This window comes from Corapipo altera, unplaced genomic scaffold, assembly GCF_003945725.1.
Source record: "Corapipo altera isolate COAL_440 unplaced genomic scaffold, ASM394572v1 45, whole genome shotgun sequence".
Classification (NCBI taxonomy): domain Eukaryota; kingdom Metazoa; phylum Chordata; class Aves; order Passeriformes; family Pipridae; genus Corapipo; species Corapipo altera.
Genome location: NW_020884877.1, coordinates 11949468 through 12021556, shown reverse-complemented (window position 1 = coordinate 12021556; position 72089 = coordinate 11949468). Strand labels below are relative to the sequence as shown.

At 37.5% G+C, this 72089-nt stretch overlaps 1 long non-coding RNA gene across 1 annotated transcript; it reads left to right on the top strand.

The window, feature by feature from the left end:
• Positions 1-14279: 14279 nt before the first annotated feature.
• On the top strand, positions 14280-49369 carry LOC113943977. Its single transcript, XR_003526542.1, has 3 exons — positions 14280-14350; positions 44033-44107; positions 49194-49369. It is a non-coding gene; the product is annotated as an uncharacterized LOC113943977 (long non-coding RNA).
• The last annotated feature ends 22720 nt before the right edge of the window (positions 49370-72089 follow it).

The window sequence follows — 72089 nt, the reverse complement described above, 5'->3', positions numbered from 1 at the left end:
CCGTTCTTGTGTTCCCTCAGAGCAGGCACTAAATTTTGGTTGGACTGGAGGAAGAGTTTTAAGCTCTTGTCTTATGCAGTTAGCAGGACTGGATTTAGATCTATAAAATATAGACCTTGTACTCTGCTTAAAAATGCACTGACTCATGCTCCAGACACCAGGGACATGAACAAGAAGTGCCAAAGAAAATGAGAGAGATTACTCAGCCAATCAAGCACAGATCATGGACGACTCGCAGTTCTGAATGCTGAGGGTGCGTTTTCAAACAGACTTGGACAAAGAAACCATTAGGAAATACAAAATAAGGAGATATTGCTCTGTAGTTAATGTAATGGGGAACAGTGTTTTGATTAATGCCTTCCCATTAGCGTATGGACAAGCTAGATTGTGTTACAGGATTATGGGCTGAGTTGGTAACGCAAAAATAAAAACATGCTCAAAATTGGAGTAACAATTGTGGTTCGTGGAGGACATCACTAGGGACTGAGAGACAATATTTTGTATTGGAACTCTCTGAATAATCATTAATACCTAATTGTTCATATATATTTACATTTTTAAATTAATCAATTTTCATACTGCTATTTGTGTTGAATTTTAGCACTGAAGTTATGGCATGTCTGCTTGTTAAAACATCCACAGAAATAACCCACACTGAGAAATTGAACTTTGAGTTTCAGATACTGATCATTCAGGACCATCTACTCACAGTCTGTGGGGCAGGAAGTTACTGAAGTAATTTGACAAAATTTCAGTTAGCAATTAAATTTGTGAAAATCTCAAGACAATTGACAACAATCTGCAAGCTGCAAAACACAGCAGTTTAACAAAAGAAGTATACTGTTAATATTTGGTGGCTGTTTGACTACCACAGTAGTGGACCCAACATAATGACCCAGGAAGTCCCTGAGTGTCATATGTCCTGATCATCCTGAATTATGGGCTCTGTTCTGTATGCAACAACACACAATGTTGTATTTTAAAATGCTCCTCTTAATCTTCTGCAAGGCAAGCGCCTGACAGAGCATCTGAAACAAATGGTTCTAAATCTTGCCTGATTAGTCTTAACTGCACCTACAACCTACCTCCCCCTATGTTCGTCTATTACTGTTTAAATCTGTATACATTATTCTCATTGCTGGAAAGATGCAGTAATGCTTCATGATGCTCTTTCTACTCTAATGCTGCATAGCAGTTGCTCTCTTTAGGCCCAGCTCTTACCTACATCTGTGCTTACTGAAGTGAGACTTTAATTTGCTACACCACGCCAAGGTATTAATAGACAATTATTTATTGCAAATCTGAACCATTTATACTGTTTACTGGCTGACACAATGTAAAATTTTGATCCAAATGTTAATGTGTCCATGACATTGCATAATTCGATTCCATGCCAAGGTTTTTTTCTTTCCCAAATGAATCAAACTTGCAATATGAGGAAATAGAGTTTTTAATGGATGAATGATTTACAGTCTCAAACTTATATGACTGCCTACTTATACAAATAAGGGAAAATTGTCTAATTAAAATAGCACAGCAAATTAGAAAAATTTAGGATTTTACTGGAAGCAAAACTGAGGGAGAAAAAAATGCAAACAAGTTGCAAAGTACTTAAAGGGTAAATGAATAAATCTTATATTAGTAATTTTAGGGTAATTATGTTTTTTAGCAGGCATCTTTGAGCCCAGACAGTCCAATAAACATTCAGTTGAATAGAGTGCAGATAAAAATTACCTATTCATAAGGAACTATATGGATAGAAAAGTACTTCAAAGTCTGCAAATGTCTGGTGAAATTACCTTTACAAATATTTTTGCAGTCAGAAAAAAAAAAGCCAAACCAGAAAAAGAGCTTTATAGATAGGCAAATTTCATTATACAGAAGACATAATTTCTAGTGTTTATTCCTCAAGTCTAGATAACACGTTTTTAGTGTCATCTAGATATGGAAAATTCTTTAATTGATACCTGCAGGAATCTTCAAAATACAGATGTTTGAAATAAAGTAATATTTTTCTAGAGATCATTCATCTTGGTTTTTTCTACTGAACCATGTTATTAACTTAATTTTTCCCCTTGTCATGATAAAGGGTTATATAGCGGTTCTAATTAAATCTCACATAACTGTGTTCAAGTAGTAATACCCAGAACCTGTGGTCAACTCAGCCTACAAAAGACATACAAAGCCTTTCCAATATTTCAGCTTATGTAGGCAAGATTACACTGGAAATAGCTCTAGCAGATAGAGTAAGCCTCATTCAGTACCAGAATACAGGAAAAGGCAACCTTACTAAAGACTTCATCTGGGGAACAGCAAAACAGCTCCATTCCTCACCTTGCCAAACCCCTACAACTTTTGTCTGTTTTGTCTTGGTGTGAGATTTTTTTGTTTGTTTGTTTTCATTTTCTTTTCTTTCCTTTTGGGTTTTTTTCAGATTTGGCAAGCACATAAAGGGCCCCACATATCACTCCAGGATATCAGAAACATGAATAAAGACACTAGATCAGTACTGGGTTTATTACGATGGCACAGATTTGTGGCTGACAAGTTGTGACCCTGTGGAAGCAATGGTAACTGGTAAGAGGTAGAGAGATGCATTTCTGTACATCACAGCAGAATAACATTAACCAGCGTGACTTTGCACACTGCATAAAGGAAATGGACACTCTGAACAGGTCTGAGATCTGTGAAACAAATGGAAATGCAAGCACATTTGTACATCACAAGTAGTGTTGATACAAATTTTTCTGGGGAACACTGACAGGGATATTTTTTTGCACCTCTAGTGCAAAAATCAGACTGAAGTGGAAAACTGCTAAATTACTTCATTTTTTGTTACTAATTGAAGAAGAAATAACGCACAGTTGTGACTCCATGTCTGAATGACCTCACCAACCTAAGCATTGCGTGTAGTGCTGTCAAAAGCTCAGCACCTTGGCAAGGCATTGCAGCAGCAGCAAGGCTGCCCATACACCAGTTGCTTCTTTGGAGTTCTTTAGAAAGCAAATATAAGAACAGTTATTTTGAGGTCTACTATAGTACTTTGTAAAATATGACACAGGAACTAGCATGCAGGCAATGACTCCAGCAGAAAAGATTATGCCACTGAGAAGATGAAAGAAATTAAGAATAAGCAAAATTTTGTTTACCATCATTTCCTCCAAGTTCAACAATCAGAGATGTCCTAACAGTCCCTGTTCCTGCTGTGAATTAGACAACTTCTTCTCTTTGTTTAACCTGCATTCACGTTGAGATGCCTTTTTGAGCTACCAGGATACATGCTGTTGATATATATTAATGACAGGATGTAATTTTTACTATTATCGTTCTGCAATACAGAATATGTCTAACTACATTTTGTTTATTATTCATAATGCACAATGAGAGAAGAAACCAGAATGGTTCTTTTGGAGGCTTCATATGCTATGCTGCAAATGTGTATTAACAATAGTACACATTTATGCGTTATAAAATGCATTTGCATAATATGAAATCATGATCCCAAATGTACAGTAAAAAACCTACAAAAAATAGTTACTTCTCATATACTACACAATGGTTGATTTTAAGCTTCACTGTCTCAGATGTGGAACTGGTTATTAGGGATTTTTTTGTAATGGGAAAAATGCCTATACCGTCCTACAGTATTAAGTCTTGCAAAATGAACCAATCTAACAAGAACCTTTTGTAAAATAGAAAAGATGGTTTGCTAGTAATTTGCATTCACACTTCATTTAATATACTTCCAGGCTGAGATGTTACTTTCAATATCATACCAGAGACTGAAATAAACAGGCAATGCTGGTAGGTCTGGCTGCACAGCACTCCAGGGGCCTATGAATGCAAAAATGTGCAGTGGGAGTGGAGCAGAAATTAGCTCAGAGCAGAAGTCACTAGCACTAGGAAACCAGCTCAGAGGGAACCTTTGGAAGAATGTGATGTTTTCAAATTCTACTGTCCAATGGATCCCAATACAGTTTTCTCCCAGTTTGATTGCAGAGATGGGTAAGTCTGTTTTAGTGTTGCTTCCACTTGACTGCAGCCACTTGTAGGAAAAGATTGACTACCTAGACATAACTCCCAGTGTCATAACTACAGCTGTATGTATGCCACAGCTACAGTTTCTGTAAGGGGAAACAATGATTTCTACTTTTCTTCTTTATAAAGAAGCATGGTATTTTTCACCTTGACTGGCTGCTGTGCTATTTATCTAGACAATTTGACTTTTGAGCTGCTTTTGGTACATATACATTATCAAATGATTAATGGTTAATTAGCATTTTGCTAATGGAAAATAAATGTTATAGATATGAGTGTGTGCCATTATATTTCCCCTTTTAGTTCAAATTATCACATTTGCATTTTTATCAATAAAAATCTATGAGTTTTCCTTTTGCTAAGCCAAACAAACAGTCTTAATTATATTTTAGGCTCCAGTCCTTCAACAGATATTGTCTGGTACCCTGCTGCACCCACACCTGTCCATCACACCTTGCCAGCTCTAAAATTCTCTTCCCTCTCTCAAAGCATTGTTTCTTGGTATATGGAAAATCTCAGTACTTAGTTATCTACCAGAATTTCTGAGTTCTGATTCCTCCAAGGTCTATGGTGACTTGTTCAGACAGTTAATTCTTCACAGATGAATGTATTTGGAATTATTGGAATGAAATGTTTGATGGGGTGAAAGGGAGTTTTCATACTAAGATTATCATTAACACTTTTACAGAACAAGTGGCTTGAAAGCTAAAGGAGATGGAGATCTCCAGGAAAATAAATATGAAGCTTTTTTTTTTGAGACTTCTACTGATTTACAAGCCATTAGAAAACGGTACTTTATATGGCTGCTAAGAATCACAGCTTGTCTAGTCACAATCCAGTACTCCTGCTTTCAGCTGAGACTGAAAACAGAAAAATAAACTTCCTACAACAATGTATGATAGAGAGAATTGTTATTTCTATTCACCTGTCCTTCATATCAACACAGATAACTAATCCAGGTGAATCTACCTACATTTGTCATTGCTAGGCTTTCAAACTTTGTCTGAACTTCAAATATTCAGAATTCACAAAAAGGAACAAAATTCCACCTTTTTGAAATTTCATTGTTATAATCTACTTATCTGGAAAGTGGGATTTTCAGTAATGACTATCAGTGCCATGCTATGGCTACTAGTAATCAATGGATGAGAAAGTCAAGAGGAAGGAGAGGGGAGGATGCATTTTAGCAGTGTTTATTTTTTTATGATGATTTGTTTGTGCTTCTCATCAGAGATGTGCCAAGCTATTTTCTGAATCAGTCTGGTGTCATCTTCTTGTCATGTGTAGCAGGTTATTGAACGAGAGTAATTTCCAGCAGTGGAAATGGCAGCTGAGTAATTTAAATATTTATCTAAAAAGAATACTTGCAAAGCTTTCCCTCCTCCCCTGCTAATTTCTTTCATCAGTTGCCTTGTTTGGGGATAGATCAAAACTGAAACTGCCCAGCTCCTGGGAGTGTTCAGTCACATGAATATTTCATCCAAATTTTCACAGCTGAGAAGGGTGAGACATGAACTGAGTGGTACCAGTGAAATGGTATCAGCCAGGGTTTGCAGAAAGCCTGGAACCATTCTTGAAAGAAATGGAATGTTTCTGTCTTTCAATAGATTGGAACCTTTGCTATTGCTCAGGGTGAGAAAGGACAGATGCCATCTCTTGCTGTGATTGCTGAAGAATCTACACTGTCTGAACTCTGTCTGGAATCACTGACTAACATAACTGTTGCTTCAAGGTGACACACTTATTGCTTCAAAGGATAATATCATATCCAACTACTACTCTAAAGAGGAGACAGAGATTTAAAGATGGAGAAATGAGGAAAGGTGTTATGCTGCATCCAAATAATCTTACTCTGGTTCTGATGTTGCCTAAGGAGAAAACACTAGAGGAAGGGGATGCAATGAAAATATGATCTAAATAGCTTTTAAAAATCCTGAAGGAGAAAAGCATTTTTTTCATTCATGTTGACATTGATGTGCAAAATGGCATCTCTTTCCCACATCTAAGAAATGCTGAAACTTGTGTATTTTGTTATACAGCACCTGACTTGGTGCTAAATGCGTTTCACATCATGTTTCCACTGTGATTTAGCAAAGGTGGGTTTTTCCTCTCCAGCATTGGTAGAGCTGCAACAGGGAGGGTAATTCTGGTCTGCCTTACCGGCATGCAGCTGTTCTAAAATCAGCAGAGTTTACAGGAAAGTAGAATTTGGCTGTACAGCAGACAATAGGATTGTACTTTCAAACCTGACCTGCTTCAAACCTATAGCCAACAACATTCTGAGTTTGAAAAACCAGGTTCCTTTTTAGCACATGAAAACTCTGTGAGTAATTATTGGCACTTACACTTCCAACTCCCTCATTTGTAGGCCCAAGAGGTAGTTAGACATCTAAGTAGCAATAACCAGGAGCACAAAATTGCTGGCACAAAAGGGAGTTTAAAAAAATCAGGCCATTAAGATGTGAGACAAAGACTCAAAAGGACAAAGATGACTAAAAATGACAGACAACGAAGAAGAACCCATAAATGGACAAATTTTTCCATAACCTCAATTTCAAGTTAAAATTTTTAATGGCAATTACAAGAATAAACAGGAAGGAATGTGATGCATAGAAGTAAATTTGTGCCTAAAATAGCAAATAAACTTTGTAATGAAGTACAGTTGAGAAGTATATTGCTACCTTTAAATATTAAGTTATTCCTGTAAGGTACTTTTTTAGGGTGTGATATAATTTTTTTCCTTATTTTAATAGAAATAATAAAAATGAGATATTATAAAGACATTATTAGTTGGAGGAGTAAGATCTCCTGCTCTTAAGAGAACACCATGCTAGGACTGCTGCTGTACCTGATATCAGCAAGTCACCACTTATTTAGTGATTTTTAACCACGTGGGGTGAAAAGCTGTGACCTGCATTTCAGGTGAGACTGATATACATGTGAACTCTGCATGTGTATAGTGTTTCTGGCAAAAAAAAAAAAATAGCTGGCAGTAACTGAATTCTCTCTTCATTGAAAGAATGCTATAGGGCTGGATATAGCCACTGCAATAGTGCAATAAAATGAGATGAGCTTAACACTACCAGATGGTACCCTGTGCAGTGCCTGAAATAAAACGGAGAATTAGGGTGCCCTAAGGTGTGCACAGGAAAGGCATTTACATGAAATAAATGGGCCTCAGACCTAGATGATGCTCAAGTATGCTACACAGGAGACAGATAGTACATCTGGTGAACAGATTTTATCACACACTGGAAAGCTATAAAGCATTCCGTTGAATTTCAGATCTGAGCTTCACAATGACATTTTACCTGTGTTGGTATTCAGTGCTGTTTATTTTTAAAGGTGCTGTAATCTCAATGATGTGTTTTAAAAGCCTTCTTAACATTGTTTTCTGATGTGCCCCATTTTTTTGGACAGATTGATGTAACACGATGCTTTTTTCATGGATAAAATACAAACTACTTTGGCTGTAGATGATCATGTTTTTATTTAATATATCACGTTCCTGATGTGATTTTAGTAATATGGTTATACTTGTCAGCACTCACTTCTTGGGAGAAAGCCAGTATGTTTTTAAAGTTAACTCCCACTTTTCCGTTTCACTGCAAGGTCTCACTGTCTATAAAAGAGCACAAATTCCTTGAAGTTTAAGGCAGATATATCAGATTATGTGAGGATATGTACTAGAGTGAATCAAAACAATATTTTACTCTTACCTCTAGATGAAATTTCTCTTCGTTTTGTAAACTGCCTGCTCCTCTTGACATTAAGGTCTTTTTAAGTTTACATTTATCATAACAGGGTTCAAATTGTTAGAGGTGCTGATGAGAACGACATTCAATCTGTGGTGCTGTGATTTTTATAATGGGGAAATAATTTAGAGCTTTTCTCAGACTTCACTCTTTTTGATATCTCTCTCTCTAATTCCTCTCCTTTCACCTCTCTCATATAAAGCTATTCAAGGAAGCTAAAAATTCTACCAAACCTGCATAACAGAAAAAATCTGAGTGACTGTAAGGTGAATATTCCTGACAGAAAGATCTATGGGTTGTGAAACAGTGTCTCTATGGAACTCATGAAAGTTCCATTCCCTTGCGACATTTAAAATAAGAAGAAACAAAGCACTATTACACTCTGAGGATATGATCCTGTTCTGGCCCCCTGCGAACAGATTAAATATTTCTAATATCTGAGACTCTCTATACTATTACTGTTCATAATACAAAGCTACAATTTTCATAATGTTAAGGGTTTTACTCGAGGCTTGCTTATACAAGAAAATGTACTCATTACTATACTGGTATAACTATATTGCTGTAGTCCTATTAGTACAATCACTATATCTCAATGCTACTTCTCCAATAAGTGCCTTATTTGAGCTATTGTATACCAGTTCTAAAATCCACGGAAATAGAATAACATGAGTAAATTTTCTACACTAAGCTCACCTTCCCAGCTGTTGGCAAGGTGAGAATCTTTTAATTATTAAGTTCTAGTTGCAGAAGAAAATACATAAATAAAGTCATGATGTATCAAACTCACGCTGAAGTTTATTGTTAGCTGTATGTGCCACAGAAGATGGATATTGATGGCAAAAGTAAAGTGTCACTTAAAACTCACAACAGTAGCCTCACTTGCAAAATGCAAGTGAAGCTATCCTGTGTTCTGGGCAGGGACAAACTCGTTCTCTGTTTTTTCTTATGTCTAAACAGTCTCAAAACAGGGCTGTTTCTAAGCTGCTCTTCAACACTTTTGAATTTTTTTTGCTACTATTATAGTAATTTAGTATCAAAAGACAGGAAAATGATGGGAAAGGTTTATGTGACTTTCTCTGAAGTAAATCAATTACATCAACAGAGTCCTTCCCTTGAGAGTACATCTACTGCATAAATTGTGCAAAACTTCTTGTCTATAATTTGAAGCAATAAGCAGCACAACTTTGAGAAGACCACTTACGAATTTTCTTAGTTCTAGGGAATTCACCACAGTCACTACTGAAAGGAAGCAGGGGTTTGGAATATTTTCATAGTTCAATTAAAATTGTGGCACCAACTTTGAGTTTGGGTATCAGCCTAAGCAAATTTTCCAGGCTAACAAAGGGTTATAAAATATATACAATGACAAGTCATTAAATAGAGCAGTGCAGTTGTGCAGTACCCTGTGTACAATTAGCACTGCCAAACAGTGCCTTTCAACAGTCAGTTATTCAAGAGCTCTGCCTGTCCTGCTATGCCTGCAGCCAGTATTTCACTAAGCTCCAGTCCTGAACTGATCTTGAATAGGCTGCTGAATAGGAACAGTTCTTTAGCTAAGCAAGAAATGAAGACATGAAGAAAATAAAGTGGGAAAGAGAAAAATAAAAAGAAGGGAAGAGAAAAATCCTTATATTGCACAGATATTTGCCCTGGCTAGTTACACAGCTTTGCAAATCCCTCCTCCCACACACACACAGCCCCCAGCCCAGAGAGGAGCCTCATACACCATGGTTTCTGTTTTGTAGCTTCAGTCTACAAAACTAACTTATTTTCTAAGCGGCAGTGACCTTTATTCAGCATTGGTACAGCTACAGAAATCACAAAAGAACAGGAGTAAGACCTCTCAGAGAGAGAACATTGGTGAATATGGCTCCTCCATAATGAGCTACCTCCATACCAGCTATGTGCTGATTTGACTAAAGACTCCAACTAAAGACAGAAGGCCAAATCCTCTTGTAGTGTAAATTATGTAAGCTTCAATACACTCAGTGGTACTATGCCAGTAGTATAGTATCTTATTAAGGATCTTGTCCTCAGGGCTTTTCCCATAGCAGCAATCTTCCAATGCACTGAAGGCTAAGGATGGGATTCAGGTAGATATAGGATCTGGTTGCCATAGCAGGCATCCAAGTTCAAAGTTTAGATCCTCAGTTGCCCACACCCACCCACAGCATCCCAGCCATCAAAATCTCAGAGCACCTAAGCTTTCAGGCTTACCTGTGCTCAGGTTAGGCACTTCACATTCACACTGCTCATGCTTAGCACATTAAAGCCATTCTTGTGCCAAAGCCCCACAGGGTCTCCAGCACCAGGATTACCCCACGCTTCTGCAGCTTCACCAAACACCCAGGTGACATTATGATGTGTGCAGCAGACACTGCACAAGCAGGAGGGACAGGTGATGAGAACAGCTCTGTGTTACCCACCCAGGGGCTGGCAAACATATCCAACACTGAAAGCCTTTGTGTCTGCCTGACAATGCTCCACCAGTGACACACAGCAGATCTTTGTCCGATTTTCTTTTTTTTCATCTGTTTAGGTAACACAAGCTGCTCGGCATTTAAGGGCTGAGCTGCACTGCCTAGACATGTCTGAGCCTGTTACACTTTCTCTGCTTCTTGAAGGGCCAACACTAGTCAGCTGTGCACAGCAGTGCCAAATTGAGACTAGGAGAAAAGATTCTGTGGGTCACTTTACAGTTTGTGTGGGCCTGTGAGATTCAAATGATTAGTGGCTGTTGTTGACAGTGAACACAAAAGGGATACAATGATAACTGCAATTAATTGCTGTAGAAATTAATGCAACGATTCAAAGAATTTTTAAGTCAATTTTCGTTCACACCTTCTTGGCTGTTAGAATGCACTCTGCTATGAATGCACTTTTAAAATTTATGTGATTCATATTTGTATGATCTAAATATCACGCAGTTCACATAGTGGAAACATTATTCTGAAAATGTTCATTGCCAAAAGAATAAGCTCTAAAATGAGTTCACTGCTAAATTAACATCGCAAGTTATCTTAAGCAGAATATTAGTAAACTTGCAAATAAGTTGTTTTGCAGGAGGTGGGTTATAATCATGATGCAATAGTGTAAATAAATGGAATATCAACACAAATAATTTCTATGCATTCAAGAGAGCGTTAATGATTATTGCAAAAAATAGACTAACTTTCAGTAAGATTATGGAAAATTAGAATCAGTTCACTGTGGTACTAATGTTTAAAATGCATCTTCCAGGAACTTCACATCTATTAGTTTGGAATCCACAAAAGCAAGATAATAGAAATATCTAGAAGGAAAGCAGAGGTAAATGGACATTGGATTACACTGCTCTCTGAATAGAAGGGGAAACTGAACATACTCTAGTTTATTTGGACTCACAGTGCATTAAAGGAGAGCTCTTCTTTGGAAATATGTTTACATATTACTTACAAATCATGATTAACCTATAGAAATGCAATCTGACAATATGGGGAAAGGAAACAAATGTGTATTGGTTGCTTTCTGCATGATTAATGCTTCTTTCCATCAGACACATACATTTCATTTTATTAAAGATCACATTTCTGATTGCAAGAACTTGATCATAAATAAAGCATGCAAGTGGAAGCTGAAAATCCTCTAATATTAATGACAAGAAAAATGGATTTATTGAATAGTTACCTGCAGTTCATACATACATAAGCACATAAAATGATAACCCAGCAGAGGTACCATCTCCAACCTGGGAGAAGAGACCCTGTTTTATAAATAGCTTAATAATAATAGCAGTACATTTAGAGAAAGTTATTTCTATCTTCTCTGTCTAAAAAGAACAGAATAACAGCCATTTATCAGCTATTTTCTACCTTGTCACTGTATCTAGGAATTATAAAATTTACCTTTACTCGTTCAACTCTCAATCCAACATGGGTGGACTTCAATTTAATAGCTCTGAACTTAGGTACTTTTTGCCAATTTGGAAATTGGCAAAAAAAAAAAAAAAGAGTTGCTGATTAATAAAGAAAATGCTAAGAGCTAATCAAATGGGATTTTTTTGTCCAAAGAGCTGATATACAAAAATCTAGTGTATTATTGAAAACTTGTATAGTTCTGGGAAAAAAAAATAACACATCAGTAAACAAACATAATTTAAACAGGGCTAATAGCCTTCACATGACATAGTACAGTGTTGCTGAGGAAATATCTAGAGCAGTGCAGGGCTGGTTAGGATGTAAAGCAATTAGAAAACTCCTCCCTAAGGCTGGTAGGCAGCAGAAATAATTCAGTTGCACCGTGGAAAGTACCTGTCAGAAAAGTTCATTTTGTGAATCTACCAATAGCTTTCCTATCACCCATATGAGGCTACCTGACTGTTTGCCCCACATAGAAAGGAACATCTGAGGACAAAAAGTCTGCAGCTTCATCCCCTACATATCACACCCCCGGCTGGTTCATGGATCCTGGAGATGCTGTTGCCTCACTGGCTGTTTACTCCATCAAAGCTGCTCACTGTGCCCCAGCTCTGCTGGGCAATTTCCCTTCCAGTTTCCACCAGCTCAGCAGCTCATGGGAGTATCTCTTGCTCAGTCAGTGTCCAAAAGAACTGGGTGGTTGCAGATGTCCATTACTTCTGACACAGGCTAGCAAAGCACAAAACAGAGAGAGCAGAGCTGGGAGAGTCAGAGGGTTAAGTAGCAGGTAGAAAAAATCTGAGCAAGCTTTGGGCTCACAGTGAGCACCCAACTGCTTTGGAAGGAGCAACTGCAGAAGATCTGCTGCTTGCATGTCTCCAGCAGGCAGGGCAGCTGCCCCAGCTGGCATGGGACACATCCTGCAAAGAATGCTCAGTGCATCCAGGGATGCTGAGAGCCAAACTGAAAAGAGGTGTTTCTCACATAAACATCCTTGCAGGATATAGCCAAGCCTATGATTTGTCAAATAAATTCTTTTTAAAATAAATAGTAGCACTTACTTACAAAAAGTACAAGTTGGATTTCCGTTCCCTGCTCCTGTTCACACAATCTCACATAGAAATTTAAAGACAAATCTACTGACTCTAAAAAAATGCCTGCCAGGCAAGGTTACAGCAGTCACACATGCAGTTATACAAGAAGGATAGGAACTACCATGGAAAGCAGGCAATAACTTTTGTGTTGAAACAAAACTAATTAAATGGGAGATGATACATGTCTCATAACAATAGCAAATGAACTGAACAGTTCCTTGAAAACCAATTAAATCAACCTCTTACTTCCAAGACTTAGAAAGAAATTAATATAACCTTAATAAATGACATATAATTGAAACTTTAGGAAGCCATTCATGTAAAAACGATATCAGGTTGTCTTATGAACCCACAGAAAATAATTGTAATCTAAACATTTCCAATTCTGATTTGGGAGATCAAGAGTGAGATCTCCATGTTTCTGAGTGGGTGTTCACATTACACAGACTACAGATGGGAAGGGTGTTAGGCCGATTTACAAGTTTAAATCCCTGTTTAAAAAAACTATCTCAAAATATTATACAGATAGAATCAAAGTTGACAGAACTTGTCACAGTTCCATTCCCCAAAATGAATCTATTTTACTTGGTTTAATTATCCAGATACATATCTTAAATCAAAACCACACCCAAGCCCTCATTTCTAGCACTCTCCTCTGGCTGCTGTTGACAGCACGAGATCCAGCAGCATCTTACATGTTAGTAGCCACATCCACAGCCTGCTTCCAGGCCTCTCTGCTCAGTTCCCTTGCTGAGCACCATAACCAAGAGGGAAAAAAAAAGATACTTGCACAAGTGCCTGCTTGCCTATGTGTGTTCTCACACACATACACCCCACACCAGATAATATATAGGGAGAAATATCTAATCTCTTATTTTATGCTGCGCCAAAAATTGGGGAACAGGTGCATTGATGGGAGCTTATTGTATCTTTCTGTACTTCTAGTGAATTAATAATTCCTCTCTTCTTTTTCTTATGTTTTTAAACGAAATTTCTGGTACCAAGTCTTTTTTTCTGCTTTAGATGGCGATACAGTTATAGTTTCTAATGATTTTCAGTGACAATTCCAGAGTAAGGAACTACCTCTGCCTCTGCTCACCCTCATTCCTGTCCTATCCTTTCCCTTGTGCTGACATGACTGTTTTTAGGGACATAGGAACTGGCCCAAGGAAATAGGTTTCAATTTAAAATAGCACTGGAAAAGTAGATAAAAGCAGAGGAATGTTTTAATCCGAACCTGCTCCCTTACCTATTTTCCCACACCTCTTTTAAAAGATTTGTATCAAAACAACTAGTGAGGCAGGTGCAGGTCAGAAAAAATCAACTGAGGACTGAAACCCTCTAAATGTCATTGCTGAACAAGAAGAATGTGAAACTGCACTGTTAAACTGTACCAGGTATTATTTAGCTAGTTAAAGAAGAAGTAATACAGAGCTTGGGAGGTGAGGTTAAAGCCCTGTTTGCCATTAACTTCAAAGCAATGCAAAGAGGGAGATGAAGTCAATCTTCAAGTGTGCCACTGGTGTTTGAAATGTATTCATTAAACAAAGGAACTGCAGGAACTGTAAGCACATTTTAAACAATTACTAATTTTAATGTTATTTTCTTGCAGATTTTTTTATGCTTATGATGAATTTATTTGTTTTAGGGACTGCAGGGGACGATTTTACTTTACAGTTTTATTAATTATTTGTTCTTGCTACTGTGCAATAACTCTTTTTTGCCTTATTTTGTTTGTTTGTTTGAAGGCTTTTTTCCCTCAGAAAAAGTATTATTACATGATAGAATTACCCACCTGTAACAAACTCACTTCTGTGGCAGAAAATTTGTATTAAATTGCACTTCAAGATGGGAAGACAATCTACCCCTTAAAGAAAGATGAAAATAGTTGTACGGGAAACTTTTGGCAGAGAACAAAGGTTTTCCTAGAAAATGCTGGTCTATTGAGCAGATCCTTTGCTGTTTCTTCAGTTTTTCCATAGCTCTTCAAGATTAATTGTCAGTAAGAATATGCAGATTAGATTCTGAGTCACTTTATTTCATATATTTCACAGTTAATTCATGGTTTACTTGAAGTTCTCAGGGTTTGGCTCCATTAGAATAGCGTATTTAGGATTTTTACACAGTATTATTCATCAATAATTACTTAGTTGCTTAGGCCTTATTTTTCAAAATCTAAATCTGTATTTGGCTACATTTTAAAATACCTAATATCATGCTAGGACACCTCATAGGAGTGTTAGAATCCAAGGCAGCAAAATAGAGGTATCTTATGGGTTTGGTGAATATTTTAATTACTTCAGAATACAGAAAAAATCTCTACCAGAAGACAAGGAAAACATAATTTTACCGGTTCCTGTACCAAATTAATTTAATTGGAACACAAAATCACTAACATTTAATTCTAGTGAAATTTTTTAATTGATGGTATTCAGGCACTTAAACCAATTGAAGTTCTCCTGAAGACTGAAACAGTAGCTAAAATTGTCTGACTTTTAGGAACTTTAGGTTAATTTCTAAATGAACTTAAGGTTCATTTCTGTCAAAGGGAGGAATTTGTATTGTTCGGAATATATTGTTCTAAACAGCCACACTTATGAAGAATTAATCCAAAATCAGCAGAATAAGTACAAATACTCTCTTTGTTCCCTTTTTTCTAATCTGGCCTTCCACTCAGTTCCCTGCCCCAAGGGGTTCTGCTTCTGAGCTCTCTCTTAGTGTCTGCCTGCATCTTTCCTTATTTGCTGGTTTTTCTTTGCTAACATATCTGATTATGAAAAAATTCCCTAGAATCTGGATTTATGACTGGTGTCTATATGGCTTAGTTTTTCCTAGGTATTGCCACTTTACTCAAATATCAGCTTCTCTCTCTTTTTATATATGTCTATTGATATCCATATATTGGTTTTGATGGTGTTAATGAGAAGGTTCATAACATTTTCACTTTGACTCTAAGTTCCTATTCAGGTAGTTCCAGCTCTCATAAAGGGTAGTACCCTGTGTTTATTAAGACAAGTAACAAAACATGCTTCCCTTCTCTGTTTATTAAATCTATAAGGATCTGAGACAGGGATCCAAAGCTGTTTTAGACTTTCATATTGCCATGTATCACAGCAGCTTCAAAGCATTCTGTTCTCATCCAGGAGCAAATGGGCAGGAGGGAGGCACTGCCTGGAGTCTGGGTTTGGGTTTTTTTTGCCATTGTTGTTGGGAATTGGAAAACTTATGTTACAACTTTTTCTGCAATATGGCTAAGCCTAAAGACTTAATTTAATATTACATCCCAAGTATATTACAGATATTATTTGATTTGTTATTTTTGGAGCCTGTATGACAGCATTGGTTTTCATCCCAGATTACATCTAAAATAAGAAAGAAAAAAAGGCAGATAGATTTCCTAACAAGCAGTATCTGTTTACCATCAGTTGCCAAGAAACTATGTAGTGGCTTAGAGAAATTGAATGGTTTTTTTCTATGGCTTAGTAGTCCAGACCATCATGGGAACTTATGAAACTGGGAATCCACATGTTTCATAAAATTTCTCTTTTGGAAATAAAAATTTGGCTTAAATTTATTAAATGTTAAAGGTAACACAGAATAATTTTTCAGACTAAAATCCTTAAAGAGGAATTCATGTAATAATGTGGCCAGAAATTGTTTTTCATATTTCTAACATTCCTTCTCTGTTCATACAGCTCAAAATCTATCAGCTACAGGGTTTTATTTGCCTATATCTCTTAAAGAGTACAACAGATAGACCAAGAGCTAGCCTTTCCTGTACCATGATCAGCCATGTATCATTAACTAACCACAAATTAGAAGTCACTACTAATGCCTATGTATATAATATTCCCGAGTAATATCTAAAAAACAGTTGTCGCTATAGGAGTTTTGTAAATATGAGCCCAAAGTAACTATAATCAGTTTATTGAACACAATGCAGTCATTGACTCAACAAAATCCTTCACCACAAAAATGTGCAGGTTAGAAGATCTGAATACAGACCAGCAGTTGTTCTTGTATTTGCAGTAATTGAACCATTTCTCTAACTCTGTAGAAATATAGAAAAATCATAAAAAGACAAGAACTTTTCATTCTGGCAGTGTAATCACATTTAAATCCCAGTCAGTACCAAGGTTAATCAAAGGAGCAGGCTTCATTACAAGTGTTATCTGTAATTTTAAATACCTTGCAATAAAATTAGGAGTTAACTTTCACAGTCTTTCAAAACATGGATATGCCCCCGAAAAAAGCTATGTACCTGCAGATGCAATAAATAAAGCTAAAGCTGTTTAAATAACTACATTTAAGAGCTTTCTGAAACTGTTTGTAATATTTGATGAAAAAATAACTAAAAATTATTTTCTCCATGATTAGTTGATCCTACTAGTATAACCATAAGATTAAAAAAAAGCATTTATTCTCCTAACAATTTTTTTTAAGTGTTGACATAGATGACATACAAGAAACAAGACAAATATCAATATCTAAGCAATGTCTCCAGGAGAAAGTAGATTGAATGACTAAATATGGGTTTACCAAAATGACTGAGCAATTGTCCCTTGCCCCTTTCACGTCCTGAGGGTATTCATATCTCCCCTAATCAACGTGCTCACTTAATCTGGGTCTTAAGTCAGACTCAGAGTTGCTCCTACTCACTCAGTCTGCTTACCTTCTAACTTACCAACACAGCTTTCATCAACATTTATAGAAATTTAAATTAGTTTTTCATCGATAATTGTTTACTCCCTGGAAAACATACTTATGCTGAACCATAGCTTTATTTTTTCAAAATTTTGCCTCTAGATGCTGTAAAGTTCTTCAATTAAGAATTACAGTATAAAGGCAAAGATCTGCAAGTCCATATTCAAGATTTGGAACTAGATAACCAGCTAGAGATATCCAACTATACTTTTTTTTTAAAATGATGTTTCACTTACAATTTGTTAAAAATGGGATAGCAACCTCTGCTCCGAGATTCACGCATGGGAATATTTTACTGTTTTTCCTCCAGCTGATTCACAATAATTAACTGAAGCTCAGAAGTCCTCTCTTAGTGAGGAATTCTTTCAGTTGGGATATGCTTTGACCTCCTGCATAACAACAGATGGGTGAAGCTTGCCAAATATCTCAGAAAAGGTGGCTCAAATCAATGCTTTTTCTGTGTCCAAAACACACATCCGACAATCACAGATACCATGTACATGCTGCTGCTGTTCCCAGACTGCTATCTTTATTGTCAAGGTCCTGGTAAGATATGACACAAGGGATGAATCTCTAGACAGTTAATGGATCAAATGAAGCAAACACTATATTATCTAATTCAGACTCTGGGCCCCAAATTTTCAAGCTTTTCACAAAAATTGTAGTTAGGGCTAGAATTCCGGAAGTATACGTGAGTTTTTTTAAAGAAGCCAAATTCTCAGCTTGCCTGAAAAATACATCCATGTATGTCCATAGGTGATATACAGTTCAAGCAGGAGAACTTCCTCTAATAATAAGTAATTGGAAATAGTTCTAATAGGTATAATAATGGCTTGATGAGGTCATCTCTGAGCTGAGCCTCAGAATAATCTCTCCACTTTCCTTATAAAATATGCAGTTGCAAACAAATAATGATATCTCTTGATCTCCCTTTCTGGGATCCTTTTGAGCCAGAAAATTTTGTTAATAATTATTACTTGTTTAATAATAACAGACAACAGCAAAGGAACAAGTATAATACAAGAGATATATTGGTCATTTCAAGCAAATACACCATCTCTACAAACTTAGAGGAGAAAGCCAGAAGGCACATACTCAGATGCAAAATTATAATCACAGGCAGAAATACAGCATAAATCCTTAGCTACCAAAACTGTTCTAGGCTGGAGACCTATTTTTACTCCTTCTTTAATATCTATCATCTTGATATGTAAAGATGACAAAAAAAAAATAGTCTTTAGACTTTTTCACCAGTATGTTACTGGATGCTCTTTGCTGCCCCACTCAGTGTTTTAAGGTTTTGAGTCCATTGGTTTCACTTCTGAAAGGTTCAGAGGAGAGAAAGCCAAACAGAGAAGATGGATTTTTACTTTCTTCTGTTTAGCTCCAGTAAAAAAATTATGGCATAAATAAAATGTGCCAGGCCCAGTCCCTTTGAAGTTCTTACAGGAAGGTCATACACATTCTCACAAACTCTCACATCCCTCACAGAACAGGGAGAACAAGTAAATAAGGGGAGCTCTGGGCAAGCAGCTAAATACTGCATCTGTCCTTAGCTTCTAAAACACACCTATGAGGCTATAGATGGTCAAGCAGTCTGAAGCTGCTCTGAGTTATATCTGGGACTAATTCCAGAAAAGAAACTGCAGAAATGACATGAACTGTCTCTCTCCTTCCCAGCTATGCCAATGATTTCTCTGTTGCAGGCTTATTCTTACTGGGACTCACTGAAGAATCCCAGGCTTCATGATGTAAATAAGGAGAGACACTGTTATCCCTTGTAGAATCATCAGGCCACAACAGCTTAATCTTTCAGGCTCACAGTAGACTGTCCCCGTTGCTTTCTGAAGTGACACAGGAGGAGGCATACACTTAAGAACACTACCTCTGAAATGAACATTGCACACTTGCAAATGAGATCAGTAGAGAATAGAACTAATGAGAGAAAATTCCACATTAAGTTTAATTTTTATTTGTCAGTGCAAACTGTTGTTCCAACATTAATTAAGAATATTCTCAGGATTACAAAAAGTGAAGAAGAAAAATTGGTACTGTCAACACCATCCCTCTGAACACTGAAGATGTGAGGACCAACCTTGAATTAAATTTCACTCAGTGGAGTCAGATTAAAGAATAGAGCACTGCAGAATATTCCCATCTCTCTTTTCTCCTCAGCAGTCAACTCTGCTTGAGCTACCAAAACTGCTGTAGGTTCTAGCAAGAGACTACAGCTGTAAACTGTCCATGGAGAAAAAAATAATCTTTAAAAGGAAATTCTCCTCCATATTGTCATAAACATTCTTTTAATAGATATATTGGCCAACATGTGTCTTACAGGTAGCTATTTATCAAAACCCACATCCATGTTGTACAGCCTCTAGTTTCCTCTAGTTTCCACTTTAAATTACTAGGAGATATCTCTCAGCTTCTGTATTGACCACTAAGAATATCAAAGCATTTATTTTCCTTTTTATTTTTGTAAACTAGTTGCAACAATGGAAATTAGGCTTGATCAGTGTATTTTGTTTAGCAGGTATAAAGTCCTTCATTTAGACAATATTACTGAAGTGCCTACCGTGAACTCTAAAGCAGCTGGGAGTTTAATTGATTCCTAAAAGTGCAATGGAAGCAGAGAACATAAAAAATGACAGAGTTGTTGTTGATGCAAATGAAAATGTTACAGCAAAGCAGCTGCAGAGAATACTGTAGATGTTTACATTTTCCCAACATTCTTACATTGTTTCTTCCAGATTTTCCAGGCAAAGCTCACCTGGTTTTGCTCAAGGCCTGGAATGCAGCGAATTGTGTACAGCACCTAATATTTATTCATACCATTGTCAAGAACATCTTTGCAGCTCCTGCCAAAGTCTGTCATTGAATGTGTTTGTTCAGCTGCATGGCAAAAACATAATACACAGTCATCATTTTTACTTCGTCACCTACTCAATATTTTTCTTCTCTGATTAAATTAACTCATAAATAGTGTGCTTTTCATGCCAGAAAAAATCTTACTACATCCATTCAACTAACACCCATTTGTACATTTTTATGTTCTTGAACATTTAGCTACTTCAATAATTAATTCTGAAACAATGAAAAAGCCAAATGCCCTATTTTACTGGGGACTCTGAAAACTCTAATCACAATTCCAAAAGATTATATATTCAGGCAAAACTTTCTGCTAAGCTAAATTTCATCATTACTCACTATCAGCTGTAGAATGATGCATAAGAATGGAGAAAACACAAGGATAGTAAAGCACTTGGTAAAAAAAATATTTAACGCCACTCTGCATTTCCACATGAAAAGACTGACTGTACGAGAGAAGACTGACTGCAGCACAGATGATGAAGAATAGTGTTAGGTAGCCAGACTAAAACCAGAGCACACAAGGGAACCTGGTCAGACACTTCAGCTTCTAGCCCCCCTCAGTTGCTGCTGCTACCCACAGGAGGTAAAGTACGGATATTCTCTCGCACTCCAAAGAGATCTCCTACCCTGGATGGCACAGAAACCGCAGCTTACAGGCATCTGACTTTGTGTCCGGGAATCAGTGGAAAATAAGATTCCCCTGGGAGGTCTACCCTCTCTCTAGGCAAGTTTAATTTGAGAGATGTTCCTCTTAAACCCATTCTTAAACATTTTCAGTGATGAAAACTCCACAGCCCTCTCAAAAAATCAACTTTGCTATCTTTAGAGTCAGAAAGCTGTTTTCTAAGGTCTAATTTGAATTTGCCAGAGCAAATCTTTTCTATCTACCATAGAGAACAAATAATTCCTGTAAAAGGCTACTGTAAATAAAATCAAAGGCTGTTCTCATGGCCCATCAGTCTTCTTTATTCTAGAGAAAGAAATACAATACACTTCTTCCAATTTTTCATATGTGTCATGTTGTTGTGACCTGGTTATTCTCCCCTGGGCTCTAACTACCTTTGTATCTTTCCAGAACTTTGGCACCCAAAAACCTGATATAACACAGGCCTTAAACAGTACTGAAATAGTTGTTCAAGACAATATCATGCAACATGGTGTCAAACAGTCAGAATACCTGTGACCTATCTTCTTTCCACTTTACTTGTGACCGGTTTTACAAGGAAGTGAAATCAATTTGACATGATTAGTTACTGACAAATTCCTATTCACCAAGTGAATGAATTTCACAAATTCATATCGGCTGCTACTTATTTCCTTCTCATCTTTTGGGGCTTGAATTTTGTTACGAATTACAGAAAAAAACTTTGAATAAGTAGACATGTGGCTAGCCAGAACTCCTTTTCTCTTTCTCTCCCTTTCTGAAAGAAGGCATCACATTTAACTTTTTATAATTTTTCTCTTTGGTCTTCCCAGTGTCCTCCAAACAATTGCTAGCAAATTTGAGGTGGCCATGATGAACTCGATTCTGTGATAATTAGGAAGTGTGTCAAGAATATGAAAAACATTTGTCTTGCCCTTATGTTACTCTAGGCAGAGGCTTTACCCTTTTTAGGTGGTGTTAATTACACTAGCCAGCTGCTACAGTTGATGCATTTAGTAGAGTCTGGTCCAATAAAAAGTACAAAATATTTCAGCTGCCACAGCATCACATATCCTTTTCTCTTGAGCTTGCTTCCCAGTTGTCTAACTTCAGAAGACTTTCTCTTCCTGAAGACTATCATTTTACTTTTGCTGCTTTACCTTTCTCTCTTCCTATGCATTGTGAGTTCTGTCTGTCACAATCACAAGTGCTGCTGCCCGCACATGTCTGTCTGCCACAAGTGCTGCTGCCCTCAATGTTCTGCAATGGAATAGTGTCATATCTTATGCACATTCCTCAGACCTTGGTTTCTTACTATTCACATCGAAGAAAGTATTGAACATTTGCTCAGGCCCTTTGAATGTCTAAGAAAATCAGAAACTACTTGACTAAGTGAAACAGAAACTTACAAGCACTCAACATTACTGTCTGACAGTGTGTCCCTGAGATATTACCTCTTTCAGGATTTTAAAGAGTTAAGGTACAGTCACAGTGTGCACCCCTGATCACAGTGTACAGCACGTATGGAGGTAGCCTGCAAAAGGGAACAAAACAAAGGAAGAAATGTGGAATAGGCCCCCCAACCAGGAAATTGAGGAAGATGAGTTGTGAGTTATCTAGTCCTGGCTGAGAGGTCTGATTAAGTTATAGAACTGAAAAGATGTCTTACAAGAATAATTTCTCTGATGAAGGCAAAATTTAAAGTAAGTCTGGTTCTGAATTCAAAGTCCAAACACGAGGACTCTGCAGCTAAACTGAAGATTAAAATGAGCCTGATCTTCACTGAGCTTTAAACACAGACCTTACGCTTTTGTTATTCAGTACAGCACACTAGAGAAGGTGAATTCCCCATTGTCTTTGCTGTCTGTGCTTCAAGAAAATCACAGGTATCACCAGACCTGAGAGGATACCTGGGATCTGTTCAGCAAGTCCAAAAGACCTTTTTGCCAAGGTAAAACATGAGCATCTGAAAAAGTCTCTCAAAAAATTGGAAAACAGCCTCTAGGAAAAGAACCCACAAGCTTCAACTGTATCGGAAAACTGATTCACCTTCAATTCTTCCCTTTTAACACTCATCAACCAAGAATTTGCTAACCAGTGCCTTTACCAACAGTTTGATTGTTAAATAACATAGATTTCAGGGCTTCAGAAGAGTCTACTACCTAAATATAAAAATTATCCCTCACTTGAACTCCCAGATTTAATGCTTTGTAGGAGACTCAAACGGTGATATTGCCTATGTCTGTTTCTTCTTCACCATCATACATATTCTTTGAGCTCCATTCTGGACATCTGAGCGTGTGATAACCTTCCTTGTTTTTAACCTGCTTCTCCTTCCTGAAGAATCTATATCCTTTATATCCTTTATATTACTATTCCAGCCAAATGAATTCTCTCACCAAGTCTCTGTTACTCCAATTCAGCTATAATCATAACCAATTACTAAGATTTTCAGTTTTCCTTGTTTATTTTTTATATTCTTCAGTTTAATTATTTATAATACTCATGACTGACCTGCTGTTTTGCTCCTTGTCCTTGTGACTTTATTAGGAACAAACATTTCTCTATTACACATAGTTTTTTAACCTCATGCAAGTTGGTGGTGATTATTTTAGTACATGGAGTTTTGCCAGCTCTCTCCTTAACTTTTAGACTAAAGTCATTCTTTCCAGGATAGCAAATGACTGTTGAAGTATTTTTTTCTTCTTTTGCCCAGCGACTTACAGAATATTTGCCCAGTGACTTATAGAATATCACTAATAGTCAAGGTAAATTAACATCCTTTCAGTGTCATAGTGTTCATCTTCAGGCTGTGACCTGACTGTCAAATAGGAGGTTTTGCATGAGTTCCACCTGAGTTTCTGATCTCCATCCCTTTTCTGCAAACCTTTTGATCTGCCCAGCATTGCTTCCAACAGTATCTTTGTGACAGGAGAAGAGGATGCAACAGAAGAGACCTATGAGGCAGATGAGTTGGAGAAATAGTGATATTTTGACCCGGACTGGTGAGAAGGAATAGTTCTTTGGGGACATTCAGGAGATGTTAATACTGTCCTGAAAGTGATGGGATGAACTTTTTTCCCTTTCTGGCAAAATGGCTGCCTGTCCATGAATCTCACAGCTCTTCATGGTTTTGGCTTTTCCCCCATTATCACTGAGACAATCTTACTGTGGCCAGAAAGGGGTTATTCTCAATGTTGGCAGGTGGCTGGCATAGGGTCAGACACTTTGCTTACAAAATGCAAAATGCAAAAATACATTCCTTCCTTCAGTACTGGACATCACCTAATCTAGTTTACAATATCTATTTGTCTAGTTTCTTCAGTGGTGATTATATGTACCCTGTTTTATGATAACAGATGCGTCTCTACCTGACCGCTTGCAGCTCTTTTCCCTGCTTCATAAGAGATTTTAGTAGCAACCACAATCCAAACCAGATGTCCTTTCCTACCCAGCCTTCTTTGGAAGAGAATGTAGGTCACACTCCCTACAAATCTAATGCAGGACCGGAGCCAAGGCATACAGGATCAGGTCCCCATCTGGGCACAGCATTCAGTTTCCTAATTGCTTGCACAAACCAGGATGTTATATGTATAAAGAATTACATTATTTGCTGCACTTCACCAAAGCATAGTAGAAAACCTGTAGATTCAGGGTGGAAGAGAAAAGGGGGAGGAAGAGAAAAGGGGGAGGAAGAGAAAGACAGAGGCAGTTTTAAACCATATATGTGCCTCTGTGGGATGTTTCAAGAGCCCAAGTAACTAAGTAATAGTGCACCCTGAGGTGTTAATGGGCTGCCCCAAAGTCAATAGCAACTGAAAATCCATGTAATTAGGCAATGGAAACACTCCCTTCCCTCTCAATGTAGCCCCATGCCAGTCAGAAGCTTTTTTCTCAGTTACCGAGCAGGAGGAATGTTACCCTGCCTAGACTTATTAAACTGCTCTTTAGACCTCTGTACCTGGAGTACAGGAACCACCGCCCAGGCAAGAATATGCCAGTTTTTCCTGCAGAAGGCTGACATTCTCTTTGTCAAAGATAGAATAGTCTTTTTTTTTTTTTTTTTTTTATCATATGACTAGAATATGGCTGTCACCTGGCTACAATGCTGGCTAGCTAGCTGGGTACCTACCACCTGAGCAGCACTGTTGACATGTGGCAGCCATGCTTTCAGTCATCAGTCATATGAAAACTGGAGGTGACTCTTCAGCTGCCAGAGACAGGGCAGAAAACTAATGGGGGAAGAGCAGGTCCTCGATCGTTATCTCTTTGAAGTTTTATTACAGCAGAACTTCCTTCTGAATATTTGACTGGCTGCAGCAGGAGTGCTGCACTTCAGTGGGCCTCTGTCAGACTCCCTCTGATGAACATTAACATGCAGGTTTGGGAAAAACCTCTATACTCCAGAACACACTAGGATCTGCTAAATAACCCGAGACTCGCCTCTGCTAAGTGTTGTACATACTGTGGAAGGAAGCCTTTTGTTACAGGTTTTACAGCTGTTATTTGCTTTGGGTTTTGCTTTGTTTTCAAAGAAAGGAAAATAAAATGAATTTAACAAGTAGGTTTCAGATCTTTTACAAGATAAATTGTTAGGTTTTCTGCATGATTCTCATGTTTTTACATTATTGCACTCATTTAAATCACCCTGTTAGTTCTTGGTGTTGGAAAACCTATTGAATACATATGGACCCCTTAACTTGCCTTTGCAACTATTTGAAGCATTTAGGAATCCATCAACCAGAAAAGAGAACAGCATATTGCAACTACCATATGGGCATTAAATGTGATTTTGTCAAAGAAAAAGAGAATTAACTATTTTTTACATTCCTTGTGGCCTGCATTTTTTTTCTTTCAGAATATGAATTGTTTCTAACCATGTTTTGTTTTTGAAAACTCATTACAAGCCAAGGAAATATCCAGGTTACTAAAAAAACTCAGCAGGTTTATGGTCTTCTCCAATGATTACCTAATACATTTGTCTCATCTGCTTTCCTTGTTGTGTGAAAACACACTGAGGAAATGTGTAAATGTAGTGAATTGTTCCCAACTCTTTTATTCACCTTTCAGCATTCTAGTTCCTTCCCTTGGCATTGATATCATTATGCATTTGTCAAAGACAGACTGTCACTTTAGAGCTTCTATTATGTGCAAGATTTGGCAGCACATTTTACCTTTGGGATTTGCTTATATCCTTTGCATGTTATTGTACTGCTTTGGCATTCAGCAACTTCAGTACACCCTCTTCTTTGATGTTCATTCCAGCCCCTAAATGTGGAAACAATGACTGAAATTTTGGATCAAAGCATCCCATAAATGGCAGGCAACATAATTTTGTGATAATGTACATGAACAGAAAGAAATCCCATAGCTAGAATCTAAGTCTCTAATTGTTCTACAATTTGTGTACTCTAATACTCAAGAAAAGGAAAAAAATGGGAATAAACAATGTAGAGGTCCAGTTGAATTCATACCAATGGGCAATTTCTCAATATAATTCAAAGAAAACACCCTTTTTTATTTTTCCCCACAATTGAACAAGAAATTACAATGTCTGCCTCATATTTCTTCTAGAATCAAAGAAAAAAACAGTCTTCCCATTTTTTACTGTTTCCTAAAATACGGTACCAAGCACAAATACAATAGCCAATAAAGTTAAATGCAGAATTTCATCCGTGATTTAAAATAAAAGAAGTAAAAATATTTAAAAATACCCAAACTATTTTCAAAACCACCATTCCCATCTATATTTGTAGTGAAAATGAAAATGGTTTGGTCTAGCTGATTTTAAATTAGGTCCCACTGACCATGAGTTTTGTGACCAATTCAGCTTCCTCACCATTCATGTGGGCAGATAGAGGTGTGTAGAGAAACTAAAACATTTGGGTTTACTGGTGATTAGTTTTACATAAACCCAAATTAAGTTAGATTAAAATAAATGAAAAAATCTATAATAAAATATGTGAGTTTTTTAATTATTTTTTTTTTCTTAGCAAGGGCATATGCAAGTGGTAGGACAGCTACTGAGGTTATTACAGTAATTTATTAACACCCAGGCTTTGACACCTCCGCGGTGCAGTTTGCGTGCCCGGTGACCCCACACCCACAGGTGCGTGCGGCTGCCCCAGACCGCGTTTTCCAGCCGGGGCTTCCAGAAGTCAGTTTTTCCAGCCAGCCATGTGCAACAGTGCCATCCAGTGGCAACTCTTCCTATTCACATCCGGATAACCTCTAGGAATCCAACAAAATTACTTCTTATAGATAAAATGAATGAACACTCCCACCCCCCATAGGTAGCAAGCTGTCTTCATGTTAACTGTTAAACACAGAGCAACAGATCTTCAGTTGCTGTAAAATCCTCTCGTTGTATCCATGGGCAGATTTTAACCATACAAACCAGAGTGCTCTTTTCTGTGTCTGGGGGCTGTGCAGGGTTGGGGCAATGCCTCGTGGAGGTGAGAGCACTGAGCTCCAGGCTGAGAGCCTTCTAAAGTGTGCAGAGCTGCACAGGCCTGGTGCTAGATCACCCCTTACCTGAAATATGTATTCACGACTGAAGCAAGACTGTGACTAATCCTGGCATTAATTGCCATTTAGGGCTGCTGGTTTAGGACCCTAAAATCCCACCCCTCCTTCTGCTATACGACACTGAGTTTCTTTCAAGTGATAGCAACAGCTGTACTTAGTAACACTAAGGTAACACTCTTTATTGCTGCATTTAAAACTCTAATATTCATACGCAAATAAACACCCCCCAGATTGACGTACACGTATTCATTCTATATAAAGCTACACAGAATAAAGTATTACCATAGTAATTCATTCACAAGAGCATTAAATACCCCCCCATTGCTTAAAAGAGTTACATGAACAAATATGCACAACAGAAATCATACATTTGATAATTCTCGGCCTTGCACAGTTTCCTTGTTGTGATACAACCTGCCCAAGGCCTTTAACTATTTAATTCCCGTGTGATAACTGCTGATAGAAGTGCTTACTATTTTAATCACTTTAAGGATGGATAGACTAAAATACAGAAAGTCTAAATGAGTTACTCAAGATCATGTCACAAAACACTGATACAGCCAAGAAACAGATCATGCAGAACTGACCTTTAGTCTCCAACCCAGGCTACTAGCCTATAGTAGCAATTGTGATTGTCTTTTTTATTCTAAGCAAGAAAATACACCTCCTTGTTATTTTAAATGTAAGAAAAATGACAGTGTGTTTCAAGAAAAAGGCTGCAAAAACTTTCAAGACTGAGGGAGCATCTGCTCAGGGGAACAATCGTATTAAAATTTTGCCTAGAACGTCTATCAAGGAAAAACACCCCAATCCCTATCATCTGAGACCAGATACTCTTCAGGGCCTGATCCAATGATCAGCACGGTGAACTTGCTTATTCAGGTCCCAGTGTAGTAGATCCTATTGCAGGAATGCTGCATTAGGCTTATGAGCAACACTTTGGAATAAGTACGCATAGTTCCTTGCTTGAAGTTATAACCATGTTCAACCATCCTTCTGAAAAGGAGCTTAATGATAAATGAACATGAACATTTTAGTTCTAGAGCAGGCCTGCTCTAGAGAGAACAGGATATTTCAGAGCCCAGAGGCCACTAACATGTGCTTTGGCAGACAAGGTCTCCTCACATCACATTCTGCCTCTCCAACCCCTCCAGTTCAGGGAAAGGGACATCTCAGCATCCATGGAATAAACTTTTAGTACTCTCCACTTTCCTCAACCTCTACTTTCCTTCCTTGATCTCCTACACCCATGTACCTTCCCTGAGGCTGGGCAGAGCTGGATTGGCCTGACCCAGGTGCCCAGTGGTTCCCCTCCAGCAGGGCTGACCCACACTTTGCCCCAATGCTATCGTGTCCTGCTGGCCTGAGGAGCAAGAGACCGGCACTGGGAACCCACACTGGGCTCCTCCTCACAGCCCAAAGCCCAGATCTGTTTTGATGACCTTGGGTGGGTTTGGCAGTACAGTAAAGAGGTCATCCATGGTGGTCCATGTGTGTTTGCTCATAACCTTCAGATAACTGTGTACTTTAATCTATTACCTAATCTAACATTGCATTACACTTCTTGAGGATAATTTATACTTACATGCTATGGTTTGATGGGATCATGCACAATAAACCTGTCTGACCAAATCCAGATTTTGTAACAGAGTAGGAAAATTTGTTTTAAATGGTTGATTGGTCATTTTTTTGTATCTCAGAACATATCAGACTGTCCATAAGAAAACCTAAATTCTATAAAGTGGTAGCATGTTTTCTGATTTACTGACAGTTGCTGGTTTGAGTTTTCACAAAAATATTTAGCTATAGGACAGTGTATTAGGCGTATTCTTAAAGGTAAATAACTGCAGCCAATAAAAGTTCAGCCCATAAAGGGTCCCATCTTCTAGGAGTTTTCTGTACCGAGAATTACTGCCAGCATAATCATGGCTCCCTGCACACTAATATTTTCTCTGATACAGTATGATCAATGTTGTGGAAAAACATTTATTATATTTCTTCTAGCTACTTAAAGGCATTACTGAATTATGAGCATCGCAAAACGAATCCACTGTGCATTTTTTCTTTATGTGACGTTTTTACAATCTTCATTTTCTGCTTTGCAGCCACTGAGCTATAGTGATCACACTATGCACCCTCTTCCAACTGACACAGGGGCCAGGAACTCCTTTCTGCTTTATTACATTTGAAATGCACTTCATATGACAACATTCGTTCTCATTCTGCATTAGACCCTTATTTAAACAGGGAAGCCATTTTTTTACTGGGCTGTACTTAAAAGGGAGAAGTTATGAAAGAAATTAAAATGAGGGAAGAGGGTTTAAACAGCCGTTTCAAATATGCCTAGTTAACAGAGGTGACAAAGTTTTGACGCAAAAGGGACAACAATGGACAAGATGCATCAAAGCTGTTCTTAAAATGCTAATAATTTTAAAGATGGCAGTTTATTTTCTTTTATTTTACATGTTTTGAGACACAGTGCATTACTGGGGTATTATAACTTCACTGGAACACGAAATAAATGAGTAAGGAAGGAATAAATGAAAGCTGAGTCAGGAGTAAGATTCAGCTACTTAGGATATGATCTTGCAGAGGCAGTCCATCTAATGGCTAGACTCATTAAAGCCTTGTGGTAGGAAGTCAGTTAAAATAAGATGGAAATAGTAGCAGGTTCATTGAAATTGTATTTTCCTTTGGTAGAAGAAAATAGAACGTAACCCTTCAAAAAAAAAAAAAGCCTAAATCATATGTAAATGTATTATTTTCTATAGGGATAAAAGAATTACGCACTCTTCCTGCCTTCAATTCAGTGACTCATCCAAATCAAAGTATAAACAGAAAGAGAGAGTGAGGCAAGAGAAAAATGTATAAGTTTGAGCACTTGAGCCCGTGATTTATGGCCTAGAGCTACAGCCAACTTTATTGCAAAAACAACTTCACCTATTATAACCTTACCCTAGACTCTCTGGAGATGGGAGGAGGTTGAGCAGCATTAGAATATCAAGAGGAGTTCACAAACAATTCCAGTCTCATTCTCACTTCCCTTTCCTCTCTCGTCCTTAATGCATATTTATCATCTGTTGCCTCCTTTCCTGCTCCTTGATGTGAGCAGATCACGGTACCTCTCTCTTGTCTTCCTGTGGGAATTGACCAGGGCCTCTTATTTATCATGAGCTCTGACTGAAAGGTTCCTCTCATATTTTTGTCTCCTCTTGTCTGAAGGACAGTACAATTCTGACGGTGACACCTTTGACACCTTTGGTAGCCCTTGAAATTTGCTAATGATGGTTTTCTGCACACTCCAGCTGATGATGAACACTTGACTACCATCTTTGAAGCACTGCACAACACACCAGTTAGACTTTGATTTTGTGAAACTATTGCATCAATTTCCAGGAACTGTTTTATTAAATATATATCTGTGCATGTTTTATGGAGATTGCATGCCCATCTGCATTACTCCAGAACTCTGTCTTTAAATTGTCTAGTGAGAATCCTACTTAAGACAAATTAATACTCTCTAAATGGCTTTAGAAACAGAATTTCGTTTCACAAATGCAGACAAAATAGTAGAGCCCACAACAGATGATTAGCAAGGGCAGTTACACAACTAGTTATAGCCTATCGCAGGAAACCTGAAGTTGTCAACAGAGATGACATTTCTTCAAGTGAACAGAGATTCTTCAAGCATTACTCTAAAGAACTTCATTGTCAGTCATGAGAAAACTTCCTGTGGCATGAATGGAAGTGACACAGAGTGCCCTGCTGGTGTTTACCATGAGGTGATCAATATCACAGCTACAAGACATGGTCTCTTTAAGTAGCTCAGGTTGTTTCCCTCCAAAATAATATTTTGATGGTATACACAAGATAAAGACTGGCTGTCAGCCAGGTTTTAAAGAATAAATAAGCCATGATCTCATTTGCCTACAATCTTTACAGGCGACAGTAGCATGTATGAGTGACTGCTATATTTAGGAATGACAAGATGGGTATTATTAATAGCTTAATTGACATTAATGCAATTACCCCTATTCTTATTACAGTTAGTAGAATTACACAGAAAGCACTGACTGAGGCTTCATTTTCCCTAGAGCTACCCAAGGATACGACATTTTCCACCACACCAAATCTAGTCTTTGACATTAGATACTTAGCTACAGAATCATTCCAGTATATCATTATAAATGCATTATAATAAAGATGTTATGAGGTATTGGATATTAACCCCCAGCCCCTGAAGAGAGATAAATACACTGGCTGCAAGATTTCTGCTTTTGTTGTGCAATGAAGAGAGAGTTTTGCTCGCAACTAAAGAATTATAAAATGTTATACTGATAATTAAAAAACAGACTTAACCTTCTTGGGTCAGATTAAAGCTAAACACATCCTCAACATAAAAAATAATATATTAATAGGATATAAAGAACCAAATTTTTGGTCCATCATAATCAATCTACAATTTGATTTACAGACGTGTGTTTGTGTCTATACTGTTTGGAGACACAGTTATCCTGTTTGTGTATGCAAATATCTCCATTTAGGCATCTGATAGACATGCCTGATCTCTAGGAATTTTGTTCCCTTTTTAAATTCTGTTTCTTTGTTTGTTTCTTACTCTTGATCTCTCTTCAATACAGAAACACAAGATTTTCCAGCCTCAGGACTGCCTAATATTAAACTTTCATCAACCGTACAGGACTCATGAATTAAATCAGTTTCCAGCACATATAGAAACAGAGAAATAGAAGCATTATGACCATACATTAATTATACTGAAGCAGCTACAAGAGCATTTAGGACCGCCACACTAGGCATGGGATAATCTAGTAAGGCAATGGCACATTGCTTCCTCCACAAAGGAATTGCAAAGTAAACACAAAGCACTAATCAGTACATGTTGGTCATTATGAAAACCAAGAAAACAATTTTCACAGAAGAACACATAAAAACCCAAATTGGGATCACAAATTTCATTTTCAACCCAAATGTAAAGTTTTTCCAATAAAACATGTTAAAGAGAATACCCATATGACTTCATGGTTTTGCTGTGTTTAGTTTTTTTCTAATTCATTAAATCCAATTGATTGTGGTTTTGTTTAAGTCTGAAGTCCATTGTAATAAATCCTGTCATATGTAATTATCATTTTATATATACATATGAGTTTCTTTGTCTGTATTAGCATGTGTACCTACTGGTATGCACATGTATAGAGGAAAGTTTTGTTGTCTTCTCTTTTCTTATTACCTCCTGAGAGAAACCTGTAGGCACATAGATTATAAACTTTTAAAAGTCATATATCATTGTGGTGTATTCCATTTTTAGTGAGTCTTTCTCGGAGGTGACTGAGAATAAATTCGGCTTGAACTAGTCCCTGAAAGAGATCTGTCTCCAGTATAACTGACTGCTCAGCTGTGGTAGTTTGTCAGCTTTCAGGCCAGGGTTCATGTGCCTTATCTGTCCTGGCTATGCTCCTGATCACAGCTCACACTCCCAGAGAGAACAACTCCCATAATAAAGAATGAATTAAAAATGAAGCTTTAGCACCAGCCAGGCACTTCTTATCTTGTAAAGTCTTAAGTCAGGTACTTCATTATACTTCAGCTCTTCTTAAACAAATACAGATCTGGCATCTGGTGAAAATGCTTCCTGGGAAGGTTTTATCTGTTCTAACGTGAAACTCAAGACAAGGCTATAGGATGTAATTTAGTGTTTTAATCAAATCCTCAGTTCACAATATGCACTGTGTATTTTTTGAGGATAACATTTAAGTGTTTGAAAAGTCCCTGTATTTTTTACAGAAAACATTTATTTTTGACTACCAAATTGTTAATCACTGAGGCTTATCAGCTGTAAGGGAAAAATAATCAGGACAGTGGTGGATGTCTTACCTATTGATCTCTTCAAAGCAAAGCTGGATGCTGATGGAGAAGATCCCATGGTCCGCTAAAAGGTGTGAGACAATGTCAGGAGAGATGAAATTTCACAGTCTGTAGAAATAAACAGATGATCTACTGGCCCTTGTCAGCCTTCAAGGCTAGCATTGTTTAGATTTATAATATGCATGGAAGGTTTTAGAGAAGACAATATTTAAGTCTGTGTTATTTACTCCATTATTTCACATCGCAGACCAAAGAAAAATAGAAAAAAATAGCACTACTTAGGTACTATCCTAATTAGCTGAGATCCAACAACATTATAAATCTCTATTCTTCTCTCAGAGGAGAGGACAGGAGTTTCTGCAGCATCAGGGGGTCTGCAGTTAGGAGGAAGCCTGAACTACCCTGCACTGACTAGTTTGTAAGGTAATGTCTGAGGCTCAACTCCTTGAATTCAAATCTAGCTTTGGAAGATATCTCTGGCATTAAAAGATGTGATATAGCTCAGAAGACAAGGATACATTGCTTCGCTCTGCTACAGATTTCCTGTGCAATGGATACTGTATGGAACCATTTTCATAAGTAACTTGCCTAAAGAGAACAGGATTTTTTAGTCTTTGCCCAAGTAACATCTTGGGTCTGCCTCACAATTGCTTTTGCAATAAGATGCAGCAGCTAAATAAATCTCTACTCTGTAGAAATTACTGAAACTACAACCCACTCGCTCTCTGAAGAACGTGTGGAACCCATTAAAGAAGCACAGAGGGGTAGTGTGCAAATTTCCCAGCTACTGCAATTCATTGTCTTATATATTAGTGTCCTAAAAAAAAAAAAAAAAAAAAAAAAAAAGTTAATTAAAGTTATAAACCAGGCTGTGAACAATGGCAAATGATGGCTTTGATTCACAACCCTACTTGGACTTAGCTGCTGCAGCAGCAAGTTACTGCACCTCTTTGTTACTCAGTCACTGTCATCAAAATGGTGAAAGATTATTATTATCCTATGATCCAAATCTAGTTTTCAGGCTATAATCTAACACTGATTTTCAGCTGGCCTTGGAGCTGTCATTACCAAATGTCTGCGCAGTGAGTGACCAAATGTTCTAGATAAAAGTGAAACCTGACAGAGGTAAAAAGAGAAAGAGAAGCCACATAATGGATATATTTTAAGATTACCTTGATGGCACCTTTACCAGAACAGAGAAGGGAGGGAAATAACAGCCTTAAAGCTTTCCACCTCACCTGAGTATCAGGCACCGACAGCCAAAGACAAAACACGTTCTGGAAATGACATCTAATGGATTTCTGACAACAGCTGCATGGCTAAGGTACAGCAGACCACAAGTCGAGGCCAACAGTGAAGAGGTTATTGGACACTCTCTGTAGATTTAGTCAAAATTTTGTTTAAGAAGGTCAAACCTTGCTGTTGTGGAAACATCTCTGACAAGCTCAGTTTTGAACACAAGCTGGAAAGGAGCAAAAAGAAGTCCTTTTCTGCTATGCTACTATAATGAAAATAATAAGCATCCTCTCCCAGCTCCTAGGATAAAGCACAATTCCTGATCATCATCTTAGGAAACACATCCATACTTCTGATGACTGTTCAAGCTATCTGCACTGTGAATTCCTTGATAGGAGACTGTCCTACTACTACTTGTGTTCATAGTCTTAGTCCTGTCTCAGGCTTCTCAGATTTATCGTAATAAGAATGTGCTGTTTTGCATACTAAAGAATAAACATTACTGTGAATTTTTATAGGATTTAAAACTTTTATATATGGGAAGTGTCACCAGTATGTATTGAATAAAAATTATCCTTTTTAAAACAAGTTAAACAAGAAGTACTGCAGAGAGAAGGTCACTGCTTCTAACCGCTGTTGATGACATCGACTGCAGTTTATTGCTATTCCTTGTTTTGTTTCTTTTGCGTGTCAAGGCATTGTTCACACCCAGCCCTTTATGAAATAACACTCTGATGCTGCACCAGGTTTTTTCTACAAACAAAGTGACTTTCATACAAGCTCCTTTTCAACTTCAAAAGTAAAAATTTTTTGTAGTTATTAATGATCCGTTCTTGTGACTATCCATGAGTGAAGGGCATTTGCCTCACTCACATCTTTAATAGAAAATAATTAATGAGGTGTTGGAAATTAACAACAATTAACAGTGCCTGGGAATAACAGCAGAAGGTGTTTGATCCTGTTTAGAGGAAGTTGAGAGAATTTGTTTCTCAGGCAAGGGCTTGTGCCTGCGAGGAGGGAGAGATGGAGGGGGATTTCTAATGTGATCCTCCTTCTTCTGCATTACCTTGTTGAAAGTCATTACAGTGACTTGTCAAGTTGAAAAGAGGACAGGAAGACCTGTCTCTCTGAGATACAGGTACATCAATTCTAGCTTCCGCAGGGACTTTGAACCTAAAGTTCTCAACCTTCAAGAAGACAAATCAGAACTTTCTGAGTGAGATCATAACCCCAGACTTTTTGCAGTAATTAGGCAATTTCTGTAGTAAACACAAAATTCTGGTCTTTTATATGCAATTATTCATGGTGACATCAATAGAATGTAGAATACTTGCATATGTTTTGAAAGGTTAGACATGCTCATGGAAGATGCAGCACAGCTCAGGCAATACAGTAAGAATGTTCTGGGAATATCAACTACAGTCTTGTTTTGTGCTTTTGGTCTTACCCAGGCATAGACAAGATACTTGATCTAATGTAGTACAGACTATCCATTTCCTCTTACGTTATATGCAAATAAATCACTTTAATAAACAGGAAAAATTGCTATAAAAATGTGTAAGATAGACGTAAGCATACATAGGAAGGGGAACAGGACTATTCTCCTCTAAGTGATATATTTACCATGGTCCACAGAAATGAAAAACTGATGAAGAAATTTGGTGATGTTTTTCCCTAGTTGCTCATGCTCTACTCAGTACAGCAAACAGGAAGATAAAAACTTCAAGATAAACAGTCAAGTCCCTACTCCAACTCCTCATCATGATTTTGCAGAAAAATCTGCTGGAATTGAACTGAAAAATGTAACTGTGTCTGTTTACTGTCTCTCTAAATTTGAACAAGCAGCTGTGGAAATAGTTTGGGCTGACCTTTTCCCTTATTGGAAAGCAAAAGAAGTATAGAAATTTTTTCAGGAACCTGCCCAAAACACACAGAGTTTCTTCAGCCTTTTAGCTTGGAATCCTTCAGTTTTAGCCTGTGGGATGTAGTTTAAAATCCCCAAAAAAATCTACAGCATACAGCAAAAAAACAGATAGAGGAAAAATTCTTTCACCTGAATAAATGAAATGCAACAACATTCTAATCTCTTGATTTATATATGAGATGGGGAGTGTCTTATTTCTAAGAATGAAATTATACAACAGAACTGAATGATGATGATCCATCACACTCTGCCTCTCACCTTTGCCCAGGGGAACAGGAAAGATTTTGACAAATAATGCACTAGATGTAAAATACAAATTTTCTCAGCATGAGTTCAATCAATTATCCCAATTTACAAACTATTTGTGATTCATCCCTGAATTTCCACATTTTTTGAATATGGTATTACTACTGGCATTTCTATACTCAGTAGGGAGTTCTAGAAAAAAGAAGAATTTCTTCTTCTATAAGAAGAAATAATATCTCTTTTTGCAGTTGTTTAGTGTTGGAGGTTTAAGACACTGACTCCAGAAGTGATTTGTTCTGTTCTCTTTCTGTTTAGTGCAATGAAAAGACTAGATTTGATAATTCCATATACAAATGCAAATTCCGTATTCAGGAAATTTAATAGAATGTACATCAATTGTATTTTGCCTTTGGTTTCACACTGTGGAGGTGATTTCTTGCACTGTGAATCTGATGATCAGTAGAAGATAATGAGTGTACATATCACTTCTCAGTATTATACGCACAACTTTTTTTCAATCAGGCACTACCTGATTCTACAATTTATTACATATTTTACTCAAATTTGCTATGGGAAAAACTTAAAGTAACATTGCAAATACTGTGGAAAGATAAAAAATATGCATAGAATGCACATCATGACACATGAAACGAAAATTTTAAAAAATTAGTTTGTTTGATTCAAGACAATAGTAGTGCAAACTCAAGCAAATAATGGTGGGTGTTACTCAATCCTTTTACTCCAGAGCTACATAACGTGACAAACATGAAATATGAGTGTAACAGAATATAAAATTCAGAGACAAGGTCTGCAACTATAGGAGTCTTGTCTGTAAAGAATAAGATGGCAAAAGACTGGAGAATGTTTGCAGAGATAAAGCAGATACAAGAAACTTCAGAGGCTTCTGTGTGAGGTTAAGCCTCCACTTTTCAGGTCAACTGCTGTGGACAAATTTGTCACTCAGTGCATGGTGACTAAGTGATGGGAGCTCTGTATCTACAAGCAAGGGTCAAACACTGTTCACCCAAAATGATAGCAGACAGTTTCAGCTGATCAAACCAGGTAGAGAAGGAATGCACTTCAACTGTTTTTACCATCCCATTGGCTTTATCTGTACTTCTAGGCATGACAGCATGCGTGGTATTTATGGCTTAAAAGAATTTCCGTCTGTAAGTTTATCACCTTGTAAAAATAAGTGAGGAAACAACTTAAAAACACCCAAACCTGCTTACAATAGGGTAGATAGATTTTATTCTCACTTTGTACACCAGAAAACCTATTAGCTTGTTGTTATTAAAAGATTTCATTATTAGAGCTCTGCTGTGTTTCGGAAGAGCCAAACTGCTTCAGCTCAGCAGGTCCAGCTACTGCTTTACATTGCCTCCAAGGTCAGAAGCAGATGCGGATAGAAGAACAAGAAGAGGGGAAACATACTTCCCTCTCATATTCTCCAGCCTCTTCCTATTTTCAGTGTGGAGACATTCTGAAGCAGAAGTCATTTCTATGCATTTCGTATAGATGAACCACTCCCCTTTTTAGCCACTGTAGAGTGTAAGTGTCTACAAGATGCTCTGGTAACCATTTCCAGAGATCTGATATCCACAGCATAAAGGATCCACCCCATCCTTTGGTTTCTGCTACAGACTACTATTAGCAATCTATTGTCCTACTAATCTTATTCTAGATTTCTTCATTGCTTCACACAGAGCCTAAGCGTGCAGTCTTCCTTCATGCAGCATTTTCACTGACTCCCAGTACTGCATGTTTGGGAGCTGAGTTGTTAACTCTGAATGTGTTACCAAACCAGAGTACTTCTCTGACAGTTTTTTTTCTGCAGAAGACCAAATATATGAAGCTGTTACTGTAACCCATATTATTGGGCTGAATAGAATCATAGAATAATTTTATTTGGAAAAGAGCTCCAAGATCATCAAGTCCAACCATTAACCTGAATGGTCAAAAGCAACTGGCACTATAGGATTAACTTTGTATTCAACTGATGACCTTTTATGCAAAGCTAGGTGCATTGCTAGGTTTTAAACAGAACACAAAAAACCCAAATAGTAGATCTAGATACATAGCAGAAAATACTATCTATAATGACAGTACATTGACTTAGAGGTACAGATATGTGAGTCTGGAAGTAAATGCAAATATTACGAATATATATCTTTATTCTATAGAATCTTTTCCTCCTCTCCTCTCCTTCCTTCTTTTTATAAAATCCCTTTAGAGAATCCAAAGGAACTATTTTCAGAGCAACCATCCACAGCAAGTTCTTCCACAACCACTAGAGAATAATTACACTTCACTATATGATATTGCCTTAAAACCTTAATGATGGGCAGACCTTGGGCATAGATTCTTCACAGTAAAGGTTCCAGCTGTACTTGCATACAGGTATCAGCGTCAAAAGTGTTAAGTGTTAAAATTACCTATAAATTACCTATAAATTACCTATAAATTACAAGAGAAGTTAAAAATTATTTGAACATTAGGCTGGCAAAAGAATAGAAAACAGATTTACAGGGAGAAAGAAAGGACTTAGAAGAGCTTTCTCTCACTCTTTAGCACGCTATGCAGTGGCATGGTGTTCCTTTTCCCTATTTCAATTGCAACTGTGTTCCAATCAAGAGACATCCTTTCCTTCCTAGAAAATTGATAAGTGAATGAACAAGTAAATTCAAAACACTTTAATTCACTTTCTTCCTTAACTAGTTAGCAAAATGTTATCCAAGTTTATTGCCTTATGTCCCACTGAGAGCTACATAGGACCCTCAGATAAATGTGTTCTTACACAGTGAAGTTCTTCCAGATAAAATACTCTACAGAAAGCAGGTAAATATAACGTGATATGCTGGGTATCATACTGGAAATGGTACAAAACCATCTGTTAGTGAACCATCTGATAGTATTGATGACGTCATTCACAATAAAAAAGAAATGAGAGGATTTTCAACACAGTCATAAAATGGAATTATAGTCCCCCAATATGAAACAGACTCTAATTGCACACATTCCCTGCTTGTGTGTCTCCTCCCCATTGCAGCTGTTTGCTTACCTTCTCTTGCAGATGGTTCAGATCATTTTGTCTCCTCCAAGGCCTTTTCTGTTCCTGCCCACCCCGCATCACCCCTTTTCATTCCAGACTCTTATTTTAAGGATACTGAAGCTGTTGCACACTCTTTGCCAAACATAATGTGTTCTCAAAGCTTATACATGGTGCAAAAATAAGTTTGCATGAGCCAAACTTTGGGATAGTCTTATCTGACACTGAAGTCTTATACCTACTTGAAAAGAGGGGTAGTGTAAGGTCAGGACTTGAGGACCTAGGAACCCTTATTGCAACCTTCTTTCTCCTCATCAAGCCCAGTGCTGTCACAGATTAGGATATTTATTCAGGGATGCACAGGACAGAAGCCCCAAATACACACACATATGTAAACATGGATAGAGTTAGTCAATGTTTCATGCGTAACTCCACATGAATGACAGGAAAGGTTCATAAGTTCAATCAGAAGTGTAGAATAGGACTCTTCAGCTTTTTCCCCACAGACATATTATCTGATGAAAGGTTTACGGCAAATCAAATATCATTTTGGCATAATGTATTAAACACCAATGATATGTCTCTGGGTTTCCTACAATAAATGCTTTTCTTTTTGCAATTAGTTGGAAGATTCTAAGGCAAAAAAAGGACTGACAACTTCACAGGAAAAGAAGGCTGGAGTTTTTAATATTTATGAGAAAACTTACGGCAACTTTCAAATTAAAACAGAAATATTTATCCCCCAAAGGCGCATTGGTCAAAAAAAAGGCAAACCACCACCTTGCTCTGATTTAAGTCCTTTGGTATATCACCTTCCCAAATGTTTCATTCAGTAGGAGAGTTCACCATAGTAGCTTGCTTTCTGAATGTAATCCTTCATTATAAATACTGTCTGAACCCTTCCAAGAGGAATCTGTTTTACTACCATTTTCTATCAGACTGGAACTGGACAGGTTTGTAGAATGTACAGTTACTACATAATAACTTCAAGTTCTACTAAGCAAAGATAAAACAATCACTAGGTCGAAGGGGGTGATAGTTTTATACACAAATTTAAGTTCAAAAAGAATGTAAACCCAAAGTCAAAATTGCTATTGAAATTTTTTTTTTAGTGGAAAAAGAAAACCCCACCCAAATAATCAATCCAAAATTCAATAGTAATATTAAGTAGATACATAAATCTAAATTAAAGGTCAAATTTTCAACCAGGTTGGGTCACCAATTCATATTGATATCATTATAGTTTACCCAATTTACACTGGAAACTGGTGAAAAAATAGTCCACATAGAGCTGTAATATGGTAGGCCACTTAAACACCATGTTCATTTTTATAGTCCTCTGCTTCTTGATCAGGAAATACTGTATCCATTATCAAATATTTCAGTAAATACTAGACTTCAGATGTCCTAGCAATACATTCAAATGCACACCATGTTCTCATGTAAGGCTGTTCTTACCATTACTACCAATTTCTTCCTGTGTTAAGCAAGAGATTGTAACAGCAAAAAATACGTTTGTTCTGAAACATACTGTGTACACACCACAAAATTAATATTTAAACTCTTAGTCATGATTCATATATCAGAAAAGATTTTCACAACAGTTAGTAGCATCTTATTTACAGTGGACCAAACTCAGGCAGGGTCTTGCATTCAGAGCAAGTCTGAGCAAAGTTAGCTCTTTTAAAAGGATTGACAGTAAGGCATTTATGTGCCATGACTCTTACAGCATCTGTTTCAGGGGTGTAAGGAATTCTGAATTCTCTTGAATTTTCTAAGCAAGAGAGGATGTTCTCAAGGGAAGGGAGAATGAAGTACCTTCATTCTTCATTAATGGGAGTTCTCTGTGACTAAGGAACTGATTAGACAACAAAGAGAAATGAGACAGCATCCTTGCACCTATCAAACAGAAGTCACCAATTCAATGTTACCTACCTGCCTTCCACTACCTAAAAGTAGAGCTACTTACTGCAACTGCAATGTAGTCTTCCTTCCAAGTGACTTCCACCACATGCTGCATTGTGCAATGTGATTTGGATACATCACAGAAAAGCAGGTGAGTAGAGCATGAGCCTACACTAGATAAGATAGCTGGGGGAAATGGTGTTTTCCAAACCTCTGTTTTTTAAATGAAAAAAAGGAGTGAGAAAGACAAGTTAGGTATCTCTCTTCAGGATAATTTAAAATACTTTCTTATCACTAATATCAATTATAAACATTTATTCTTATTTATGAACACCTGCTTGACATCAACAGAACTAACACACCCCTCCAATTACTTTTCTTATATGATGGCATATTTATTTCGCTCTGATGAGATGAGGCTTTTCTAATTTCCTGTATAACCACCCCCAGCTCTCTGTCTATCTCCCATTAAATTGTGAACAGGCTTCACATATATTTTTAGATGTTTGAAAACTGCAGGAAGAGCTTTTTGATGTTTCAGAACATGTTCAGTCCCAGTGTCTCAATATTGTTTGCTTGCTAACTCCTCAAGCTTATGTCATCCATATGAATGGACTTCAGGCTTTTGAGAAGGGTTACCATATCATTACCATCTGCCTAAACTGCTGCAGTCAGAGGTCTTTCCTTCTAATGTCAATGCCACTTTGAAAACAAAGTTGCAGGATTCCTCTCTGTCTCGGAACATATTTAGAAGTCAATGTCTTATTTTCTATGATTAGTGTGTAACAATGTCAAGTGTGAAATTTAAATTAATGAGCTTTTCACTTATTGAAATGACTTCAGCACTTTTGCTACTTTCATTGATTTCTGTTTACTTTGGCAACCACAAATATTTCTAGATGTGACTAAACAGACTAATAATATGCTAGTATAGATGTACCTACTGATCGAACATTACACTTAACTCTAAACTTATTTTGAAAAATTAACATAATAGGGGAAATATATTATTTATAAAACACTGTTCATTTCCTTCGTTTCAGACAGTGTCACCTTTAAGTTATTTTCTTCCAGCTCTCTCCACACTAATGATTGGCCTACGCTATTGAAACACAGCAGTAAATACAGTATCAACATTACCCATCCATAGAATCAATTTAAATTTTAACTAATATATTCATCATCCAGTAAATACTATCTCAGCAGCAGATAGGGCTGTAGCTAACCTTCAGGATATTTTAGCCTCCTGGTAGAGGCCAATTTGAAAGAAGGAGCTGTATTTAATTCATAAGAGGTGGAAAAAAACCTTTCATTCCCCTCTGTACTTCCCCACACATCAAATAGTAATTTATTTTATTTGTTAAAAAATCTTAAACTGTTTGTATTTCTTGATAACATCTAAAAGAATTATAATTAGTGGAAAAAGCTAAAGGGATAGTTGCTAAGAAGAGAAAGACAAAGCCATGATTCTCTGCCTATAGGTTGGTTTGGGTTTTTTTTTTTAAAGAAAGAAAAAAATAGATAATAAAAGATAAGTGAAAAAGGGAAAACAAGCCTTCCCAAAGGCTATTCAGTATGTTTGTAATGCAGCAGGTGGCTCAGAGGCAGCATTGTGGTGGCTGGAACTCTGCATATGTTCCACAGCATGGGTTATCCCTGGCCTTCTTGAAGATGTGTTTTTATACAGCACAGCCAAATCCACAGCTATCAATGCTACATTCTCAAGAGAAGTAAAACTAAAAAAAAGTAACTAAAAATGGAATCACCAATGCAAATCCCCATTCTGTAAAGGGGTGTTACATGCAAATATAGATTTAAAAAAAATAAATTAATACTGTAAAAGAATATGGAAAGGTTGAACTTTTAAACTTCCCTTTTGTTTCACAGCCAGATTCTGCAAGGCCTTAAATTTCCCTAAGCAACTGTACCTAAATAGGTCCTTGCAAAATCAGTTATTCAGTCTCTCAAAATACTTGTCTACTAATTAGAAAAGTTGGATAATGACCAGTGTGCCTGTGACTCTAAACCTGAAGCCTTTGTTCCTGTAGAATTACAAATGTGCAAATCCTCTGGACATCACTGGAAGATGAAGAGTGCAGCATCATGTGTAGTCTAGAAACTTCAACATAGCAGTCTGTTGATGTCGGAGATTTATGAATTCTTTCATAGATGGAAGATTGTGCTAGCACAGTGCTACTTGCTGCATTATAAGTTTGAAGATTAAATGACCTCTCTCTCTTTTGTTTCCATTTTGCAGGAAAACCTGCTGCCCATGGAGAATTGCCTCTGGGGATACCTGACCACTAAATATGACAGCTGTGGAAATAGAAAGGTCTCAACCTTCACAATTCCTGTATCTCAGCTTCTCTTTTTTGCTTCATTAATTTCTCTCAATTTAGCAGACCAAAACCTTCATTTTTGTAAAGGAACAAATCCGAAATATTTCCTATTTAAGTTCCTAAATAAACCTCATTCCCCCAGACCCTACCTGTGATCCAAATCCCTCTGTTACTCTCAAGTAGATTGCTGCAGCATGATACCAGTGTATGAGGGTCTTTAAACGCAGCGTGTCACTTTTTAAAATGGCATTTTTAAGAGCAAGAAGGCTATCTATTACTTCAGAAAATATTGTCTCTATAGCTGTGATTACACAGGAAGAATGATGTGTTCTTATCAGAATAGATGACAGTACTTTTCCATGTAGAAAAGACTTCTAAGAGCAGATGACAGAGACAAAATTAGCATTTTTCTAGCAAGCATCCCACACATGCACATCTGCAAAGTGTTCCCGCTTCCTTCTCTGCAACCACTACTATACATGACTGTTTCTCCTGAAATTAGAAAAGCATGTGAATCAATTTTGGCTTCATGGTTGCACCTTAGTCTGACTAAGCAATTACAGATGAACAGCAGAAGGCTTACAGATCCTTTTGTTTATTCAAAGCTCTCCAGATTTTCAAGTAAAATGTGAAACCTTTCTCTATGTTTGCATCCAGATCGGAATTTATTTCTTAGTCTTCACTCATTTATGAAGACATTCTGAGGTTCTACAGAAATTCTGAATTAATATGCCTATACAACAGCCTTTTTAATGTAGAGAAGAGAAGAACATGTCTGAGCCTATTAACAGGGCCAAAAGGCTTAAGCCACTCACTAAAACTGAGATTTGAGAAGGTTATATAAAAAGATGTGAAGGATGAAACAAGCTCTTTAATGAGCTTGTAAAGAATTCTTGAATCCCTATTTGTGCACAATGTGACCAAACAAAGGTCTGGTTTCAAGTTGGATTTTTAAACTGATTTCACTTATAAAAGTAACACTATTTTTCTGTCATTGATCTCCTAAGTCAATATTAGAAAAAGAGTTCAAAGAACTCATTCGTTTGATCAAAAAAAGCAAGTAGAATCAACTATGTGGTTCAATGGAGAAATGCTTTCTCTCAGTGTGATATATACACTCGTGAACAGAGAGAAACCAGAAATAGATGGCAAGACTAGAGGCAGTACTGCTAAGAGCAGAATGCTCAACAGTGGCAACTACTGTGCAGCTCTGGGGCAAGCACTAATTTGCAAGCAATGAGGAAGCAATTTCTTTGGTTTTTTCACATGTGGGGATGTGGAGAACAGAACTGCTTGCACAGACAATGGGCAAATTGTCTGTATTGCCATTTTCTAGGCATACAAGGCCAAAATCAGTGCTCAGTTACAGAAGTCTGAAATAACTAAAATCATAAAATATATATAGTTTTCTGGGTCTTGCACTGCACTACAAAAGTCTGTCAAAAGCTGCCAGAAGCGCTGTACACTTCAATGAGAAGAGTGAGACAGAACTTCCAAAATTTGCTTTGCCTGTTATGTTTGATAAAGAAGCCAAGTATGTTGCCCAATACACCATGCTGTCACCTTTACCCCTTCTGTTCTCTCCTGTGGTCACCTTTGAGTTTTATAACAAGATTACAGTGAGATTATTGCATAAGGAGGGCAAGGGCTCTTCTGATGAAGTATGAAGAAGCTCATCTAGCTGTACGCTGAAAAAACAGAAGAAATAAAGCAAGGACTGACACGAGGGCAAAATTCAGCCTATACTGGTGTGCAGGTGCTCTCTATGTGTGGTGCTACAGCTGCACTGGGAGGAACCAGCAGTTCCTGGAAAACAGCTCTCTTCTGAGTTGTGTGAGTTGTTCTGGCACAATGAAAACACAGCTAAACCAGAAGCCAAGGCTCTTTGGGGTGTCAGGATATCTTGCTGCTGGTTTTAACGAGCTGCCCTGTGAATTCAATTCATCGGCAACCCAATGACCCCAGAACTTCACTAGGTCCTTCCTGTGCTTCCTGACCCTGCCACAGTAATAACAGTAAATGCATAAGAATTTTGAGAGTACTGAGGCAGATGGCATTGACATACAGTCATCATTTTCCACCTCACACCATCAAAACATGACAACCAGCAATTCCTAGAAACAGATACTGCAACTGTTCAAACTCCACCAATTTTTTTACCCCTTTCACTGTGCTACGTGTTTGAAAATATATACATTGATTGCTGCATTAAATAATTGTCTTGCCCCACACAATGCAGTGTTTTGCATATTTGCTGATGTTTCCCCAAAAGCACTGGGGGAATGAATCATTACTGAAACAATTTACTTTCAGTTAGTGCATGAATGCCTTCCCATGATGCTTTGATGCTTTGTTTGTCCTCCTATAAAAATTATTTATGACCCGTGTGTGATCTTTTAAATCAGAATACTTATTCAGAAATCAAAGCTCCAGCATGTTAATGCAAGTAGAAGCCCTAACTAATTTTTCAAAGCCACGTTGAATATTCAAAAGCTAGGACTGAAGGAAAGGAGTTAACATTAATTAATATTTGAAGCAGTAAAATAAAAGCAACAGTGAAGCTAATTTTGCAGGACAATTAATCATGAGCCTTGCTAATTACACATGGGATTTTGCAAATGATTTTTTTTCTCAGGTAGCAGAGTAAAAATGATAATCCACTACCCATCAAAATCATTGGCTCCTCACCAATGTCCCCAGCAAGAGCAATTAGTGGGAACAGCAGAGCTCTAGTAATTGCATGTCAAGAGAGGAGAATGTAAGAATTTTAATTGCTCCAAATAAAGACCACTTGCTTATACATACACCTGACTGTCCAAAACTAGTCTGCAAGCTGGAGCAAGTATATATAACCACTTCCAGGTGTCTGCACAAAAATAACTCTGTGGGAGAAGTACTCTAAGCAACACATGCAGTTTCTGGAAGAAAAATATCAATATGCACTTATATTCTGAACTGCAGTGTCATCACTCGACTATAAGAACTGGGAAAAAAAATATATCACCCACTTGGGAAAATGTGCATATTCTTTATATTTGCCAAATATTTATTGCTGACATTTTTTGAAGAACTTTAACTATCTTCAGGGTGCCAAGGGCTTCAAATTTACTGAATTTTAGGATCACCAATAAAATGTTTTTAACAAGACATCTCAAGAGGACATAAAATAAAAAATTACCATATTCATGAGAGCAAGCCTGTAAGATTGCAATGCTATAAACTGGATGTTTATAATTTGCTTGTGGCTTTCTTAATTAAAAAAAAAAAAGAAACCCAAACAACTAGTAATTAGAGACTCCAGTCCCATTTTTGCACTTTATCCCAATCACTGACATGCTACTATTACTTTTTTGTTTAATATACCTACACACGGATGCACACAATTGCAAATAATCAATAATATTTAAGTACATGTCCAAGTTCTAAATGATGATGGATATATTTAAATATTGCTTTCCAGGAAATTATTACTTTACTGGTCATGTAGTAACTTTAAAAACTTATAGGTTGAAAGAAATGCCTGCTTTTTCTCTGTTTCTCTTTAAGGTGTTTACCATTTACACTCATTTTCAAATGAAATGACTGAATTACCTTCCAAGTGCCACTACCTCCTATTGTCTTTTGCTCTCTCCTTCCGCTTCTGTGTACACCATATTGAGGTACTAAACCACTTTCTGCTGTTAGCTTTGTTAAGCATTAAACTGAGAGCAGTAGCCTTAACTTGTCTAAATATATTCTTTGCATGTTCAAAATCACTGTACACTGTTTATTACACCACGACTGCTTGAGAGAAAAAAAGCAGGTCATGCAGAGTGCTGCTTCCTTTCCTGAATTACCAGCAGAGCACAGGTGTTTATCAGACTCCCGGAGGTGATTCAGGTAATAAACACCAGGATGGCAGTTTAAATGGTTAGAAGCTTTTCCATCAAATACAGTCCTTGCAGTCCTATCATTTTGCATATATTGCTCACAAATGGCAAATTATTTATGCAGCCTCCTTAAGTGGTTCCTTATGGTTTTACTTTATTTTTCCAAAGCAGGAACCTTTTGAAGATGTGTGTTCTCATGACAAGGCAAACTATCATTCCATCTGTGATTCTGACTCATTTCTTAAAGTTCACTGTAGATGTATAATGCCAGTGACCTTGTTTTGCCCTTCTGTTTAGCTCAAATATCTTTTCTAAGAAAGCACCAGTGTCATCGTGGAAGTTACTATTCTGTGCTTGTACAAGGAGATCAAGAATAAACTGTACGCAGGAGAAACTGGCTTTTAAATAAGAAAAGCTTTTTCAAATATTACCTTGTGAAAATAAAATTAAAATAGACATTGATTAAGACTGCTACATCTAACACAGATTTTTAGAAGAATTTGCTGTAAAATAAAATAGGATGAGTTTTGGGGGAAAAAATGTTTAAACAGAGGGTTTTTTTGTCTAAGCTGACAGAGATGAACTTGTGTAAATCTATGCTATTACAGAAAGTTACTGACTGAGACATACGTGTAGCAATTGCCCATTACCTGTTAATAACTGGAATTTGTTTCATGGTGCTGAATCACAAAGCCCATATTTAATGCCAGAGCTGTGACACAAACCAGTGTACTGGTATGCAGATCTCCTGCTTCTTCCCTTTTTGACAAACAGCTCTGCAATAATTACATAGAAATTCCCTATATGCAAAGTAGATATCAGGAAAGGATTTATGATTGTTCAAAAAAATTTAGCACCGTGAAAGAAAGAGGAAAAGCCAGCACAATATAAAGTTTCTAAGAATCATCAGATCATAATTACTGCACCAGTGGTGTAATAACTCTGAATCACTTACAATTTTATCAGTTATACCCTCACCTTGTGAAATAATATGGATTTCCATAGAAGTGGTATGGAATAGCAGGTGTTAGGAAACACTCAGAACATCTAAGATTAGTTTCTGCTAATTTTCTACAGTTTGACAGATAACCTCAAGCCATAAACTGAAGATTATGGCTGCATCATACATACCAGGTAAGTAATAAAGTATCACCATTTTGATCATGGTGGGTAAGAGTAAACAAGTATTGCCTTTTCTACTTTTTTACAGGATGAAAATTAGCCACAAAGGAAATAAGCAACTTGCCCAAGAATGTACAGTAAATCTATAGAAGCCCCAAAAACTGAATCGAAATCTACGAAGCACTGAAATCCTACTAACCCTACAACATACCCTTTCTTTTGGATTGAATATCACAAATAAATGTACAATTTTACAATCAGTAATTTTACAGCTTAATGAAAACTTATTCTGAATATATTAGATATGATGAGGAACGTCAAGTATTGTGCTATCCAGTATGAAATCGAGACCGAACTCCACTTCTATCCCATTGACTGATAAAGGCCTAGGATATAAGTTCTCTAGCATTGTCCATATTCTCATGTCATTTTAGACTGTCAAGGAAATAAACCTCTTTTACCTCACAGGCTGTGAAAAACTTTATTGACCTTAATCAATATATATGAACAAAACACAGAATGGCAGAAAATGCCACTAGGCTGAAATCAGACAAGAAAGATTTTCTATGACTTCAGTTTTGGAATTCCAGACACTTCAGAGAACAATAATTTTCAGATAAAGTGAAAGTAGTTCTACACACCAGTTCTGTTCTACAGAAACCGAAACAAACTCCGTATCACAGGAATGTCTTATGAATATTAAAAAGACTGGCTTGCCCAGAGAACTTGTCTTTTTATAACGGTTTTGGAAGAAAAACAAGAAGAATTCTTTTCACTTCAGTAAGTCATGACCTAATCAAAACCAACGAAGAAATAAACTAAAAGGTGAAATACGTGTTTAGATCAAAAAAGGTAACTCACTTTCTTTTGCCATTGAAATGAAAAAATAAAGAAATAAAAACTCCAAAGTCAAAAATTCAAACCTCATGTAATCTCAAGGCTTCAAGACACTGATATCACAAAGTCTTACTACAAATTTCACTCTATTGCATCAGTCTTTCACCTTTGATAAAAACCTAATATTTCAAAACACCTTGAGCAAAGCAACTTGAAAAATGGTGCAGCACGTGGTATGCAAATCGCAGGTGGATTAAATAATATACATACAGAGCAGCTGGGTTTTATCTGGCAAACAGGTGCTAGATTTTGGATTTGCTGAATAGCCACAATTGTAATGACTTTTTGATGAGAGGTGAAATGGGGACCTGGGGAGTCTTCCATTCAGCTTGTCTAGCTATTTTGGTTTCATTTTGTTTTTACTAGGAAGTTTCAAAAGACCATAATATATGAGTATATCACAATATTCTTCCTCAGAATATCTAAATCTAAGCCAAAAAGTGGCAGTTAATAAGCCAGAAAATAATGTGTTTAGACACTGGATTAAAACAAATCCAGTGATGTGGCAGAAGACATTTTAAACAATGCAGCCTAAAGCATCAACACATATAAAGTGCAGCACATCAGAGAAGGTACTTTAAATTTCTAGCTAAGAGTCTGGCCCAACATGTTCAAATACACAAGAAGAAAACTAAGCATCAAAAGCATGAGGTTCTCTCAGATTTGGAACAATAACAATGAGGTGCATTTGCTGCATCTGCCCACAGGTTAATCTGGTTCTTTTAGTAACTGTACCTTGTAAAGTCCCCAGCATATTATATAGCCATTTTTTTTAACAATTCAGAGTGGCATGGTCTGAGTGCTTTTTACCTGCATAACAAAATGATTACACAGACCAATAGTGATTAATGCATGGAGCATTGGCACTTCCTCCCTCCCTACAAGTAAGGTAACAGGTTATGCTGCTGTGCTATGAACTGTGGGGTTTTTAAATATTTTGACTCACAAAACATACATAGGAAGTCTTTAATCACAATTATAGATACATTAATACAAACTAAAGATAAATATTTGGTTTGAATATCCAACATTGAGGCATAACATAAAATAAGACACTATCAGTAAACTCAGAGCTGAACTATGACCTTCCTTCTTCAGGGGATGCAGCATGTAGAAATGAGTCCTATCAAAACCAACAGCCAGAAAGGACTATTAGAGTAGTAATCTAAACTGAATTAAACACCTGAACAGATATTACAGAGCAGGATCATTAGCTAAATGATTAAACAAAGCTCCTGGGCTTCCTACTTATCCTCTCAGTCATAAAGAATGGTAAAAATACCATTCTACTGAGTACAAAGCAAGAAGGTTCTCCTGTCTTTTGGAACAGGAGAAAAGCTCTAACTGGAAAAGAAACTTGCCTAAGGTTAATATAATTCTCTGGTTTCAGATACTTTACACTTCCTATCCAATATATCACTGCAGACTTACACAAAACGCCAACACATAACCACAGTTATACTGCCTACTCATTAATTATGCCATCAGTCACCCATCCTAAACATGCTGTAGCTGAAATGAAACTGCAAGATGCATTTTCTTTTCCTCAAGGCTCTTTACTTTGGCCCTGTGTCTGTTTTAAGTTTCCATACACGTTTCTCCTCTCCTACAGTCTTTGACCTATTTAGCCTGTTATTTAGCATTCTTTCAAAAAACAGAAATCTAAAAAATGTACAGTTTGGAAGCCAAAGAGGGACGGAAATAACCCCAACTCCCAGAATCAAAAGGATGTTGATTTCAGATCCAGAAGTTCCTTCCCACCAGACAGATCAATGAACAATTATCTATAAAGCATAAGGCTAGACAGCAGGGTTCAACACTGCTCAGAATTATTTACTTCTCCTGTAATTTTAAAAACTATTCTCCTTGCCCTTCAGTGTGAAATATATGTATGGAGGGGCTCTGAAAGATGAAAATTCATTAGATGAACTAGGAACAAGCTAATAAAGCATGCTCCCTGTAACACTAATAAGTTGGGGGAGGTGGGTTGAGGGAATACCATTCTCCTATAAAGAGAGTACCTGCATATGACTGTGTTCAATCTGCTATTCATCGCAGCAAATATTGGTCCAGAAAGAATCAGCCTGAAGTCCCTTTTCATTAGGGGATAAATAGTGCTTGTCTTTTGCGGGAATACAAGACAACTGTGTGAAGAGTTTGCAAACTGTATCTGAGGCCCACTCATGCAGTCAAGACAATGCCAATTTCAGCCTCAGCTTGTGTCTCCAAAAATTTTTTGGCCTGATTTTTCTCGTGTCCCTGTACTCTGTGAAGCACTACCTCCAGTCTCCAGTGCTGTTTCAAAGGCATTACAGCAGAGACAACAGACAGCCATATTAAGAGAGAGGATGCTGAAAGTTACTTCCATTGTGCCAGCAGGAGTTATCTTCAGAGTTGTCATCTGGGCCAGGGATGAGGCAAAGACCTTCTTTCTATTTAGCCACCAACACATTGGTTCGTGCTTTCAATAATCTGCTTCACAGCCATGATTGCTAAGGTCTGCTATACCCAGATGTCCCAGCAGAGATACAAGTGTAACTGGGATTGGCACCAGATGATAGTTAAATAGCAAGAGAGACCTCAAATAGTGAACCCAAAGACTGGGGGTAGAGAGGATCATAGCTGTCATCTGCTGCCGAGAAGGAAGATGGCATATGACCCTCTTGAGCAATGAATTCAAGGATACAGAGCCCACCGGAGAGAAGCCTGTTTCCTTTGCCCACAGCACACATAAGAGTCAGTACAAGCCAAGAATCAGGGAGGGAATTTCTGGACATCACTGGCTAAGCAAAGAGAAGGAGACAGATTCATCCCCAGACAGGCCTATACCATGCAGCCACAGAGTATTCTGAGTTGGAAACAATCCACCAGGATCATCAAGTCCAACTCTTAAGTGAATGGCCCACTCAGAGACTAAACCACAATCTTGGCATTATTAGCATCATACTTTAACCAACTGACCTAATCTCAGCTATGTAAAGAGGGAAAAGGGAAGAATTGATGTTTGCTCTTACGGAAACAACTTGACACGAGCTCCCTCGTGTTTGCTGTGTACACATAAAGCAGCCTTCCCTGACTGGCTACAGCACTGAATGACTGGTGTGAGCAATGAAGGAAGAACAAGCAAATGCCATATGCCAGACATCTATCTTCTGGCAGGCCCTGTACCCTTCCTGCTAAGCTTGGTAAGCAAGGAAAGTCTTACGTGGTGTTTCCTCAGTGAAATTATATCAAATGAAAGATAAGACTTGCACAGACCTGGAAATTTCCCACTATCCATTTAGAAGAGAATGAGGATGCAAAAGGCAGGCTTGTGGTTGCTCCAGAAAGGACTTGTAAGGGCTTGTAGCAAGCACTGGATATAGTTTCTCTAGAGACTGGACACCAGGTCAGATTGCCACATCAGCAAGTGTCCATACTCCCTAAGAACATTTGTCCATGCTGGAAGCATAAGCAGCAGGATAACAAGCACCTCTAGGCACTACTGTGTAGCTGAGTTTTTGATTCTAGTCACCAGCTACAAAGGAAGGCTCCCAGCTTGGCTGATATTTTTCCTCCACCTCCTCCAGCCACCTGAAGGCAAACCATACTTGGAGGTGCTGTGCAATCTGGCCAGGTGGGAGGCTGGAGGGTGTGCACACACCCCAACTGAAGGAATTGGCCTGGCATTAGTGGGATAAGGGCAAGACAGGATCAAGTTAGGAGGTAGGTTGGCAACTACAGCCTGCAGGAATCTAAAATACACTTTTAAAAACTGTATTTTGGACACAGCTTCTAGAGCTCATGAGCTGTAAGCAAGATCTGAACTTTCAAGAGCTGAGAGTCTTAGGCCCCTTTATTTTTGTTTCAATTATATTTAAAGACATTGCTGGTTCTACAGGGCACTATGAACTCTGTCGTCTGTGCCCAGCTAGAGTATGGCCTTTTTTTGGACTCATCATCTTCATCAGGGTGAGGTAGTTAAGGCTCTTATGTTGAGACTCAGAGGAATTCCGCATGGTCTCAGCAAGAGATCTCTCTTCTAGCTTCCTGTAAAAAACTTCAGACTCATCTTTATGACTTATCATAAATAGCTTGTTTGGAAATATTCAGTGGAATTTGACTTAACTGATTCTAACTAATCACACAGAAAGGTTGGGCCCCCTGCATGAAGTCTCTCTAGTATTTTAATTCTGTTCATCAGGCAGACCCTGGGTGTTGTCTAAACTGTGTTCTAACTTTCAGGGTGTTCCCTTCGCCAACAGTCTCTGTGAGGACAGCAAGAGATTTTCTAATGCTTTGAAACACTTGAAAATATTTTTTTAAGAATTGTATCAATACTGAATGTCTTTCTTCTAGACACTGTTGTAAGACTTAGCTTTGCAGTCTCCTCTTGCTCATTTCCCAGTGCTGTGTGGCAACCTGGGAGGTGTTCAGTACAGTTACTTTCATTCCAAGAATGATGCTTATTTCTGGTCTGGAGCCACTGTCAATTCTTCATACAAAACCATGAAACTGGCCTCCACATTTGGAATTATCAGCCCCCTTCTCACCTGGAAAAGAAAGTAAACCCTCTAACAGGCTACAGTGATGGAAGGCAGGTTGGAGTGACACTACAGAGTTCAAAGGCATCAGCCTCCAACACCTGTGCCATGCACACAATGTGTTGGAGAGTATTCAACCTGAGCCGGATGCAAGTGCCAGTTGCACAAGTATGACATCTGCTCTGAATGTCTCTGCCAGGATGCTTGACCAGGAGCCAATATCATTTTCAAAAAGGGGTGTTAATTCATGGGCTCACACTCACTTCTCAGAAACAGAGAGCAGACAGAGAAGAAACATGATTTACAAAGTAGATCTAGCAAGTGGATCGTCTCTCTTAAATCCTGATTTGCTTGCCTATGTGATGTAGAAAGCCTCTACTGAAGTGCTAGAGTTCTGTGTGCACAACTCTGTTAGAAAGAGAGATAATTTAGTTTTCATCTGTGTAAAGGTGACTGAAGATAATGGAGCAGGCTGTAATAAATTTCTTTCTTTAATTAATGCCTCTGAATCTCAGAAGGGGGAAGTCTGCTCTGTAATTAGGTATGTGTTAAGCTTTAGTCCACATCAGTCAGGCTCTCCCTGCAAAGTAGCATATCCCATTCCAGTCTCGTAAAGAACAGGGTTCACTTTGTACAGATATACCTGCATCTAATGAACATCATTTATTACTAAGCCTGTGATGCAGGTCCAATCATGCTTCCTAACTCATGATTTTCCGCAAAGTGTCAAAAGTTAACTGTTGTTGTAGCTGTTTTAAAACCATCCGTAACACCAAAACAGATCAACACTGCAATATTTGAATGCTTGGAATGCATGGCTGTGCAGTTTTCCCAGGACTGATTAAACAGGATATTTGTCAGAGTTGCATCTTGAATTGGTGGAAGGGATGAAGATGAAAGTAAGTAAATGTGCTGAAGAAAAAAGGTCATTGTGTTTTCTGGAGGTACTGACTGACAGGAACATAGCCTAGCTGAGCAAATGCTTCAACACATCCACAGAGCTTCCTCTATCTTATTAGAACATTTCTTCTACTACTCTTTGCTAATGGACTTACAACAGGCTTACTGACTTGTTCTTTCCATCATCACTAATGCAAGACTATCATTCTCCTAACTAAAGTCAGTCCCTTTTGACATAGTTCATATTCAATCCCCTAAATTCAAAATATCTCTATGATAAACTAAAGATGTGGAAAAATGAATTTAACCTAGACCAACTATGCCTTCTAACAGAGACTCCATATTTCTCAGAAGTTGTCTTCTGACAGTGACAGTAGCACAGTGCTTTTTTTCCTGGTGCCTTTTTTTCCTTTTTTTCCATGGTGCCACTCTTGACATTATCAGACTGAATGACAAGTGTGGAAGCTATTCTAACTACCTTGTTTTGGGCTTTTGGAGGAAATTTTTACACTACAGTAACAGGCCAGGCTGATTCTTAACAAAAAGTGAACTTAATGCTGAGAAAATACCTACTGCACTGATCAAATAAGGCCTAACTCCAACTTTTGGTAATAAATTGCATATGTAAGTGCTAAGTATAATTTGCTATTAATAATTTATTGTTATTATTTATGTTATTTAATAACAGCATAAGCATGGCCAGGAAAGGAGGCAGAATATCCCACCACTTTCTTAAGTGAACAAGTTCCTTCCTCTGCATGAGTATTCCGGCCCAGAGGTATTTTATGTCAAATGAACTGCCCAGTCCATCTCTTTTTTTTGCAAGGGAAGGAAGCTTCCAGCTAAAGGAAAGAAGCATCTTAAAAATGAGATACACAATGGTGGAGACTATAATGGCATCTAAAAGCATTTCCAGTAACACAGAAAAATCTTTATTGCTTTCTGTATGCTTGTTAATTACGTTAATCATGATGAACTTTAATACTATTATCTACTAATAATCTTATATTGATATCAAGGTAGATGCAATACATATGACTATAGGATTTCCACGCTTCTCTGCATGAAGGACAAATGGAGTGCATTTTTTTCATTATGATTTCTGTTATGTTTTCTTCCTACACCCTGGGTAAAGTCAATCATGTTTTGCCACAGAAAGAGATCCATAAGTCATACTGTTTTGAGGTCAGCATTTCTTATTTTGGAAATGGACAGGTTTACAAATATAGACATAAAATTTTTATGGTAAAAGATAGCATAGTCAGAGATTTGCATACTTAAACCAAAAAAATGGTAAATGTTAATATTAACTGTGTAGAAGAAATTTGAAAATTAAGATGAATCTACCATCCGTTGCCAGACAGCAGTTTATATTGGAATGTCGGAGAAGAAAGTTAACTTATTAAAAGGACAGTGCCAATAAAAATACCTAATATTGTTTTATATAAAAAGTACTTACCTTTGTCATCACCAGAGAAGATTGACTGGAAATTATCCAAAAATAGAATGTCAAAGAAATCCTTTAAGGAAGAAAAACACTGTGAAAGAGAAACAGCATTGCCAGAGGTGGGAAAATAGATTCCCACAATGTCTTAATAAAGAGATAAAGCAAATGGTGTGAAAAGGTGCTTTACAAACAAACAAAGAAAAATACTGGCTGCATCAGTGCTTTTTGCCACTGGATTTCTAAGTTTGGTGTAGGACATAACTACACTAAAGACTAAAGAAAATACCTCTGTATTAGACAACCAATGTGTACAGATATGCCACTTGACCAATTTCCCTTCATAACTCTTCTGTTGTTCTGTGGACAGCTAAAACCCAGCTCTGAAAACACGCCTGCTTTGCACATTGTCCTAGGCAGCCAAGCAGCCTCAGGCCTGCAAGGTAGTCTGAAGCTATTCCCATCATTGCCTCCTCACCTCCCCACCTGATTCTTGCTTCTTCGGAACTTCTTACTCATTCATCATAGCTGTCACAACTTCCCTCTGTAAAAGAGCCTGAATGAACATCCGCACTCTCTGCCTCTGCTCAAACAGCATGACACAGGGCTGGGAAACAGCACGGACTGGGGCAGGCACCAGGACATGAACGCTGAGCTATGCCCAGCAGGCAGTGATGGGAACCAGAGTAGACCAGAATGCCTGACTGAGGCTGTGAGACCCAGGACATCACCTCTGCTCTGCTTGTCCCCATTCTTCTGCTGTCAACACAGCAGGAATAGATGAGACTCATTATTTTCCTTATAAAAATGGGTGAGAGCACCTAGAGGAGTCAGGGCTCGTCATCCTGGACATGGACACACACGGCATCCCTTCTCTTTAAAGGCACAGCTCAGGCAAATGGCACAGGTCCAAGAATCCCAATAGAACCTTTTCTCAGCAATATCCAAGCCACAAAAGATTTATCTTCCTCTGGTGTCCACTGTATGGTCAGAGGCAGAGAAACATAAATATTTTTCAGAAAGCTGGAAAAGAAAACTGGACCCTGACTCTCAGGGTCACAGTAATGAAAGACTCAATCACAGAAAAGCCTGTGGGCATCTTAGCTAGTACGAAGAGGTCTTAAGACAGTATTAAAATAGATGGTTGTGCTAGCAGAGCTTTCTCAGAGAGAATAGCACTCTTTCTCAGTTTCCCTTCTTTCATTCCCTTAGTCTTCCCATCCACAATCATTCTCAAGCCATTAACTCTGCACGCCCATCCACCAGTGACAGCCCGCTGGATGGCAGCCTTGCTTACCACTGCATATCTACCCTTCTAAACATGCATCTATGATACTTGATAATATCAAACCTTTATCAATGGAAAATAAATCTTAAGAAAGAGTGGAGAAAGAAGGTGACTTCTTTCTAATTCTTCAGGAATTGTTTTTTTTTTTTTTTCTCATCTCCAAAAGGCAACTGTCTCATTTATCAAGAAATTTCTACCTGGAACCCATACAAAGTGCTGTCACACAGCCCTACCTATAACTTCCAGCACTATTTCTCTAGTAAAAAAATATTTCACACTCACTCATCCCTTTGTCTTCTGTTAAGTTTGGGGTACTGTCATATGGGAAAGCCTTTCATTTTTTCAGTCCCATTATATCTTAACGAAAGCCTCAGAAAAGGCATTCAGCAGTCTTACATCTGATTAAAGAGAGTAGAGAGAGGAAGTAAAAGTCAGTAACCAGAACATGGAGGAAACATCTCAGCCAAACCCCAGAAACTCATACTGATGAGGAAGAAGGTAGAACTCCAAAGGGAACTCAGCCACATAAAGTCTCTGGCACAGAGAAAAGGAATTGGAAATCCCCTTGGAATCTGCTGGAAATACAGGAAGTAAGGGGTGGGACAGATCTCTGCAACATTTGCTTGAGTTCAGATAGTACCACACTCAGCCTTATGGCAGGCAATTGATTAATAGCAAATTGGTATAAGTGTCCACTCACATCAGAGATATTGGATTCCCAGAAGAATTAGATTTAAATCAGAAGAATCACAGAATAAATCACGACACCAGAATTTCTAACCTCAAACCTCCTAGATGAAAGAGTAGATGGACCCCTCGCGTAGGAGGGTTTTACTACCATAGGACTACCAGGAAACTGTCACTATGTCTGCTGGAAGTGTGATCCCAAGTTATGCTAACCAAACTCTACTTATTACTGGTAAGAACAACTATTCCATATAGGCAAAATAAACCATGCCAGTCAAAAGATATTCCATATAGGCAAAATAAACCATGCCAGTCAAAAGATTTGTATATACACTAAGGATTACTGCTACCACAGTTGCACAATTTAGAGATCAAACCTACTTCTACTGTTGAAGCCATTCAAAGTGCAGTCTCTTGCATAAAACACACCACCATTGCTAATGACATACTGAATATAATTAGTCATCTTTAGCCCTCCAGGGGCTAACTAAGAGATTTAGCAGATACTCAACATGCAATTTAGACATTTTCCAGATTTCTCAAAACCATTTTTTGGAGGGTTACAACTGTTGCCAGGTTAAGAAAAACTTTCTGTAAAAAAAATATCTAAAAATTCATGGAAATTAAGAACTCTGCATACATTTGACCAACATTAGGAAAGAAATCTAATGCTGGTTGTTTCTCCAGGACATCGACATTTTTTTATGAGATCCTTAACAGAAGGAGCAGTCTCTCTAACCACTTTTTTTTGCTCACTGAGACAAAGTGTTTAGTAGTTTGTGTGGTAACTAAGAGCATAAATATAGTAATGCCAGAGCTCTGACTGGCTGCATTTCTGACAAACAAATCCAAATTAAAATGTAACAATAGAACCAGGAAGGACAAGGTGCCGAAACTGGAAAGGAAAATTCCACTGAAGACAATGGAGCTGATTCTGACTTGACTTAATAGCAGTGTTGATCAAGAGTAATTGATGCTGAATTCAGAGAAGTTACTCAAGGAGAGGGAAGGGAGTGGAAAAGGAGAGAGAATAACAGTTTTCAAAAATACAGACCATAAAAAATATTCAGAGCCACAAAAGAATTCCTTACTGATTTTCTATTACATTCACATTTGGGAAACAATTTTATTTCTTTCCATTTCTTTCTTTGCATTTTCCAAAGCTTCTTAAAGTATTTGGTCAAATGTGTTACATTTTCAACACTTAATAGCGCAACCAGTAAGAAACAGTTGTTGCAATGAAGCATATCCACTGCAAAAAGAGGCACGATAAGGAGAGGAACAAAATTGATCTGCCACATTCCTGTTCCAGAACAGAGGACGCAGTGCTGATCAAAGTTTGGTTTGGGTTCATTTTAGTCGACCTGTGGGAATTCATTACACAGACTGTAAGATTCAGCTTTGAGAATTTAGCTCTCCTTCTCTAGGCCTCCATCTCCTGAGAATCCTCCCCTCAGTTTCAACCTCTTCTGCATTCTCACTGAGCATAGCTGTCTCTGTGGGTCATGGAAAGTTTATATACAATGCTGGCCAAAGACTACTGGCAACCTGAGACTTTCAGTGAGTATTTCACACACACATTTGTAGAGCTCATCAAGCTCCAAGAGCCATCCCTTGGCTATATTGCACTCAGAGTTCACAGTCCTGGCCTGCATTAGCACATCTGAAGTACAAAACACTTCTTCCTGCCCCAAACCCTGAGTTTTTTCGGAAAGCCTATTAGTACTGTGTCTGCATTTCACTGTTAGTAAATCAGGAAGGGTACAGAAGGAGACAGCAGAATCTCAAACTTTTTGTACTTGTGTTGCTGCTGCTTTTCTATGTCCACTGCTCTGCCAACCTCTCAGCACCCCATATATTTAACTTGTCTCCACTAATATGTTGCTCTGACCACACGAAGGACTGGCAGCTTTTCAGTTACCAAAACAGTGGCTGTGTCATTAAGCATGCCTGTTACATGAATAGTTTTTTAATCTCCTTTGTGTCTGATGCTGCTATCACAGTGCTTATAGTTCATACTTTGACCATGTTTTTCAGAATTCAAGGATTTCCGCAGTATTAGAATGTCCAAACACAAATGCCCTCTCAATATCATCTATCATTCTTATTCACGGTTTTTCCTCAAAACTATTCAAAACCAATCATAAGCACTTCAGGAAGGGCAGTCTCATCTAAGCAAGAAGCAGGTCATCTGCACACTAGCAGCAATTTCCACAGTGGAAGCAAAACAAAATCACAGAAAGCATTCCCAACCCAAAATGTGAACTACACCAGAAACAAGTGACAGCTGATATGGCCACCCAGAAATAAAATCAGAAGACAGTCACCACAAGACCTTCATCTATTCAGTCTCCGGGCACTAAAAACATGTTTGTGTTTGGGTTCTAGTGGAGGATCATTTAAATGTATCAACAGGTTAATGTTCTTTTTCAGCCACCCATATGAGAGGATCACAAAAATGATATAGCATTAGAGGTTGTTCTCTTTATCCCAGGAAAGTTACACAGCCTTCCTTAGAAAAAAAGATGGGTGAGTAGAGAAAGAAGCCTGTGTTTGAAACTGAAGGAAAGAAACAATGCAGTATCCTTAGTTCTTCCCTGTAAATTAATTTCATTGTAACTAAATCAAAAATTCAGCAGGGATTTTATTTTCAGTTACTTTTATATATTGTATACTGCACAGCAGTGATTTTGTGTAACACACATTTCCATAAAGTGTATTTCTAAATAGCAGAAAATTTCACAACACTTCCACCTGAAGGCGTGGACAACATCTGTGGCTTAATATCATTCTAAACCATTTCAGAATACGTACTGCTGTACCAATGCTGAAATTCCCCTGGATTTTGTCCACAACAGCAAGCACTAATAGAAATTTCAGAAAAAGATTCAAGAAAGCCTGAATTACTTTCTGAGTAGGCAAAGGAGAGTTTCTTCCCTCTCATCAGATAGATATGTCCTAGAATATGAAAACCTTTTTTTTATATATATACTGTTTATATAAATGTTACTTTTAAAACCAGCCCTTGCCTGTTGCATTGTTGCTCCTGTTTTTTTAAAAAGGTCTTGGAGGCCTCAATCTCTTGTGGATATGAATTTCCATGAATGAGCCATGCATTATCATAAGGAGGAGCTCACACATGCATGTGGTATTTTGTGAAAGAAGGTCTGAAATGCTAGGAGATTTCATTTGCATTGCATTTTAAAAACCCACATAACAATCTATTTCCTCAATAGTTACAATATAGGCTATTAGGCCCTTATATCATACCATTAGAATAAACAATTATATTAATTTTACATTTTTACAGTATGAAGTATGAAAACAGTGTATATACAGGCAATTTTAGGTGTATGGAGGCTAGTTATTTGTGTATGAAACTTGGTAGCTTATATATGCACAGTATTTTTATTATTGATACACAAGAGAATGTTGATCTATGTGACTGAGAGGTGACTAAATTTGTATTTACACTATAAAATATAGCAGGTTTATGTAATCATGTTATCATATCAGATACCATTCCTTTTAGGAGTGTTATAATATGTACTTTCGTGGCAAGCTAATAGATCTGCATTTAAAGCTTCTAAATGAGACTACTGAGGTTTTTGTTTTAACTACTTGAATGCTGCTGAACACTGCAGGTGCTTTAAAATCCAATCTCACCCTTCCATGGAATGACACATCAGTGCAGGGTATGACGATGTTCCACTGGCTCTGGAGGAATCATTTGGAGAACAAAGGCAAATGCAATAGGTGAAGTACTAAAGGAGCTTATACAGTTCCTACTTTAAAACCTGCCTTGAGGTGAAAGACTGTGATATGAGGACACAAAAGTATTTAACCACCTGGTTGACTTTGTATTTAAAAAATACTTGTAGATAATACCCAGCTTGTCAAGAAAGTGGACCTTAACAATTCAGACAAATTCTGAAACAAGCACTACCTGAAGGTCAACATGCACCATTAAATCTGAAAGCAGAAAAAGACCCTCTATCCTGAAGTCATGGCTTAATTCTGTAAAAATATGTTTCTGTAAGATCTCAGGACAAAACAAATAGTGTTAAAGTTCTGCAGTCAGTTTCAAAAATTCTTGATTTTACCTATGTCAAAAGTAACATTTTTAGAAGTCAAAAATTTTGACAGAGATGTATCTATTGTAAGGTTTATATTATGCAATGGCTAGATAAAGTTTATTAAAACTACTGCTCATGCTTCAAAAGAATGCCACTGCATTATGTAGCTACCTTAATGTTCATCCTGTTATATCTCTGGTTGCCATGGCAATATCCTCCTAGGTATTTGTAAGGTCACAAAAAGAAGAGCTACTAACCCTCTTACTCCCAGAATAACTAATGCAGCTCTGTTACTGTCTTGATGTAAATAGTCTCAGGTGACAGCAAACTGTACATATAGTCAATTACAACTGCTCAAAGGAAATGATTTGTTGTAAGAGCCACTGTTCAACCTCGGTGACATCAATGTTTCTATGGCAACAGTTGCCTCTTGCACTGCTTAGAATTGAGTATTGATCAAACTAGGGCCAGCACTATTTCAGAGACTTGCTACTTTTCTGTGTGGCAATTTACAATAGGAACTCATAACATCACTGTATTTTTCAAGCCCCAAGGAACCAATTTAGCAGACAGTTACAGTAGAATATTAGCAGAGGTCAATAATGGAAGTCTGATTATAGTCCTATGACAATTATTCAAAGCTTTTGTTGTCTGCCCTTTCAGCATTCCACCAGCTATTAAAATTTTCAAATAATAATATTCATCCCCAAAGAAAGTGCTGAATTCATTCATCTTCTATTTTAAACTTTATTTTTCATTGTTATGTTATCTATCAATAAAATTTTTCAGCTATATTAGCCAAGCTCTGACCTCTCAGAAGTAAATAACTATTGATCAAGAAGTGGAGCTCTGATGGCACAGTACAGGGTTTCCATTAATGGTCTCATTGGCCCAGCAGATAAGGTGATTCTTGCAGAAGAGCAGACAGTGTAGAGCAGTAAAGAGAGCAATGAGGCACTCGCTGTTCCACACAGCAGAACGATGGGCTCCTCTCCCAGTTCTGTCAGCAGGGAAATGGAAAAGCCTCCATAAAGTGCGTTGTGTTCCTCAAATGACACTAAGAGCCATTTACACTTCTCACACACAATCCCTGCACCAGGGCACTCTCACATTTCAGAGATGATAAGGAAAGTTTTCATGTCACCTGCTTTCCTTTATGAAAACAAATAAGGTATGGGGTGAGGGGGAGGAAGGGGTATTGCATGTTAAATGGCAAAAATGGCCAATCTCAGGATTAATTAAGAATTTGTGATGAGTAACAACACTGAGAATGTCAAGAGGATGATGTTACTCTAAGAATGTTTCTTCTTCATTGATTGTGAAGGGTTGTAGATTGAAAAGATTACTTACTTCTTAATTTTAAAAACATCACACACACTAGCCTTCAATTTATTACTACTTTTGTTCCTACAGTAGTTTTACAATAATAATTTACTGTATTTGATCTGTCTAATTGTATCAATTCATGGGTAATCACAGAATTAGCCTGTTAACATGATACACTTCAAAAAACATTTACTTGTACTTTCCAGCTATTTGCAAAATGAGGTTTTATGGGAAGCAAAGTTTGTCTCCTCCTCTTTTACCTAATTTAGTAGGTCAACCCAGAAATTTTATTTCAGGCCCTTTTCTGTGTAAATTGTGTCTGAGATGCACATACATTTTCATTCAAATCAATAGGAGTCAGACATATCAAAGGAGGAAATTATCCCCTCATTGAGTCATCTCCAAAGTAGATATATGTAACTCCTACACAGAGATAATGCAGTTAATTACATTCTTCTTCTAGTGCATCAGTGGGAAAATGGGATCTAACTATCAGGGATGTTAAATAGACAAATTCACAAGGAATTAAGAAAATTCCTTTTCTCACCTCCAAAAAAGAGAGGAAGAAGCTTCCAAGCTCAGCAAGACCTAAATGCAAAAGCTAGAGGGAATGAAGAGAAAATGAACAATCATTTCTGAGCATAGTAAGATCCTTAGTTTGTCACTATTCTCATTTAACTTCTTTGTCATTGTCTCCCCAAAGAGGGTCAGAAGGATCAACCTGTGATGTCACCAGGACACTCTGGCAGCTCCCCCATCTTTTATTCATTAGATTCAGACCGTGTTGTTTCCTGTTTACCTCAATGTCTAGCCAAGATTGAGGCCTGGATTAAACTGGTTGGCTGATATACAATCCAGAGCAGGCACATGTTATACTGGAACCGGCAAACTGAAAGGCAGTGGAACACACGTAACTACCTTGTCACTGGAGAACCAATTGTAACAACCTAAAAGCTTTTAGGGAATCCTCTCTTTTTGCTTATCAAAGAGAAGAAAAAAGAAGTAATAAGTGCCTTTCAAGTCTAGTATCGATCAAGGGTAATGGGAACTTTCCATTGCAGCTGCAGAAGTCATTCAGTTTCCTGCTTGATGAAGAACTGTTGTAAGAGTATGAAAGTGTCCAAGGACACTCTTTAAAAAATATGATTAATAAAATGCAGAAATGGCTTGCTACTGAACATGTTGCAGAAAGCAGAGTGCAATGACTGCCCTGCTGTTTTCTGCAAGAGTGGTGTACATGAAAATTTTGTGTTCATTTGTAGAACAGGTAGCTCTCCTACAGCTTGGAAATATTTTTTTGTATGAATGGGTATGGCAAGTAAACACTGACACAGTGTTCAAGTACATTGACCAAATAAAATGCATTAAGCAGAAGCATCAACCCGGCACAGTTTCTATTACCATTTTTGTGGACTTTGGTGGTTTCATTTCATACACCATTTTGTATGGCAGATTTTAAGTGTGTAAGTTGTACCATTTGCTACATGATGCTAAAGTGACTAAAATTGCAACAGCTTCATACTTTAAATAGAAAATGGGATGGGATGAAAGAATCAAGAAAACAAATATCACAAACACTATTTTAGGGTTAATAGCAGCTGTTTCCTACTGGAACTAACGACTATATCTAGACTGAGCTTATAGATTACTGTTCCATTTATGCACAATCTTTTTTAGTATGTTGAATTGGACTTTGAAATTATCAAGGAAGAAGACTTCAGTGCATGTGGGGACAGACTTTTAAAGCAGTTCTGTGTGGTTTTGATCAATAAGTACACAGTTTATGCTCTTGGCTACAGCATCTTGATTTAGAGAGCTCTCCTGTAGCATAAGACATAGTATTCCTGTATTGGGATGAACTACAGTGAAGCAACATGCAGACCACGAGCTCACCTATCTATCATTTCTCACCACAGTCAGCAGGTAAAAATATAATACCTCATCCTTTTTATCTTTCTGTATATCACTGTACAATCACCAATACTTTCTTTTCACCAAAACCTATTTGACAAAAATTGTAAAATTTGAAAAAAGCACTAAGTCTTTCATGTTGCAGAAATACAATTCACATCAAGCCCAACCTTTAAGTGAGCCAATCATCCAACTGGAAGACATAAGATGTCAGAAGTGTTTTATACAGTCTGCTTTTTAGACTGTTTTTGAATTTCATTGTGAGCTGACATCACACAATAGTCACCAGTATCAGCAATAGCGACTAGTACCAGAGGTGCACCAATAGTTATCACTTCTGGATTAATTAAATTGCTTACATTCTAGGATTTTTCTATTTCCAGACTTGTTTGTTTTGATTAGGGGATTTGCTAAAAGTAAAATTAGAGACCAAACAAGTTTTTATATGCTAAAGCCTCAATTCCTACCTTCCTCACTCTGGCTTTCTAACACAGGTTTACACCCAATCACGTATTTCAAGGTCAGGAGGGACCACTGTGATCATCTGGTCTGCAGTGCTGCAAAACACAGACCATAGAATTTCACCCAGCAATTCCAGCGTCTAGCCAAGTAATTTGTGGCTGAACTAGAGCATATCTTTCAAAAAGTCAGCCAGCAAGCTCTTAAGGTTTTGTGGAACTTCATTCGCTTGAGTATGTTGGTTTAGCTCACTTGAGTAGATGTAATTGTTTAGACTTAAGAGTGTTCAGGGTCAAAACAACAAGCAAACAAAACTCAGCTGCCAAAACCTCAAAGGTTTTCCATTGGTAGTGAAGGAAGGCACTGTTTTGATTCACAGAGCACTAGGTCATTCTTGCAAGATATAAGGTTTTTTTAATTTGTTAGGACGTAGAATATTTAGAGCTTAAAAAAAAAATCTGTCTCAGCAATGGCAAAATCCTTTGGCTGACCTCACAGGCAAAGGGACAGACAGAGGTCATAATTTCCACAGATTTTGGAAAGAGCAAACACTTGCCAGCCTCTAAAAAATTATCCTGAAAGTGAAAAAAAACCAACAAAAGGAGGTGGGGAGGGGGAGAAAAATACTCAACACATCTTTAATATTTGAATAGATGAATACAGCTTCCTCACAAACAACGGAAAATCTCATCTACCTGTTTAAACCATCATCCAATCTCTTTGTACAGACTGAAACAACTTTATTTTATACCGATTATTTAACTGTGTTCTCAAACTCCTGTTCAAGAGGAAGGATCAAGCTACACAATAGGTTAGATTTCAGACAAAGACTTCATAATTTGAATACAGTCCCAACTAGGTCTTTGGAAGAGGCTCAGCTCCAAATGTAATGGAGCCTCAATTCAGTAAGTCAAGCCCTTGCCTTTGTAGAAGAGATTTCACAATCAACACATCATCTTTTCCTAAAAGACAAAGTAAAGACAATTTCTTTATGGAAAGAGTAGAGGCAAAAGAAGTACCAGTAGAATGACAAAGTACTGTAATAAGTCAAAAGATATAAACAGGTTCTATTTCTATCCCTGTTACCAATGTGGAAAATCTCTTCCTTTTTTCCATGTTTATTTCCAAGGTTTGTTCTGGAAATCTAATTAAAATTGCAAGCCTAATTAATACTGTAAGTTTTCCAGAGCAAAGTCCATACTTGCTGTGATGGTATTTGCATGACCTTCTAGTAAGTACTAGCACAAATATTTTAGTGTTGCTTGCTGTTATATGTTATAGAACCAAGGTAGACAAGAACAACAGTGAGAAGGAAGGTGATCAAACCTTCTGAAATAAGGTAATTTGAAATACCTGAGGGAGTAGAAAGCTAAGATGCTAGGAACAGTAAAAAAGTTGGGAGGAGAAAAAGATGAGGAAAATGGGAATGGTATTGAAGAGAGAAGTGCTGAGTGGAGATTTAAAAAAAAATAAAAATAATCTAAGCTTGAAGTCAAATTGCAGAATGGTATTTCCTGATGGGTTGTTTGCAATGCATTGCATCACTGTGCAACAGAAGATGGATATTACACAGCCAAAGCTTTGAAGAATGCCTGGATTGCCAGTACGGAGTCTGCCTTCACCTTTATTACTGAAGGAAGACGATTTTATTTGCCTAGTGCAATGCATTATACCCATAAATTCCATCCACTCAGCAAGTCAAATTAATGCTAACCTACAAGATACATTAGGTATAGGTTTAAATCAGTCACTGAAGATATACTGCAACCTAGTTTCTATGCAGGTTTGCAATACATTCACCATTAAAATACCCTGAAAACATTTTTCAAGATGCATTGTTTGTTGAGGTGTTTCACCTTTGCCAGCAATGTAAAGATGTAAAGAATACAAGATCTAATTTGTGTTGTTCCATGATCACGACCAATGAAACTGGAGGCTGCCAAAACATTCCAGTGTCACAGGAAAACACACCCAGCTGAAACACATTAGTTATCCACATAATAGTAAAATCTACTGCTTTCCATCATAAGTAGTTTGCACTGGGATTATGTGAGAATGTGAAATCTTTTCAGGTGATAACAGAAGGAGAAAAGCTGATGCATTAGGTGTGAATCTTTAATGATATATGGCAAAATCAAGGTCTACTTAATGGTGATGTCCAAATTTTCTCCACTTATCAAATGTTCCTATTTTACATAACATTAAACATTTGTGGGCATAATCAATTATGCACTATAATGTGTACATATGAGTTATCAAAAATAATTTCAGAGTTAATAAACTGATTCCCGTAGTTGCAGAGCTATACATACTGCAGTCATTTTAGATGAGAGAAGGGTAGCAAAGACAAAAGGAAAAAAATTCTTATTGAAAATTCAGAATGCAGAAGTTTCCCTAGAGGGAATTCAGGATGTAGATACATTTCTATGGCATGTGTCTCTCCTTTGTCAATATTTACCCAGCAAGTGGAATGATAATGTGCAGTCATTATTAAACTCAGCCTTCTAAAAGAATAGTTTCTGGCTCTTGATACAGTTGCTCTATGTAAATTATGCCAGGGATTATGTGTAGGTTGTGCCACTGGCATAGTTATTTCAGATCTACGTCTTGTTTCCAGATGGTTCATCTGTTTGTTTCTTTAATATATTCAAGATTCATTGTGTTTGCCACAAATTTACACATTTTTAATGTTGGTTACTCAGATAAATCTGATCTTAGACAAAGGATAAACAGCTAACATCTGTAGGTTTTCATGCTAATGCTAACTTAAAAATTTCCCTAAACAGTGAAAGTACAATAAAGTTTTTGAAAGATTAGCCAAACATTAGTGGTTTTCTTGCTCATCAAATATTGTAGGAAACAAAAGAGATCTGCTCAGTTTCACGAAATCATTTCTTTTAGTGCAGGAAGCCAAGATATGCATGAGGCTGGCCATGGCTTGTATTTTTGCTGTCAAGTGTCAGACTTTTGTTCCTACTCTTGAAACAAACACTATGCATACAAGGCAGATTCATACAGTCATCCCTTCTAAGCACTTTTTAATACTCATCAGAAACAGCTACTGCTTTCATGGACAGGGAAGAAAGGTAAAAAAAAACCAGTAAGACTCAACTCTAAGCTATGTTTTCAGGATTTTGTAGCAGAACTCCATAATATTTTCCGCTCATACCTTCCATATGTTTCTTATGGAACTGTTCACAGAGAACAGAAAAGAATCCCTCATTTCTACAAGAGCTTTGCATTTTTGTTACGTATTTTTATGTACAGGAGATGTTAAAAGTGTCTAATAAAATAAAGATTCCATTGGCTACTGTCTACATACAGCTTGGATTCCCAACTCCTGGTCTAGTTAGGCAATTAAGGCAAATAGTTACTACCCCAAACACACAGGTGAGAAGTAGGCGTAGGAGGGTGACTTGCCCAGGTCAAAAAAGACTGTGGGAGACATTCAAATGGAGCTCAAGTCTCCTGAGATCCAGTCCAATGCATTGTAAGTTTTCCCCTAGATTATACTAGTAAATGAATGGGAAGAGTGTGAAATATTAAGAGCTTTCTCTGACCGACAGGAATGAACTCAGTGAAAAGGTAAGGGAAACAACACATTCTGAAGGGTCATTTTTGTGTTTCACAAACAAATCTTGTTGTGTTACAGAAACTCAAGAAACAGTTCTGCATGACATAGCTGTTTGTAGAAAATACTAAACCTTAATCTCTGATTATCAAGCATCCCCCTCAGTTTTATTAGCAGTGTGAAATGACATTTATCCTGAAGATGTAGCATTCCCACTCCTATTTCATTATAACTAGCACTAAACTCTGATGAAGAAGCAGAAACCAAGCTCATTGTCCTGGTACATATGTCAGAGAAAGGATTATATATCAGCACAGGCAGCAGGTTCATAGAGGCCATTTCAGAGAGAACTCCTTATGTACTGCTTCGTTTTCATATTCAGCACCAATGTGTATAGGCAGTGTCTCCAACTTCTGGTAGTCTTTATGTAATAGATATTACTTTATGAAACATATACTAGCTATGGATTTCTACTAATCTACCTGGTAGTTCTGACTTTCAAATATCCGCTCTCATACAATATTTCCCTCTTAAACCCCTGTCACCTTCATAGGCCTCACATCTACTTGACTACCTCACTGTCCCTAGAGAAATGCTACTCAGCAAACTATTCTGCCATCCATGTATTCTCTCATAGCTTTCCTGAACTCATTGCTAACTAGCTGGTTGGTAACCAACAACCCAACCTCCTGTTAAAAGCAACCACCACTCCTCATTGTCAGCTATGTGCCTCAGCAACAACCCCCAGTTGGGAAAATTTAGACTTCTCCTTTTTGCTTTAGAAGCCTTTGAATGTACTTCCATGATTGGAAGGTCTGATCAGATGTGGGAGCAATCAGAGAGGCTGAATGGTTGCTCAGCCATTATTCAAGAGCTTGTATATAAGTTGCAAAATGATTATAGTAAAAACTACAAAACCTACTAGGGGAGGTTTCCTATAGTAAACATTTTCTGGAAGATAAGCCTTGCTCTTCCAGTTAGAAGCTGCTAGTTTCAGAGGTATATTTTAATTGTTTGTGGAGGGGCTTGCTGTTTTTTCTGCTTATACCCAGAATAAAGCCATTTTGAAGTGAAGCTTCAAAACTGCATAATTCTGAAATATTCTTTTCAGATCAAGTGTCAAAGCCTACCCTTGAAAGGCAAACAACTGGATATCCATGCACAAGTTTATCCAGTTCAAGTTCTGCTATTATTCCAAAAGTACGAACAACTTCCCACTGTATAAACAACTTCCTCCAGTTGATCAAGAATCTATGGTTAGGTAGCATATAAAGCCAGCTAGCTTTTCCTACAATTCCTATATTTTCCCAAGCTATTACATTTGAACCCTTCTGTTGGAAACACTTCAGAAAATATGAAATTACTTATTCCACATCTCCATTCATGCAACTCTCCAACTAAATCTCTATCTCCCAAGTCATACAAATTGTAGCAAATATTGGACAGGGCCATCAAAATTTCTTTGATACTCCTACAAAACCAGTAGGTTTAATTGATAGAACCATGTCTGTGATCTTTTAATGTGGAGGGGTTCTGGAATTTCATAATCCTAACAGGTTTGTCAGATACGATGAAGTCAAAAGCCAGAGCTCAGCTACAGAGGAGTGAACAGCTATACAAACAAGTTCAGATGACGCTGTTCCTCAGTGCTTTAGTACTAGAAACACCATATTAAGCAATGAGGCCATTCCCTTGGGGATCTGTCATCTGAAAAGCTTCAATTACCCATACTGAAAATAACAATGCCACATATTTGCGGAATACTTGTGGAATCTGTGCAAACAGTGAACATATTTTCTGGTCTATTTTTGAGATAAAGAAATTAGTCGGAAAAATATCTTCAACCTTTTAAAACTGTTAAGAGTTTCTACAGTTTATTTGTACATGCATATTGTTAATCAG